At 36.2% G+C, this 70643-nt stretch overlaps 9 protein-coding genes and 1 non-coding gene across 13 annotated transcripts in view; 3 read left to right on the forward strand and 7 right to left on the reverse strand.

The window, feature by feature from the left end:
• Positions 1-241, reverse strand: part of LOC131023920 (BES1/BZR1 homolog protein 2) — a 2432-nt gene extending 2191 nt beyond the window's left edge. The window contains exon 1 of the mRNA XM_057953572.1: positions 1-241. This exon is cut by the window's left edge and continues 207 nt beyond it. Within this exon, the coding sequence (XP_057809555.1) occupies positions 1-21 (21 nt within the window). The 5' untranslated portion in view covers positions 22-241.
• Positions 242-8090: 7849 nt separating this feature from the next.
• Positions 8091-13212, forward strand: LOC131023921 (dolichyl-diphosphooligosaccharide--protein glycosyltransferase 48 kDa subunit-like). The gene is made up of 13 exons (XM_057953573.1): positions 8091-8531; positions 8612-8748; positions 9141-9266; positions 9558-9611; positions 9744-9860; positions 10631-10686; positions 10799-10840; positions 11302-11377; positions 11474-11545; positions 11897-12022; positions 12094-12198; positions 12669-12752; positions 12881-13212. Exons 1-13 carry the CDS (start codon positions 8255-8257, stop codon positions 12926-12928), a joined length of 1320 nt encoding a protein of 439 aa, XP_057809556.1. The 5' UTR covers positions 8091-8254; the 3' UTR covers positions 12929-13212.
• Positions 13213-20770: 7558 nt separating this feature from the next.
• Positions 20771-22156, reverse strand: LOC131023534 (uncharacterized). The gene is made up of 3 exons (XM_057953079.1): positions 21976-22156; positions 21350-21531; positions 20771-21226 (listed from the first exon to the last, which is right to left on the reverse strand). Exons 1-3 carry the CDS (start codon positions 22154-22156, stop codon positions 20771-20773), a joined length of 819 nt encoding a protein of 272 aa, XP_057809062.1.
• Positions 22157-28133: 5977 nt separating this feature from the next.
• Positions 28134-29434, forward strand: LOC131023922 (geranylgeranyl pyrophosphate synthase, chloroplastic). Its single transcript, XM_057953574.1, has one exon. The coding sequence runs from the start codon at positions 28307-28309 to the stop codon at positions 29339-29341; it is 1035 nt and encodes a 344-aa protein (XP_057809557.1). The 5' UTR covers positions 28134-28306; the 3' UTR covers positions 29342-29434.
• A 5217-nt stretch (positions 29435-34651) lies between these two features.
• On the reverse strand, positions 34652-37583 carry LOC131023923 (uncharacterized). The gene is made up of 3 exons (XM_057953575.1): positions 37304-37583; positions 35528-35606; positions 34652-34932 (listed from the first exon to the last, which is right to left on the reverse strand). Exons 1-3 carry the CDS (start codon positions 37543-37545, stop codon positions 34885-34887), a joined length of 369 nt encoding a protein of 122 aa, XP_057809558.1. The 5' UTR covers positions 37546-37583; the 3' UTR covers positions 34652-34884.
• A 6678-nt stretch (positions 37584-44261) lies between these two features.
• LOC131023924 (uncharacterized) lies at positions 44262-47201 on the reverse strand. Its single transcript, XM_057953576.1, has 3 exons — positions 46922-47201; positions 45149-45227; positions 44262-44553 (listed from the first exon to the last, which is right to left on the reverse strand). Exons 1-3 carry the CDS (start codon positions 47161-47163, stop codon positions 44506-44508), a joined length of 369 nt encoding a protein of 122 aa, XP_057809559.1. The 5' UTR covers positions 47164-47201; the 3' UTR covers positions 44262-44505.
• Positions 47202-48894: 1693 nt separating this feature from the next.
• Positions 48895-48966, reverse strand: TRNAD-GUC (transfer RNA aspartic acid (anticodon GUC)). The gene has a single exon. It is a non-coding gene; the product is annotated as a tRNA-Asp (tRNA).
• A 1164-nt stretch (positions 48967-50130) lies between these two features.
• Positions 50131-51769, reverse strand: LOC131023925 (protein rough sheath 2 homolog). The gene has a single exon (XM_057953577.1). It carries the CDS (start codon positions 51339-51341, stop codon positions 50313-50315), a length of 1029 nt encoding a protein of 342 aa, XP_057809560.1. The 5' UTR covers positions 51342-51769; the 3' UTR covers positions 50131-50312.
• A 3105-nt stretch (positions 51770-54874) lies between these two features.
• Positions 54875-57319, reverse strand: LOC131023927 (uncharacterized). Of its 4 annotated transcripts, none has more exons than XM_057953579.1 (4): positions 56831-57319; positions 56233-56346; positions 55557-55657; positions 54875-55449 (listed from the first exon to the last, which is right to left on the reverse strand). In XM_057953579.1, exons 2-4 carry the CDS (start codon positions 56328-56330, stop codon positions 54953-54955), a joined length of 696 nt encoding a protein of 231 aa, XP_057809562.1. In that variant the 5' UTR covers positions 56331-56346; positions 56831-57319; the 3' UTR covers positions 54875-54952. The 4 variants fall into 4 exon arrangements, with proteins under 4 accessions (XP_057809562.1, XP_057809561.1, XP_057809563.1 ...); XM_057953578.1 differs by having other exon boundaries at positions 55557-55652; positions 56942-57313; XM_057953580.1 differs by having other exon boundaries at positions 56942-57313.
• Positions 57320-65785: 8466 nt separating this feature from the next.
• Positions 65786-66840, forward strand: LOC131023928 (allene oxide cyclase, chloroplastic-like). The gene is made up of 3 exons (XM_057953583.1): positions 65786-66073; positions 66154-66275; positions 66372-66840. The coding sequence occupies exons 1-3, from the start codon at positions 65878-65880 to the stop codon at positions 66771-66773; spliced, it is 720 nt and encodes a 239-aa protein (XP_057809566.1). The 5' UTR covers positions 65786-65877; the 3' UTR covers positions 66774-66840.
• Positions 66841-70643: the final 3803 nt, after the last annotated feature.

Consider the following 70643-nt stretch of genomic DNA (forward strand, 5'->3'; position numbering starts at 1 on the left):
CGATGAACCACAAGCAGTCATTGGCCGCCGGAAAACGCCTCCACCGCGTGTGTATTATTGGAGTTGTAGGGGGAGAAGGGGACTCAATTGGGACATGGTGGTCACGAGGACAACGCCCCACGCTTTATTGGAATTTGTCTATTTCTTTAATTATTTTATTTATTTCCGCCCGTGTCCCTCCACCTTGGATGACCCAGTCCGCTCGTACTAAACCACTCAACTGCTCTCCTCATTTCACTTGAATACGGAGATATATGTAAAGTGGAGTCATTTTTAGACACAAGGTGTCTTAGATACTTTCATAAAAAATCGATTTTTGCTTAATATTTAATTCGATCGATTTTTTATTATTTAGTGATTTATCTAAAATAACATTTTCAAAAATATATTCAACCGATTTTGTTATTATTTTCGATTGTTATGGAGTATATTTTTATATAAAAAAAAATAGTGAACTTGGAAAAAAAATATTAAAAAAATATAAAAATCGAAAATAATAACAAAATCTGTTGATATATTTTTGAAAATAATATTTTAGACAAATCACTAAATAGCAAAAAATCGGTCAAATTAAATATGAAGCAAAAACCGATTTTTATGAAGGTGTCTAAGATACCTGGTGTCCAAAAATCTTTTCGTTAAATTGTAATGTAGCTCTTAAAAAAACTGCGAATCAAATTCCTAGTCGTTGCCGTTAATCTGGCTTCAGTGCAATACCTATAATTAATTTACATATAATAAATGTAAGTATATGTGATTATTACAAAAAAGATAATCAAAGGTTGGGGGACGGATGAATAGCAGTGTGGAATGAAGTTGCGTGGTGGAAAAAGTGTTGAGGAAAATCAGAGGTTGGAAGAAGAAATCTCTTTCTTTGGCAGGGCGCATCGTTCTTGTGAAGTCGGTCCTTCAAGCCATCCCAGTGTTTCAATTGTCTTTTTCCTTCATTCCTAAATCGGTAATTCACGACCTCAACTCTGTTTTTGGAAAATTTTTGTGGGGGGGAAGTGGCGTGTCTAGGTCTATTGCTTGGTTCAAATGGAAAGACATGTGTGTCGACAAGCTTCAAGGGGGATTGGGCTTTCGAAACATTGAATGGTTTAACAAGGTCTTGGTGTTTAAATGGGTGTGGAGGTACTTGGTCGAGAGGGAGGCGTTGTGGGTCAGGGTGATTAAATCCTTGTACGGGGATTTGTCAAGAGGAGAGGGGGGGAGTGGAGGGTGGAGAAAAGGGGCGGGATGAAGGGATGGTGGTCGAAAATTGTTGGGAGGGTGGGGAGGGAGGAATAAAAGTGGTTTAGTGGCAATATTCAAAGGATTATGGGGAATGGTAGAGAGGTTAGTTTTTGGGGTGAGACGTGGGTGGGGAACAGCAACCTCAAGATCCTCTTCCCTAGACTTTTTAATCTTAGCCTCTTTAAAGATGGTAATGTGGAGGAGGCTGGGAAATGGACGGAGGAAGGGTGGGTGTGGGATCTTAAGTGGCGAAGGGAGCTGAGGGAGAGGGAGAAAGAGATGGAGGAAAATTTGCGGTCAGTCATTGGGGCGCTTTCTCCTTGCCCAGACCTCAAGGACGGCTGGAGCTGGAAGGACGCAGCGGGGGGAAAATTCTCGACTAAAGAGGCCTATGAGGAGTGCGCAAAGGCGGAAGGTGATCATTTTGGGAGACACATTGAAGCTAGCGCACAACTGTGGACGGCACCGGCCCCTAACAAAGCCAGAGTGACAGCTTGGAGAAGCATTTGTAACAGGCTGCCAACATGCGAAAACCTTCTCAAAATGAATGTCCTCATCCCAGCCGAAGAACAGTGGTGCAATGCGTGTGTGTGGAGGGAGGAAACAACTGAACATTCTTTTTTCCATTGTCCGAAAGTCGACCGCGTGTGGGACAAAATCAATCAATGGATCGGAATGAAAACGGCTAAACCACAAAAAGTCGAACATCATTTCATGTCTTTCATTGGAGGAGGAAGAGGTAAGAGAAACAAGAACTTCCTTAAAGCTCTTTGGATCGGGACTGTTTGGCTGATCTGGAAGTATAGGAATGAGAGTAGGTTTGAGAACAAGAATTGGGAGGTGTCCAATCTTGTTAATGAGGTCAAAGGGAGGCTTTGGAGCTGGAACAAAATCTTCCATGTGGTCGAGTCCAATGTTCCTTTTACCTTGTGGTGCTCTAACGAGTACGCACCACTTGTATGATATTTTTGGTACTCCTGGTACCGCCCCAGTTTTTTAATAGATTTTTAATTGATCAAAAAAAAATTACAAAAAAGATAATACATCAATTGTCAGATCTAGACACACTTTCAATTTTGATATATTGTTACTGAATGAGTTGACTATGTTCCTAATCTAGACATGCAGCATCAGACAAACTGTAATTCGGCAAATTTTATTATTACAAGTTACGACCGACTATAGAAAATAATGAAAAATATAGTTTTACAAACAATAAATTGTATTTTTGTTTAACAAAGCAAGCGACATATCGATACTTGGCAGGGAGGGTGTTGTGGAGTTGATAGGCGATGGATGAAGCTGAAGAGAGAGCATGTTGATTATTGGAGGCTATGATCTTGCCTTGCTAGCTGATCCACCGGAAGAAGAGGACATAATACCAGACGATATTATGGAGTCATGTCTGCTACCTTCCATGTGTCTACAGAATTGCCCATAGATCAACTCAATATGCTTTAGATTGCCTGCAACCACTCCTGTCCCTTCTTGCTTGCTTGCTTTTCTAATTCATCACAATTCTTACTTTATGCAATTTCATTCCGGTTTCCAAATAAAAAATCAAGTCAACTGCGCAGACTCTTGATTGAATTTTCAATCTTATATGTGGTGTTTATAATAAAGATTTACATATTATTTTATAGGATTAATAGTGTTTTATATCTCAAATTTTTAATATTTTCTATAAAATGTTTCGAACTTGCACAAAGTTTTAATTTAAATTTTAGGCAGAGATGCAAAATGTAGAGTACTTAGAAATCATGTTATATTTATATTTGTCTGATTTTGTTTAAAGAATGTAATAATGTTTCACTTATATATATATATATATATATATATATATATATATATATATATATATATTTGGTACATCTGAGTATGTGGAAACTCACCTCATCATTTTTTATTTTTTATTTTGGTGAAATTCAGGTAAATATCGGTTAACTGAACCTCTATAATTGATTTTCTATTAGAGTTATTGAATTTCAAGATTTTCGATTATGGTTAATCGAAACCGTTTACCACTCAGACATATTGGGTGTCTCCACGGCCCCATCAATCATGTGATGGCTTTGTAACATGTAAATTGTCGTGCTCACCTACCGATTAAATGCGAATTAGCGTGTAATTCGTGGAAATTCGACGTAAAATAAATTTATGTCATTATTTTTAATAATTTTACATTAATTTTATAATTAGGGATTATAGCCAAAAAATACACGAACTTTGATAAAAGTTGCAATTTTCACCTGAACTTTCAAATTAGCCAAAATATACCTGAACTTATATTTTTTGTTGTAAATTTCACCTGAACTTGCAATGATTGAACTCCGTCGAGGTGAAATTTACAACAAAAAATATAAGTTCAGGTATATTTTGGCCAATTTGAAAGTTCAGGTAAAAATTACAACTTTTATCAAAGTTCGTGTATTTTTTGGCTATAACCCCTTATAATTATAACTTATGAATCCAGGAATTTTTCGAGGCCTCTATTTGATAAAGTCTAGCCTAACTTAAAATACAGGTGGGTTAGATTGACCCATCGAGCTGAGTCGATTTTGCCAACTCTAAGCAATAATATATGAATGTTTGGTTCGGATAGTAAAAACATCGCTTTATAGAGATTCTCATAAAAATCAATGTGGAATGAAATAATTTAAATACCTAAAAATAATTATATATGAAAATACTTGAATAATTAAAATAAAAACACAAAAATATGATGATATCAGGTAAGACTATTCGATTTCCCTATTATATAGGTGACGTTGCATTATAATATTGAGTCATCGACGTTCACGAATGGGTTCATAGTTTAGGAAATGGTTTTAATTAAATCAACTAATATCAAAATTAAAAATTAATTTTCTTATGGTTGTCTGATAGATACATAAATAAACTGGTGTAGTCGAAAACATATTTAATTTGTTTATATGATTTGAGATGGAACAATACTTCGAGAGCAAAAAGGGATTCATTTTTATTGTAATATGCACCTATTTTTATTATAGGGTTACAATAGTGAAAATAAAAATAAGAGATTTATAGTGATCATAAAGTTGTGAATAAATTAAAAAAACTGATGTAAAAAATATGAAATCTATAACTCCAACAATAGAAAATACATATTTTTATGTAACATACTAAATGATAAAAAAAAATACGTACTTTTAAAAGACAGAGAAGGTACAATAAAATTAATCAAATTTTAGCGTATATTTTTATTCATATTATAGTTTAAGTGACAATGTATAATAAAAGACATAATTCTGACTGTCGAGAATGGATATGCTCTAATTCGATAATGGTGGTCAAAATTTGTAATGCAACTCCAAACAAGATTTTTTTTTCTTTTCTATAATCTTAACCCTTCAAACTATCGTATTAATATCAAATAAATTTTGATAGTTATATAATCCAAAAACTTTAAATTATGTTCCATCCCCCGCCCCCCGCACCCCCCGCCAATCAAAAAAAAAAAAAAGAAAAAAAAGCAAACAAAATTCGTCCAGTCACATATATCCATGGTCCAATTCATTGAACTTATCCTTTACAATAAAAGCTTCAATAGGAAAATGAGTCACCACCTAACCCCCCCACCGCACGGGCTTCCGCACGTGCAGGATTCCAAGTTCAATGCCTTTTATTTTCTTTGATTTAATTAATGCATTCATACTTTAAAAATCTAATAGGAATTTCCACTCATTTCTCTCATCGTTATGCATCTCTTTTGACTTTGTCAACTTGTAGTACAGAAATTTGTATGGTTCTTTTCATCCATCAAACAAGTTAGTAATACACTTAATTAAAGGGTTAATTGCACTAAATATCACAAATTTTGTCTGAATTCTATTTTTCTTATAATTTAAAAAAATATATTTTTTTATCATAGATTAAATTAATCATTTATTTTTCCACGATTTTTTTTTCCTATAGATCGGAGTTGACGTGGCGCTGATGTGGCTCGCCAGCACACGCCATACTCCAGAGATTGAAAAGGTTGCTTTTTTTTATTACACCAAATATCACAAACTTTGCCCGAATTCTATTTTTCCCATAATTTTTTTTTCATTCTTCACGCACGCACCGAGAATTCCTCTCTACCTTACTAAGTGTTATGTTCATGTATTATGGCTTTGGTATTCATGAGCCTAAAGCAAAGGTAATATGCTGGAGATTAGTAACCAATAGACATTTCCAAAAAAATCCATTATTCAAAGTAAAATTATATAGGAGCAATCATCCAAAAGCAATAAAATTTCATCAAGGCCTTGATATCAGAGTTTATAGAGTACCTCAATCAAAAAGAGTATGTTTAGTAGCTCAATCAAAAATTTAATCCAAGCCTTAATTACGTTAGTTTCTCCAATAACATTACTTCCACAACTGCTTCGCTTGGCTTTCTTGAGTTGGTAACTCTTTTGTGGTTGATGCTAGATCACTTGTACTTCCAGACCTTCCAGCACCTCTAGGCCCTCCACCTCTTGGTCTACCCCTTTGTCTAGGCGGCACAAAGATTACCCTATTTGCATCACCCACATGGAATCCCTAAAACAAAATAACCAATTAAGGAATCCCAAAAATAGCTGCTACAAGTTCAATCCTGCAAACTGTGTGAATAAATATGTAGGAGTGGAACGCTAATGATGCGAAATTTGACAGAAAATTAGGAGAAAAGCGCGATAAACGACTTAAATTAAAATCATTGCATAGTCATTGTATGAATATTATAGTGCGATTTTTCCCATCAAAATCATCACACCTCAAACAGTCACCCTTTAATTTCAATTTTAAAAATCGTGGTAAAAAATTATTTTGATGAAAGTTGTGAATTTTATTGTAATTAGCTTGGCTTATAAGCATATATATATATATATATATATATATAGAGAGAGAGAGAGAGAGAGAAGCAAAAGACAATAATGTGCAATTATCTTTGTAAAGAGATAAGCAAAACCTTGACAAGAATCGCGGCGATCTTCAAGTGAAGAGGTGTAACAGAATCAAGGGATGTTAGAGGCGTACGAGAGGGTGAGGGGCGAAAGGCTTGCGTTTAAGGGGACGAGCTATGATTTGTAGAGACAATTCGGTTCTGTATTTCAGCCGTCGGTGGCGGAGTTGGCCGGGCCACAGCGGGTGAGTGGCGAGAATGAAGACCAACGGCTGGTGGCGCGATGAAAGACACAAGACTAGAGGCGCGACAGAAGACAAGCGGCAGTGGGTGCCGACGGCCCATAGCGACCCGACCGCGAGATGGGTGGCGGCTTGATGGATGGCGGCCTGCGAGATTGGGATGGAGAGAAGAAGACAGCCGGTTTTTGTTGAAGAATAAGACAAACGATTATTAGGGATTTTTTTTTTCTAATTCAAGTGATATTAGGGCTTTTTGTGTGATTTGAGTAATTTTAAATTAATATATATTCCACATCAATGTTATGTGCAAATTTAAATCCACATTAGCGCCACATCAATTTTTCGGTCACCGGAGCTAAAAATCGTGGGGGGAAAAAAACGACTAATTCAATATGTAATAAAAAATGTTTTTTTTTTTAATTTTGGGAAAAATAAAATTCGGGCAAAGTTGATGATATTTGGTGCAATTAACTCTTAATTAAATTACACCAATTCTCCAATAGGGACGGCCGTCATACCATTTGATGTGGGTCAATCCATACCCGCCCAGTCCCTCTCGGCCTGCTCCAACTCCGTCCCAGCCCATTTGATGAAGTATATTTTTTGTTATTAAAAATAATATTTGTATATATCAAAAATATCATGTGTAAAGTATTATTTATTTTTATATAAAGTATCATTTATTTTTACAAAAAAAACATCTCATATCATATTTTATGTGTATGATTTCATTTGTTATTAATAAAATATTATTTAATTTGTTGTTAATAAAAAATATCATTTGTTATTAGTGACAACAGCATTTATATATAATTCTTGAATGAAGCAGGACGGGACAAGAGCGGATTCACCCGGTCCAAACGATGAGGAAGACCTGACATATAAGACTAGACTATAACGGACACATTTACCATAAAAATTTTATTTCCTTGTTTGGTAGTATGATTTTTAGTTCAATGTAATTTCCTTGACATTTTAGATGGTTTGAAATGGGGCAATTTAGCACAACACAATATGATTAGATCTGATAATTAGGTCCAGTCTCGAACAGATTGTAACATTGGGGCCTGGGCTGGCGGCCCTCAGGTCGACCTTAGAAATTCTGGGTTCAATCCTCACCAGTCATCGAGTATATGATTGTTTTTCTGTGAGTGATGAGTGGGATATGATATCATATGCTTACATCGTGTTGGGTTTTCATATTGGACATTACTTTCCTGAGATTCATCATTTGGGTGTTGCTCTTAATTTGTTGAAATTAAAGTTACAACACTAATTTTGAGAACACGTTGTTTTTTTTTTTTTTTTTTTTTTTTTTTAAAAAAAATTAGAATTACAGGAAGTATCCATAACTGTGAGAAAATTACACCGCACGTAGGCGGGAATATAACATCATTAAAAGTGAGAAAATATCATTGCACCATCTAAAGTGAGAAAATAGTATTACAAGATTGAACCCATCCAAGATCTCTCACAAAAACATTATTGCACGTAGATTGTAATACAATATCACCTAAAGTGGAAAAATATCATCGAAATTGAACCCACTCAAGATCTCTCACAAAAATATTATCGCCCCAGGTTGGAATATAACACCACCTAAAATAAAAAAAAACATCATCACATCACTTAAAGTGAAAAAATATTATTGCATACGCAAGGCGAAATTGAACCCAAAATCTCTTATAAAAGAAAAATTTTGGACGCCTTGACTTTGCCACCAAAACAAGGCATTGTTGGCAATTTTGAGAAAAAGTTAAGTTAAATTAACCTTGAATTAAAACAAGTCAAGTGTTTGCGTCACACACCCAGCCATATTTGGGCCTTCTACACTCGCAGCACTGTCACTGCCTTTGCTGCTAAACCCTTAGCTCAAAACTCAAAAATGGCAGCGCCCAAATTCGCCTTCCTCCTATTCAACCTGATTTCACTCCTGCCTCTCCTCGTCTCCTCCTTCTCCGCCGATCACCCAACCGATCGCCGGATTCTTGTTTTGCTCGACGATCTCTCCCTCAAATCCTCGCATTCCCTATTCTTCTCATCCCTAAAATCCCGAGGTTTCGATCTCGATTTCAAGCTCGCCGACGATCCCGCCATAGCGGTCAAGCGATATGGACAGTACATGTACGATGGGCTTATTCTGTTATCCCCTTCCACCGAGCGTAAGCTGATTGCTATTTTTTTTTTTTTTAAATAAAGAAATTCGTTTTCTTCTTTTTCTGATTGATGATGATTTATTTAGGTTTTGGAGGATCATTGGATATGGACGGGGTTTTGGATTTTGTTGATTCCGGGCATGACTTGATTTTGGCGGCGGATGCGAACGCATCGGATTTGATTCGGAACATTGCAGCTGAATGCGGGGTGGATTTTGATGAGGTGGGTGATTTATTATTGTTAATTTTGGTATTAAATTTTGATACTACGTGTTAGAATTGTGTTGAGAGATGTTCAATAATTTAAGCATGTCCGACGGTCCAATCCTGCTTAACAACTGAGAGCTGTCCAAGATACAATGCTGGGGAGAAAGGCATTGCTGCCCCCAGTATCTGTAGGTTCTGAACTATGCTTCATGCTGCACTATCCATCTGTCTAGAACTCAAAAACCAAGTTACTATGCTTCAGTGTACTATGTATAATCACATCTTTGCTGTACAAACTTATACTAAAATCTTCGCTTTGCTGCTGAATAATAAATACTTTTGGATATGTTTACTATATCCTGGTTGTGATATCTATTACATGGTAACGATGATATTGTTATGCTGCAGGATCCCTCTGCTGTGGTTGTTGATCACACTAGTTATGCTGTATCAGAAACTGAGGGAGATCATACCTTAATTGCTGCTGATAATTTCATTCAGTCTGATATTATTCTGGGAAACAAGAAAATCGAGGTCAGTTTTCTGAGATGTGGATCTGGTTTCATCGTTTACATATGTGGTTATACAAGTGACTTGACCATGTGAATGCCTTGTGTGCTCATGTGCACATGTGTTTCATCAATGATCTAAATTTATGTTGCATTCTCACTTCTTAGGCACAGTGATATTTTTGTTGCAACCTTTTTTATTTCCACTTTCCTGTCTTTCAAAAATGCATGCGTTCCACTTGAGAAACAAGCATTGAAAATTTGTCAATGAATCATTTTACATTTTCTACGTAAAAATGTTGTATTTTTGAGACAGGCTCCTGTGCTTTTCAAAGGGATTGGACATTCATTGAATCCTGGAAATAACATGGTATGTTGAAGTCTATTGCTTTAGACTTTTCTGTACTGTAAATTTCCATAACCTAACTGTTTAAAAAATATTTTCAACTCATGGCAGGCTTCCAACACTAACCTTTTGCTGTGGTCTCCATCCAATTTTCAGGTTTTAAAGGCTCTTTCTGCATCGTCTTCCTCATATTCCACTAATCCTAGCTCAAAGCTGTCTAGCCTGCCACCATCGCTCTATGGAACTGCCATCTCACTAGTCTCAGTTGTGCAGGTTCTTTGTATCTTTCAGCTTTATTCCCCCTCTATGCAAAACTTGGTGAATTCTCGGCCTTACTCTCAAAATGTGTTTTTTTTTTCATCTGTTGACCAGCTAAAATTATCAGTTTACATATTTATCTATCTTTTAGCCTTCATTGCAATTGCACCCTGCAGTACAAACAATGTTCCTTTGGCTCTTAAATAGAAACACTAGATGTTTATTTGAGGGCATGATCATTTATTAAATTGACTTGCAGTTCATGTAAGATTGTATCATTTTATAATTCAACTCCACCTGCAGTTTTGTGTTGCTTCTTCCTATTCACCTTTCAATGAACTCTCTACCAACATTTTGGTCGCACGAAAATTCTGATGAGAAAGCAGATAATTCTTCCTCTATAAGCTACAATAAGAACAACAGCAACAAACAACTAAGCCCTTGCGTCAAATCTTTAGTATAACGAGTCTTTGTTGATAGGATGTCTTTCTGGGTCTTTGCCTCCCCTTTATACCTACCTTTCTATGAACAATAACTTTATTTTTTTTTTATATTTTCGCATCCTCAAATTTTCAGCATTGATTTTCTGTTTTGAAGCTATGGGCATGTTACAGTGTAAGACCAATTGGTTCACTAGTGTAGCTGTAAAGGTTGTCTTCTTAATCTTGCATTGATTTGTGAGCTAGCCATAGATGATTATGCTTTTATCATTCATACTTTGCAGCTTTTGTTTTAATTTTGCATTTACCTAGTTTCTTGCTATATAATAACATGAATTGATGCAGGCTAGGAATGATGCACGAATCATGATATCTGGTTCATTGGACATGTTCAGCAACAGGTGTGCTGTTTCTTTGAATATTACTATTATCTATATATTCATCTCTCCTTGTCGGTTCGTTTATTGATACAGCTCACCAGAGTGCTTAATGCTGGTTTGCATCCCTGACCAGGTTGTTCAGAGCAGGAGTGCAAAAAAGTGGGAGTTTAAATAAGTGAGTGAAGCTCTCTACTATATTTGTATTCTATGTGGCTAGCAAATGCTCAATCTCTGTTCAGTTTCTTCGGAAGTTTGCATCTTTAATACAATCTCGTATGATTGGACAATTTTAGCTCTCTTAACTTTTAAGCTAAATTTATCTCATGTTTAGAAGGAAAATAGTGCCATAGCATGTTGAAGTCTCTGGGCAGAGTGCATATTATTCTTTGCAGTCTTCAAAGTATAAATGACCTCTCTGATCCAATATCAACTCACAGTTAATTAAATATAGCATACAGAGGTGTTTAGTAGTTTCTATTTTCTAATTGTGAATACTAACTACTAAGGTTCTAAATTTTCTTATTTGAACTCATGCTTTAAAATTATATATGAACTACTGGAGGAAGAGAATTTTATGCAGTCAGTGGCTTTCCTATTTCTGGATGTGACTTACAGATATCTTAAATGTGTGGACAGGTATGAGAAATCTGGCAATGAACAGTTTATTACTGAACTTAGCAAATGGATTTTCCATGAAAGGGGTCATCTGAAGGTGATCTATTTGTGGCAATGTCAATTCTCGTTTTCAGGGTCAAATGACATGTCCTTTTTTCGAAACTTGAGTTAATTGATTGTTCTCAAATCCTAGGCTGTGAATCTTAGACACAACAAAGTTGGCAAAACTGAAGAGCCTTCGATGTATAGGATCAATGATGACCTGGTGAGCCTGCAATTCTTCTTCTTCTTCTTCTTCTTCTTTTTTTTTTTTTGATAGATTAACAGTATTAAATAAAGAAATTTAAAGGCCGCGCCACGGTGGACTCGAACCCAAGACCTTTGGCCTTGTATTAACCACTTTACCGCTTGGCCAACACACGCAATTGGTTGTTGTCGATGCCTGCTATTCTTCTTTGCTAATCTTTCTGCACACTTATATACATTTCATGTTTCAGATCAAAGAAAAAATTAACATCCCAGCTCTTTATCTTCTTTGAGTGACTACATAATGAACAAAAAACAAGAGCTCTCTCTCTCTCTCTCTCTCTGGTTGATAAAAATGATATACCTGCAGGAATTTTCTTTTGAAATTTTTGAATGGTCTGGAAGTGGTTGGGTACCACATGTTTCAAAAGACGTTCAGGTGCAGTTCTACATGATGAGCCCCTATGTCCTGAAAACTTTGTCAACAAATGAGAAGGTATTTTTACTTAAGGATCATGTTACGGTTTGTAAAACACCAGGATTCTCACATGTCTGCATTTGTTGCAGGGGCTCTATCACACTTCATTCAAGGTGCCAGATGTTTATGGAGTTTTCCAGTTTAAGGTTGAGTATCAGAAGTTGGGATACACTACTTTATCGCTTTCAAAGCAGGTGAGTCATCAGTAATTTCTGGTGAATTTTGTGCTTTCAGTTGCTCCTAAGTCCTAATACATGATAAGAAAATAGTAATTGAAGAAATGGACTAGTTTGGATTTCTAATTTGAAAGAAGTATCTGGAAATCCGTTCAGAGTAGAGATCTGACTCATCCGAGAGTAAAGAGCAATTTGTTTAACTTGCTTGAATGGCATTATTGCCTTTGTTGTGATATAAGATTAAACTTAGGAGGCTAACATGTTATGTTTGTGCCAAGCTTGGAAATGATGATTCATGCACATCACTTGTATTTGGATCATTCCCATTTTCATTTTGTGATTGTGAATAATAGTATACTTACAGAAGATACACAACATCTGCTATAGGTTTCTATGACATTAAGAAAGAATGCACATTTGTTTCCCGCCTTAACTTTAACATGCCAATAAGGAATAGAAGTCACGGATGAGACTTGATCATTTTGCAGATTCCTGTTCGGCCATTCAAACATAATGAATATGAAAGGTTCATCACCACAGCTTTTCCATATTATGGAGCTTCATTTTCCATGGTAAACACCTCTCTCTCTCTCTCATGTGTTTCTAGTACTGTGTGTGGGTGTCATGAAGTGATTAACTTACACAACCGCAGGGAAATTATCTCGATGTATCTACTGACTACTTGGTTGAACTATTGCAGATGGCTGGATTCTTCGTCTTCAGTGGTGTTTACCTCTACAACAAGTAGAATTGTTGTGATGGATTTAGCTCCACCTTCAAAATGGACTAGGAAAACACAAACTTGTTGAATACATAGATAAAGGTCACAATTCTAATTTACTGCTACTTGAAACATGTGATTACACTGATTGTAGCTGTAATATTTAAGAACAATTTTGGTTGAGGGAAAGAGAGGAGACTAGGAGAGAGCATCGTTGATGACTTATTCTCAACATTTAACATATCTCTACGATGAATTATTGTTGTAGCATCACATTATTATATTGGACTAAGTTTCTTTTGGACTTCAAATTTCATTATTATACTAACTATTTGCTAAGTTGTTTGAGTAACAGGTTTATTAATTTATTCGGTTGTGTTTTCCGGGTGATTTCGTATTTGCTTATTTTGTTTGTTTGGTAAAGCCATTTGCACTAACGAGGAAAAGCTGTAACGTGAGTATTCAAGTTTTTTTATAATGTTGCTTGTGTACCCTACCCAGTTTTATTTAAGAAATAAGAGCATCAACAACCCTTGCACCCACTCCAGCAATGGTATTGCACCCACTTGGGTGCAATTGATTTAATTTTATTTTTGATATAGTTTTATTTTAGTTTCCATTTTAAATTTATAATAATTGATAAATTAAAATTTCATTGAATTCAAATTCAAATCCTACATTGATTGAATTAAAGTTGCAATACAAGAAATTAAAATCCTAAATTACTTAAATTAAAACAAACATAAAATAAAAAATCCTAAAAATCTAGCGGATGTTGTTTCGTTGCTTGATCTCCGCCACCTTGCACATGTGAAACGCCAATTCGTCCGGATTCATTTGAGAGGTGTCCCGGCTCATCAACATGCTATCGACGAGGTCACGTTGAACTTGTGAGAACGTTTTCATTGCAGTCACCATATTCGCCATGTACCCGAGAGCTTTTTGGTTATCCTCCGACGTCTCTTCGGCCTTTTTCTTGCCTTTCCGTTTGTCTCTCTTGGCCGCCTTTTGCCCTTGGGGCCGGGTGGAGATACTCGCGTCGCTAGAAGTCGTTGTGGCAAGACCGTCAGAGCCCTTGGATCGTTTGTCCGAATGGACATCGGAGTGGACATCCTCGCCGAGACTTGCAAATTTCTTGGACTCGCGCAAGATCTTCCATGCATGCGGATACCGGAACGGAACACGGAACTCGGCTAGCCACATTGCCTCTGCTTGCTCCGTGATTTGACCATCACTCATGCCTGATTTCCATTGATCGTGACATTTTTTGTGCATGGCCTCAAACCTCTTCGAATCCTTCGCCACCCGTTAAAAGTGAGATTTGATTTGCGTGACGTCGCGTGAAATAGATCCTCGGGGCTTTTCAGCGTTGTATTGGGTGCAGAGGGAGCCCCAAAACTTCGCTCCTTTTTGGTCGACACCCACCACAGAGTCGTGGGTGTGCTCGAGATACAAACGGAAAATTAGCACCGTTTCTGACGGATAATAGTTGCTACGTTTGGTGGCCGCCGGCATAGAAGCAATCTCCTCCACGTCGGGCTCGGGGTCGGCAACGGCGGCAAAGCGGGGGTTCAAATTGGTGGCTGCCGCTTGAAAGGCATTCGATTCTTGCGTGAACGGCAAGAATCCTTGCCTGGAAGCATTTGATTCGCCGGGGGATGGATTTTGAGGGTGGTCACGCCAATAGTTGCTCCAATCGCCTTCCATTGCTATTTGTTGAAATAATATAAGTAGAAGATGAAGAAGAAAATGAGGAGAATGATGAATGTTTTTGGTATTTGTTGATATATATATAGGTGCTAAGAATTAAAAAAAAAAAAAAGGCAACGGATAGATGTCAACGGTAAGAAAAAAAACGGTTTCTGCCGATTTATTTAAATTTAATTTTTTTTTTTTGGTTTGAAAAGGGGCGCGTGTCAACACGCCCCCTCATTCGCTCCCTTTCGCTGCTGGTGCGTTCCATCGCACCACCCCCATTGCACCCGGGTGCAGCAACGCCGGCGGGTACGATAGGCCGGGTTCGATCCCGCCATTGCACCCGCCGTTGTTGATGCTCTAAGGCGCACTTATGTGGGCTCCGCTGCCTGGGTCTAAACTCTATCGAAAATCCTATTTGAATTTGATCCATTTAAATTTTAATGTATGAATTGTTACTTTTAGGCTACGCGCGAAATTCATTTATCCTACGATTTTTAAAATTTTCATTTTTTATTAAATGCTTCGACATTTGTTCAATTTTTTCATTAATTTTTTTTTCAATGATTGGAAAAATGACATAGCCATAATGTGGATTTAAGTTTACACATAACATTGACGTGAAATATATATATGAATTTTAAATTACATCTATAATATTAAATAATAATAATAAAAAAGCCCTAATTTCTTTTAATTTTTCATTTTTTTCAGGCAAAAGAAAATTAAAGATTGCTTTTGGCGCTAGAAAAAAACGACTGCTTTCCATTCCACCACTTTTGTCGAACGGTTCCTCTCCAGTCCAGTGTAAAAGTCTTCGTGTCAAGGCCTTCCAAACCAGTGCCGTTGATTACTCGCTTATATAGCTCATAATTAATTTTCGTGTTTCCAGTCTTCCAAACCAGTGCGCCTGATTACTGGTGCTTCGCCCATTGGAGGCGCTGATTGTTGGCCAGTGCTTCGCCGAGAAATACGCCGATTGCTGGTGGTGTGACAGAATTGCATACTTGGGTAGTTTAATCAAGAAGAGGGAAAATACGAGAAGAGGGACGCTGTGTTTTTTTTTTTTTTTTTTGACGATGTTTTAATTTAGGAACTAGGGTTGTAATATTTACACTGAACGCAGCGTTTCATTTAACGGAATGGCGTTTGCCGACGAGCCACGTCAGCGCCACGTCGATTTAGATTTGAGGGGGAAAAAATTCGTGGGAAAATTAAACAAATGTCAAAGTATTTGATAAAAAATGAAAATTTTAAAAATCATGAGAAAAATGAATTTTGGGCAAAGTTCGTGATATTATATGCAATTAACCCTTATTTTTATTCGTCAACATTGTCATTTTCATTAAGAAGGATTATCACTTTTGCAAATGTTATTTTTTTTTTATCATAAAAGATTATCAATTTTATTTGGAAAATAGTTACTTTTATTCAAAGGTAATGTTATTTTTATTAAGATACGTATCACTTTTATACTTAATCATTTTTATTAAAATTCGTATCATTTTTTTCTTAGGACTATTTTTATAGGACATAGGGAATATAATGGATCATGGGTTAGGATTTGGATCAGATTCAACAAGTGGCCGAGTTAGGAATTTTCATTTCATGGGGTTGAACTTGTATGGGGGTTCGAGGGCAGTAGCCCCGAACCAATTCTTTTTTTATCAGTACATGCAATTATTAAAAAAAACATATAAATAATCGATACAAACAATATTTTTCATACATTAAATAGATCTAGTACATTACAAAAACTTAAGAATAAATAATTACGAATTAATTGTTTCTGTTTGAACAATTGATTTTGATGTATACTCATCGATCGAAAACGTTACAAAATCTTTTTGTTATCAATTGTTTAGAAAATATCTTCTCAATGTACATAATTAAACAAGTTATGTTATGTTTCCTCTTAATTCTATTAATTAAATAAAAAATAAAAAATAAAGTTTTGGCAGTGAGCTTCAGCCTACCCTAGCCTTCATGTGGCTTCGCCACTGAATTCAACCCGACCCGACCCGCGTGTATAGTAGTGTCGAAGGCATGGCAGCTTTTGTGTTTCCTAAATTAATGGTGCTTGATGTGTGTGTGTGAGAGAGAGAGAGTTAACATCAAGAGTGTAATTGTCGTTTAATCACAAAATGACTATATAACTTGTCACTAATTTGTGGATCCCTTTCTCCACTAACTAATTCCTGGGCTCCTTTCTTCATTCACTAACTTAATTAAGTTTTTTCACTTTTTTTTTTAAATTTATGGGCCCCTTTCTCACTTACTAAATAAACAACATAAATTTTCTTAAAATCCGCGTTTTCGTAGATACTTTTAATCACAACAATAATTACATTAAATTCTTATTTTTCAACTGGCTACCCGCGCCCAACTCATCTTGACCCACGCCCAATCTGTCCCAACCCGCGTCCCAGTTCTGTTTCAACTCGTCTAATCCATACATTTGGTCTCACCCAAGTATTTGCCTATATTAATATATACACACAAGGAAATTTATTTACAGTTGACAAAGGAGAATAATAGTAGATGCAGGGAGTACCGGGGTAGGCTTTCTATAAATGTATTAATGGGTAAATATTATTTTAAACCTGAAATTATTTTCGCACTATTAATTATATTCTGAACTATCAAAAATATTTTTTAAAACCTTGAACTATCAGTTTTGTATCAATTATACCATTCGTTTATTTTTTTTGCTTCAAAAATTTGACGTGACTCACTGGATACCACGATATATTTAACATTATTCTTTTTTTATCTACGTTATATAAAACGACGTGATTATATGCCTTACTAATTAAAAATTTAAAAAGTGAAAAATAGATTAAATATACAATTGACATAAAATTGATAGTTCAAGATTTAAAAATTCATTTTGGATAGTTACCTTATATTAAATCACACACGCATGGAAATTTATTATGTATGTGAAGTATATTTCGACCAATTCACGCTACACGTATATTTACTCGTTCGCATCCCTACAATTTTCTTTTAGTCAAACTCGGCTCCTTATTTTGTAGAGTTAATAATTATTCTTTAAATTTGTCATGTAATTGAACAGGTGGGATGTTACGTAAATAACCTACAAGTAATAAATTTAAAAATGAACTCAATTAAAGTCAATAAAAGAATCAAATTTATTCAGTTTTTATCTTTTTTTAAAACTAGACCATGTTAAAATAAAATTTATAGCACTTTATTTCCATTGAAGTGTTATGCTATATCTGTTCTAAATGACGATATAAAAATTTCTGTCATATTTGGGCAAACTTTATTTCGCGTGAAATGTTATGCTATATCTGTTATAAACGACGATATAAAGTTTCCTGTCATATTTGGGCAAACTTGGACTAGTAAGATATCATCAATTCAATCTATCACTTCCTCTGTTCATGAAACATTTTTCGTAGACCATGCTTATCAATAGGTGGTTGACAATGGTGATTGAACGCCACCTAAAAAAAAAAAACAAATTAAAAATGGAAACAATGGATTTTGGCATGGTCGACCACAACGAAAATAAGACTAAGGTGGTCTCTTTATCTGCTCTATATTCTACCAGTGAGAGAGATACTTGTTTCTATTCTATTGACTTTGAGAATTTTGTTTAGATAAATAAATAAAATTTTCATGTCTTTTATACTATAAAATATTTTTAAAAATAGAAATACAAAAAATTATATTTTTTTTCATTCTTTATAATTAGATACCACTCCGCTCTTGCTCTATTTCAACACATCTTCAAATTCTTCTCTATTTTCCTCTCTACATAGTATAACATTATATACATAGGGATGAGTTATACTAAGAATGCTATATTTCGTGATAAATAAGAATGATTGAATAAGACAGTATATAGTGTTGCATAAGCTGCTTGTAATGACTGAATAACATTTTTACCTGGGTTCGAATCCTGGAGGGAGCGAAAATTCTATCTAATTAATTGAATTTCATTATTCAGTCATTATAAGCAGCTTATGCAACACTATATGTTGGCTTATTCAATCATTCTCATTTCTCACGAAAGATAGTATTCTTAGTATAACTTTTTCCTATATATATATTTCCATTTTTAAATGGATCGAGAAAATGATTCTTTCTTCAGTTCTACAAATTTCAAGCTTTTTTGAGACTATATCACCAAACTATCTGCATTATCGTAGCTTTATTTTTAAAAGAATTTAATTTTGTGTCACTTCATATTTTATTTTTAATTTATAATGATATTAAAATTAAACATTGACATGTATTATGAGTAATTGATAATTCACTCAATAACAAATGAAAATTACAAAAATTAAACATGAAAGTTTTGTTGCTCTCGCAAATACAGAATTGTTAAGTAGAATATTCAAACAATGTACACAACAATCTATAGAAAAGCATTAAGCAACGGAAATGAAAAGTACGCACAATAGATAATATTTATACTGCAATGTTAATTAATTACAGACTTACAGTTGTATGTTCACTATAAAAATTCCTTTTACAATGAAGATACATGAACCATTCAATTAGAATCCATCTAATTGAACGGAAGTTGAAAAGAAAAGAAATCCCTTCTAATCCTATCAACTATATGCTAGCAACAACTAGACTTGAATGAAGCTATACTAGAACAAGAATCAACCTAACACTAGTCCTAACAATCGAGTCTCCCACTCACGGATTGCAAAGCACACGAGTCTCCCACTCAAGGTATGTTTGTACTAGATGTCATGGTTGATGTTCGAACAATAGCTTCGACGTTCCTGCACTTCAATATCTTGTAGTCTTTTAACTTGTAGAATTGATGCCGAATGCATGGAACTCTGCCCCTATTTATAGATATGAATCTAAGTTTGTAGGGCACGAAAACTTGGCTGACAATCTAGGGTTTAGAACGTGGCTAGGGATGAGCTCTTGCTCCCCAAGTTTAGGAATTTGTTACAGTACATGTATACCAACATTCCCTAAAACCATGAAAGATAAAGTCTTGACATCCGTCCAGCTTGTTGCACCACCGATAATCACTTTTCTTCACTCCTTGCATTTCTACATAATTAATATAATAATATCATGTCCTTAATTGAACTTTCGGTAATTAACATGAAATTGTAGCAATTGATTTTGACTTCATCAAAATCAAATTTAATTTTGACAAAGTCAAAATTAAATTCCCTTGAAATAAAAGAACCGAAAATATATATACTCCCTCCGTCCCATTATTGAAGACACAATTTCCTTTTTGGGTTGTCTCAATAATGAAGACACATTTCCTTTTTGGGAAAGAATTAGTCATTTAAGTACACTAATTAAATCATGCCTAATGAGAGTATAAATACTCAATTTTCTCTCTCTCTCATTACTTCACGCTCTGTCTCTCTCTCTCTCTGCCATTACTTCTGAAACCCTAGCCCTCAATTCAGTCTCTGTCCGCTCTCACCTTCGATCTCATCAGTGTTTTCATCGAATCCTTCGAACTCCGATACGCCGTCTCCCTTCACCTAAGATCTCCGATACGTCACCCTCCCTTTCTCCCTCCACCCTCGATCCACCTCCATTAGCGCCGCCCTCCTCCGAGGTGAGTCCACTCTGTTTCCGCCTCCCGTTGTATTCGAGAACCTCTAAATCTCAAAGTACATGAGCCAAAAATTAGGTTGGGCTTCTTATTCGAACGGTGAATTCGTCCCCGATTCGGAGGACTTCGATCCGTTTGAATCTTTGCCTTCATTGCTGCCGCCGCCCCCTGGTTATATTGATGAGTTTCACGGTGGATTCCAGTCGGAATCCGACGAGTCCTTGGGGTTTTCTTTGCCTCCATTACCGCCGCCGCCTGGTTATTCTTCTCAAATTGAAGGCGGATTTCTAACTCCCTCGAAGGAGTCCTCCGGTGGTGCTTTGGATGAGGTGTTGACGGTGAATGATACGCCCGTGTTGCCGATCCGACGGCCCATGATTCGGCGTTACATTCGCTGCCGACGCTCTCTCGCGATGAAGAAAGAGGAGTCCGATTTACTCCATTTCTTATGCACTGAGAAAGGAGAGGACGTCCTCAGAGAGAGGGAGGAGGCGGCTGTCGACGATGACACCCCATAATGGTTGAGCGGCTATACTCCGACGGTCCGACGGTTCCTCGAAATCTACTTACCGCCTGTGAAAAGGGTGAGATTGTTCTTATTGTACTAGCTCTTTAGGGACCTCTAATGCCATTGGCAAATTTCCCTGTCTTGCAAGCATCCCCTTCTTCATGTGTGGGATTTTATAACAATTCTGCCCTTTAACCTTCATTATCTCAGTGTAGCAGCCTTGTAGGCTCAAAAACACATTGTTTAAAGTCACTGCACTAAGCTCCTCAAATGATTTCTGCACAGCCTGCACTAGTTCAGTTTCATTTGAGCTAACAGCCTGCACTTGCAAGCTTTGAATAGCCCTAAACCAACCTAAATCATTGATGTTGGTGTCTGGACTATTTGGAGGTTGATGAATAATTCGAATATCAAATCCATTCGCACTTGCAGCTGCTCTAAAATCAGGATCATCATCTTTTATATGGGGCTTAGCATTATCTTGATGTATGTATATAGTTTTGCTTGCAAATTGGGGCCACTTGGCCATGATTGCAGGTATAAGCTGTATACATAGAGAGAAAAAACTGAAATTATTGATCTTACACATGAACTAAAATGAGCTCAACATAATAAAACCAATCATCTTTGAGTTACAATTCATACATAGCTCCTGTGAACTCCATACCTTGTAGATGTACATGTCCTTCATCACTTGTTTAGTGATGGACTGAATTGGCTTCTCTTCTAAGGTTCCAGCCTCTCGGTTCTTTGATTTTCGCTTCGCTGGTACCATATCAGTGAACGGGAAAATCCATATCTTCCCATCGAATAATACACTTCCATCTTCATCAAACAACGGCCTACACACTGCACATAGGAACATAATCTTTTTGATGAACTTTTTACTTTTACATGTGCGGTGTGGGTCGATTTCTGCTGGAGTCAAGTAAAATTTGTGATTTACTTTGCTCATGTAGAACCACTTCTCATCAGCATGAATAACATTGTGCATGTTATTGAACTTGAGGACATTTCATATTCTGTCATACACAACTTGTTCTAGAGAGAACCGGAGCCGTAATAGCTTGTTGGGGGCTGTTAAATCTGGTCGAATGGCACTAGAATGAGGTCTGATCAGCCCCTTTGATATCCATCTACCAACTGTGCTCTTTGAGCAGTTTATGCCAGTTGCAAGCCTTCGAATTGTACCCCTTTTGTGCAATTCAAGACTTGAAATGAGTTCCAAATCTATGTGCACTCTTTTCCTTCGACTCTTACTGATTTTTTTGCTTTGAACGGTGACCAACTGACCTTGTGCATGTTCTTCCTTTGCAGCCTTCCACAAACGGGCGATAGAACTCCGACAACATCCCCATTTCTCCATGGCTGCCTTGGCCGTTCCATAGTGAAGCTTCCCATTTGATGAGTTTTGAAGAAGAAACAAAGCAATGGCTTGTCGTTCGGCCCCGCTGAGATCTTTCCTTCTTGTCATTCTCTTTTTTTTGACGAATTTGGGGCGAAATGCTGTCCAAATTTTGGTGTAGTAAGAATGTGCAAACACCCCCTTTTATAGGGTTGAAACATCCCCTTTTGGTGGCAAATTTAATTGAAAAGTGGCGCCATTTTTTTCATGAATTTCCTTTGTGTTTTTCGGCTATTTTGGCAGCGGCAGTTTTGGTGACATGAACAAAAATGCTAATGGAGAAAAAAGGAATAAATAGGAATAAAAAAATGTGGCAGAAATTAAATTAATTAGATTTTCGAATTTAAATTTTTTAAGTTTAAAATTTGAAGTCAAAAGTTAAAATAAAGGTCAAATAATTCATTAAACAATACCTAATCAAAATACTAATGGAGGTGGGCCATATCACTTTAACACCTAAACCACTACTCCTTAATCTCCGTGCCCAAATGAATTGTGTCTTAAATATTGGGACGGAGGGAGTATATATATATATAGTGTTATATTAATTCTCTTAACTGATAATTAATGAAAAAGATAAAACAAGAGAATATTAATTCATAAAATGAATTAATTTAATCTTAGAGTTAAACTAACTCTAACAAAACATATAACTGAAATTAAATGCAACTAAAAAAAATGCATATTACTTATTTAGGGTAGAACTAAAAATGCAACTAAAAAATGCATATTACTTATTTAGGGTAGATAACCCAGGGGTCTACCCCCAATCCAACAATATTTAATATGCATAGGGGTAAGGGTTTAGGATACACCCAGAGGTCTACACCAATTCAAAAATGTTTAGTTTATATTTAATATTATTAAAATTATTATGATTTAAAATAATAATAAAATAATTATATATAATGTTGTGATTGGATAGTTGAAGTGGTTATTTATAAACTACTAAAAATAGAGGTGATTGGGCCATGATGAATATTAGTGATAAGAAAAAGAGATATATTATTTAGTGTTAATAGGCAAAAATGCCCTTTTCTTATAAACACTTGTAAAAATGCCCTTTTTCATAAGTGAAAAAGGGCATTTTTACAAGTGTTTATAAGAAAAGCTATTATAGGTGGATGGTTGAGTGATTGAGGTGATTGTTAATAAACATAGTTTAATGGGAGGCAACACATGTTTTAAGAAAAACTAGAGGGTGTTTGGCTGAGCTTATAAGCTATTTAAGCTGTTTTGAAGCTTATAAGGTCCTTCAAAATGTTTGGCAAAATAAGTTGTTTAAGGCTTATAAGCTGTAAAAATAAGCTCCAAGGGCATGACTGGTATGCAGGAATGGAATGAGAATGGAATGGTGATTCCTGCGTCCATTCTCAAATTTATGGCTGATATTATTTTTGTAATGATGAAATTGCGATTATTATATAAAGGAAAGAAAAAGAAGATAAGCAAACCATTGAGAACACAGAGGAGCAAACTAAGGGATACTCCCTCCGTCCCGCTAAAGTTGGCAACATTCGTTTCGGCACGGAGTATTATTTTTGTAATGAGAATCACCATTCCCTATAGAATGTCTATTCTCATGCATATGAGATTAGTCATTCCTCCCCTCCCCCATAGTATTATGTATTTCCACGAATATGAGATTACTATATAATGAAAGTTTATTTGTTTAATTAAATAATTAATAATAATAATAATAATAATAATAATAATAATAATAATAATAATAATAATAAAATAATTTAACATTATTAATATAATAAATAATAATAATTGCAAAACTAATAAAATAATATAATAAAATTAATAATAATAATAATAATAATAGTAAAAATAATAAAATAATTTTAATAATAATAATAAATAAATAAATAATAATTGTAAAAATAATAAAACATCTTTAGTAATAATATAATATAATATAATTAATAATAATAATAATTAATAATATTAGTAAAATAATTTTAATAATAATAATAATGAATAAATAATATTAATAGTAAAATAATTAATGATGATAATAGTAAAACAATGATAATAAATAAAAAAATATAAATATTATTATTATTATTATTATTATTATTATTATTATTATTATTATTATTATCGTGTCAATTTTATTTCATTCGTATCCATTCATTCATTGTAAATACCAACCATACGAATCCTATGTTTTATTCCATTCCATTCTCATTATCATTCATTTCCAAAATCCATTCAATTCATGCATACCAAGAGCTTATAAGCTCTCCAAAAAATAAGTTATTTATCTCAACTTATTTTCTCATTATCTTATAAGCAACTTTCATATTACCAAAATAATTCAACTATAATTTTTTATTTTTATCATATATAATTCTAATTTCATATTTTTTTTTTCTCTCTAACAAAGATTTTCTCTCACTAACTATTTTTTTTTTAGCTTATAAGCTCAATTACCCAAACACTTTGACAACTTATAAGCTCGTAAAAAACTACATCTTATAAGCTCTTTAAAATAAGTTTAGCCAAACACCCTCCTAGTTGTATATTTGGTGGGTGGATAATGAGACCCACAAATAAGAAAAAAAATGGTGATAGGTAGTGGAATTATTTTTAAAAATGGTGGATCTATTAGTGGTAAAGAGTGTAAATATATTAGAATTGTAAGGATGATAATTAGTGAAATTATTTTCAAAAATAAATTAGAAAGATGTTTCGTGGACGGACGAAAATAAAAAAATAAGAACATGTCTGTGGGACGGAGTGGGTAATATAAATAGATGAATGATATGTTACATAGCTATTATGAGTATTATTTACGAGCATCACTCACTTTTGATTAATCCACATTAATAATTTTTTATTTTATATATTTATTTTAATTTTAATACATTGAAATTACATAGGTTGCATATATAGTTGAACGACTATTCATGTATTACAAGGGACTTATTCATAGATTTAATTTGACTTATTTGTTATTTTTTATACAATAAATTTAAATAAATTAATGTAAGACATAGAATTTGAAATATGACGTTCCAAATTCGTTCTCATTTCTTGCACATTTGGCCATTCATAAGCAATGTTATATATTCAATCTTATTTATCCAATGGTTGAAATTGTATGCATTCCTTGTAGGCTTTAAACAAGTTTTTAATAGAAATAAATGTACAAGCAAAGTTTTTTACGTTGAATGTTAAATTCAAAATATACATACAATTAATTAGAAATATGTAAATTATTGAACACAAATATGCATCATGTTAAACATAAATACGCATAAGATAAATTTGAAAATTTTACTACTCAAACCACGTACTTCCTTCGTCCATGAAAAATTTGTCATAATTTTCTTCACAAAAATTTGAGTACAATCGGGTGTAGCCCACAACCGGGCTGACCACACCCAAAATAATGTTATTTATAAGATTCGAGTCAGGGTCTAAGTGAGGGTGCAACCCGATTGCACGATACACTTGGTTGTATCAAAGACCACCTCAATTTTCTTTTTGCCTTGTCCATAAAAAAATTACCACTTTTATTTATTGCAGTAGGGTCCACACAACTCCAATCACATTCAAAGTGAAACTCTATTTTTCTATAGAGAGAGGGAGTATGTTGTTATTCTGGTGAAAGAGAAAACAGTTAAGTATCAAATACGCCCCTAACATAGAGGACCTTATCACGTATAGATTCCTATAGTCGAGGTCGGTTCAACTAAACCCCCGAAGTTCTTAATTTCGTGCAATTAGCCCCTCCCCCTAATGGCCGTTTAACACCTTTAACTATTTTAATTTTTTTTAATTTCCTTGGTGGTGGGACCCACGTCATCTTCTTCGCCAAGCTCGTCGGAAACTCGCCGGAAACACACTTGGCGGCGGATCTGCGACCTCTCCACCTTGACGCTGATCCGCAGCACCCTTCGCGATCTCCAATCTCAACTCCGAGCTGCTGCTGTCGTTGATGTCCCATCCACGATGAAGATGTTTTGAGAGTTGAGGCAAACAAGAATGGATTGATAGAAAATCAGTGAAAGAAAAAAAAAAAGGTGGTAGTAGCCAACAAATCCCACTCCAAATCTGAAGAATCTCCATCGTTGCTGACAATATTCGCTTTTGTCCGGTTTTCAACCGAAACGGACACGCACTCCACACATTATATACCTCTTCCACACACACAATCTATCTCTGTATTTTTGTAGGTGTATGTATAGGCGGTTGTCTTGTAGTTTACTGTGATATCTTCACGGAGGAGATTGTGGGGGAATGTTCTTTGGCTTTTGTTCCAATCTGAAGCAATTCTATTCACTCTCTGATCCGCAACTCTCCACCTTCTCAGTTAATTTGTTTTTGGCTTTTCTTCACGTTTTTTGGAGTCTGCGCACTAATCGCCCCACGCAGTTGAGATTGCAGAAGGGAATGGAAGGCATCTGCTAAGGAGATTGCAGATGGGGTCGGAACTGCTGCTCTTCACTTTCCGACGTATTTCCCGCGCGTTTCCACCACCAAGAAAATTAAAATAATTAACCGTGTTAAACGGCCGTTAGGGCGGAGGGGCTAATTGCACGAAATTAAGGACTTAAGGGGTTTAGTTGAACCGACATCGACTATAGGGATCTATACGTGATTAGGGTCTCTATGTTAGGGACGCATTTGATACTTAACCCAAGAGAGAGAGAAAAAAAAAAAGCGACAATAATAGTGTAGGGGTGATTTTCATAGGAAAAGGTGTGATGTGGCTTGAAGGGTATACATTTAATAGCCGAAAAATACACAAACTATCACGAGATTTGCATATTGCACATCACCTTTAAAATTAGCTTCAGAATACATCACCTTTTAATTTAGTTGTAAATTGCACACGGCGAAAATTTCGGCAACTCTTAAGTTTGATCGGCGATGACGTGGACAGTATTAACATTACATGGCAATATAGCATTACTCGTGGCTTTTTTTACACGCTGGCAAGCCACATGGGCAAAACGACGTCATTTTGATATTTTGAAGAATTTACTTAAAAAAAATCCTGAAATCCCAGAAAATTCCACTGCCTTCTGCGTCGCCGTCACTATTTCCAAAATCCAGCGAGCCATCACCGGCCTCCCATTCCGATTCAAAGGCTGAGCTTGAGCCTTCCCTTTCAGTCGAACTGAACCCTAGCCTGTCCAGGGTTCTCCAGTTGTCGCCTCTATCAGCAACCCACAACCACCGCCTGGATCTACCGCCATTTGACTTCGAAACACCAAGACGTCACCTCCTCGCGCCGTTGGGCTACACCGCTCTGCCCCTTCTTCCTCCGGTCACCACCGCATCCTCTTCCTCAAAATCGTCGTCACCGTCATTCTTCTATTTCAGCAGGCGCCGCTGTGGTGGGCAGTGCACTTCCAAGGACAGCTCCGTCCTCACCACCCAGTTCGCGCCGCCTCCACCAACCAAACCAATCGGATTTGCAAGGAAAAATCCGGCGCCACATCAACACCGATCAAGGTGGTGGTCAATGCGTGTGCAAATTACAACTAAATTAAAAGATGATGTATTCTGAAGCTATTTTTGAAGGTGATGTGCAATATGCAAATTCGGTGATAGTTCGTGTATTTTTCGGCTATTAACCCTTTAAATAAATTGTTATGAGATTTGTATAAAGTGAAGAAAATGACTCATTAAAGTTTATTTGTTAGACAATTCATAAAGAATTTGTGAAATGAATTTTTTGCAAACATTAAGTATGAATGATGTTGAAAATATAAGGGTATATGTCTCAAAATATAACACTACATTTATTATTTACGGTTCAAAATGACCAAATAAAAAATACACTCTTCATATACGAAGCAATATAATATTTATATATATTTAAATATTTAATTAAATATCTATAAATATCGAATCAAATCAAATATTATAATATTATATTTCTATTTGAATATTAATTAAATCCAATTGAATACTTGTATTGAAATTAGAATCGAATATTAACATCAAAATTAGGAATTAATATAATTAAGCTAAATTATTTGATTGGTTTAAGGACCTAGCATTGGCCAAACTCTCCCACTCACCCAAAAATCTTCACTCTTTTATTGCCACCTGAAACTGGCCAAATTTCATACACGCGCACGCGCACGCGAAGAGCGTGGAAGCAGATTTGCAGTAATAACGTTATATAATCGTGTGTTTCTTTGTGTGTGCAATGTGCATCAGCATCTATATGTATTTCTCTAATTAGCAAAAATGAGCCTTCTTGTTAATCCACTCGCTACAACCTGTGTAAAAGATGTTCACGGCGGCCGGAGATCCAGATCCGGTCTCCTCTCAACCTCTGTCAAAACTCGCATTTCAGCAGTTTATACCAAAGAAGATAAAAATCCGACTTGGGCGGCGTTCGATTTCAAGCGCTACATGGTCAAGAAGGCGGATTCCGTGAACAAAGCGTTGGAGGCAGTGGTCCAGATGAAGGAGCCCCTGAAGATCCACGAATCCATGCGGTATTCTCTCCTCGCCGGCGGGAAGCGAGTGCGGCCGATGCTGTGCATCGCCGCCTGCGAGCTGGTCGGCGGCGAGGAGTCGACGGCCATGCCGGCAGCCTGCGCGGTGGAGATGATCCACACCATGTCGCTGATGCACGACGACCTCCCCTGCATGGACAACGACGACCTCCGCCGCGGGAAGCCGACCAACCACAAGGTCTTCGGCGAAGACGTGGCGGTCCTGGCCGGCGACGCGCTCCTGTCGTTGGCGTTCGAGCACGTGGCGGTGGCGACGAGGGGATCAGCGCCGGAGAGGATCTTAAGGGCTCTGGGCGAGCTGGCGAAGTCGATCGGGGCGGAGGGGCTGGTGGCGGGGCAGGTGGTGGATATATGCTCGGAGGGGATGGCGGAGGTAGGGCTGGATCACCTGGAGTTCATCCACCTCCACAAGACGGCGGCGCTGCTGCAGGGCTCGGTGGTTATGGGGGCGATTTTGGGCGGAGCGAAGGAGGAGGAAGTGGAGAGGCTCAGAAAGTTCGCCAAATGCATCGGCCTCATGTTTCAGGTGGTCGACGACATTCTCGACGTCACCAAGTCGTCGCACGAATTGGGGAAGACGGCCGGGAAGGATTTGGTCGCCGATAAGACCACGTATCCTAAGCTTCTAGGCGTCCAGAAATCCAAGGAATTCGCCGACGATCTCAATCGGGAAGCGCAGGAGCAGCTCCTTCACTTTGATTCTCACAAGGCTGCTCCCTTGATTGCTATTGCCAATTATATTGCTTATAGGAACAATTGAATTCAAAATCACTCTCAATTCTAATCGGACCAGAATCTTGTAATTCTATATTTGGATAACTTTTTCAAATTAATCAGTTTATATATTGAATCACTCACAGTCCCCACTTCATCTAATTCCAAATCGTTCCGTTTCATTTTCGAAAATACAGCAATAGTTGTTTCGCGGAGATAAATTCTCTGGCCTCCATTATCCACTTTTAGTCAAGAATCATTCAATTTAACAACTCTACTTTTCATTTATTACTATTCGTTATTTCTCTTGTTATTATTTTGATTAATTATTAATATAATTTCACTCCAGATTTCTCATGCTTCTATATGAATGGTAGTAATGCTTGAGTGTTGGCTGAAGCCACTGTTATAAAATCGACAAACTGAAAGCTAGAAAATTATCTTTACAAGATCTTGAACTCGAAATTTTAACGATTTTTTCATACTTGGACACTACTACTATGCAGCAAGATGGTCTGGTGCTATAGTTTTGGTTGCCCTTCACGTGAATTGATAATGTCATACTTAGGTTTGGTGGAAAGATTTGGCAACATATTTGATTAAATAAGGTGAGACATCATTATCAGCTAGGAAATTACTAGTGTCAGTAATGTTTTAAAACGCCTTCCTGGGCAATAGTATTAAACAAACAGAACCTAATGTAGTGTAGGTAGGCTGTAAGCGGCCTCACTACTTCTTATAGCTCATTTCCCCATCTCTTTCACTCATCAAGTAATCCACACGTCTTCGAAATTGATTTTTTAAATCAATAAGGATGCGTTCTCTTTGGTTGTAAATTTATCATGAGAAAATGAAGGATAATATTATCCTTCCTTTGTAGTGTAAATGAGGAATGAGTAAGGGTCAAGTAGGAAATGTGGAAAAAGAAAAGAATGATTTAAATGGTGAAATTTTGTTTATCCTTCATTTTCCCATGATAAATTTACAATGAGTTAAGGTACAAATTCACCCCTAAACTAGACACCTCTAGAGCGTATAACCCCTCATTCTCGACCTTGGCCCAAATACACCCCCAGAGTTCATAAAAAGGTGCATTTAAACCTAGAAAGTTAACGGTCGTTTCTTGCCGTTAACTTGTTGGGTTAAAATGCACTTTTTTTTATGGACTTTGGGGGTGTATTCGAGACAAGGTCAAGAATGGGGGTTATACGCGCAAGTTAACTTAAATTCTTTTTTTTTTTTTAATTTCTAAGTGGGACCTCCTGCTCGCCAAATGAAAAGAAGTGTCAGCGGCAATGATATGTGGCGCTAGGAGTTGACAGGCGAGCATCATCCTTGCCTAGTCCTTCAATGGCAGTAGCGATAAACTTTTATAGAAGAAGGTTGTGTGTGATTGAGAGGGGAAGCTAAGGAGCTCGCCAGCAGCCCACTCACCAATTGATCTGAGTGAGTAGGCTGTTGGCGAGCTCCTTAGCTTTCCCTCTCAATCACACACAACCTTCTTCTCTCTCTCTCTCTCGTGAAATTTTGAATACCCAAATTGAGCCCTAATTCCCCTATAAAAGTTTTTCGTTGTCGCCGCTAAAGGGCTAGGCAAGGGTGGTGCTCGTCTGTCGACTCCTGGCACCACCATCCCTCTCTCTAAAATCCAATGACATCATTGCCGGTAGTTTCCGAAAATAGGTGAGGCCGTTGTTCTATGCCTCGCCCCTTTCTCCTAAAAACGCAGTTGCCTCTATGTTATTGCAGATGACACTTCTTTTCATCCGGCGATTAGGAGGGCTCACTTAGAAATTAAAAGAAAAGAAAAAAAGAATTTCAGTTAACTTGCGTGAATATCCCCTCATTCTCAACCTCGTCTCAAATACACCCTCAGAGTCCATAAAAAATGTGCATTTAAACCCAGCAAGTTAACGGCAAGAAACGGCCGTTAACTTGCTGGGTTTAAATGCACCATTTTTATGGACTTCGGGGGTGTATTTGGGCCAAGGTTGAGAATGAGGAGGTATACGCTCTAAAGGTGTCTAGTTTAGGGGTGGATTTGTACCTTATCCCATTTACAATTAAAGAGAACGCAACCTAAAAGAAAATAAAAGTGAATGTTCTAATGGCACTAAAACGGTGGTTGAGATTATATATATTTGTTGATTTTTTTTAGATTTTTGTGTGCAAAATTATGCAAAAAAAAAATTAACTGGGGAAAGGGGGTGGTGTGGGGTGGGGTGGCAAGAAATACCAGATTTGTCGAAAAATGCAATACATTTTTTACACAATTTAATGCATTTGTGTGTGTACCGATATGCATTTTTGTGTGAAACTTTACGCATGAAAAACATGTATGTTTCCAAAAAATTAAAAAAAAAACATCAATAAAAAGGAAAAAAAATAATTTTTTTTTGTATCCGATCTTTTTTTTTTCGGTTTTAGCCCTTCGCGGATTTTGCCTTGGAAGGCCTTTGAAGGCCTCTGCCATGTGTCGCAATCTCGGTACGTCACATGGATAAAATGTGTGATCTAGATTGGATACTACGTATTACCTAAGGTTTGGGTACTACATGATCTCATTCATATATATATATATATATATATATATATATATATATATATATATATATATATAACGTTAATCATAATTCTATCCAAAACAATATATACATAACTACTAATTATTAGAATAATATAAATCCTATTTTTTTTAAAGTAACATAGGTCTACAATATTTTATCACCTATTTTATATATATATATATATATATAAAATAGGTGATAAAATATTGTAGACCTATGTTACTTTAAAAAAAATAGGATTTATATTATTCTAATAATTAGTAGTTATGTATATATTGTTTTGGATAGAATTATGATTAACGTTCTTATGATTATTGCAATTTAAGTTTTCGTCTAATTAATTTGTTGGTATCTGCTGGAAATTTTGCTAATGATATTACTAAATAGCAACTATAATATTTAACAATAAATATTCTTGTAAATTTTATACTATAATTCCCAATAGAAACTATATATTTAACATAAATATTCTTTAGATATGATCTTGTAATATACTCTACTATAAAAACAGAAATTAGGACTTTCTGTGAAGGCACAATATTATTTGAGTAAAATTTTGAAATAGCCAAAATGAATCATGAAACACAAATTATAGCCACTCATTGAAAAAACATAAATTTTGGCCATTTTTATAGCTTTGAGACGTTTTTGCCCTTAATTGGGCGGACTGGGTAAGGTCAGGAGCGCGGGTCGTGTGCTGGGTAGGATCAGGCACGCGGGTCGGGTTAGGCACTTATGACACTATTAGTGCCATAAGTGCCAAGATTTTACTTTGGTTTTATTTTGGATTTCCTTGGCACTTATGACACTATTAGTGCCATAAGTGCCAAAATGACTATTTTACTTGGTTTTATTTTGGATTTCCGTTGGCACTTATGGTACTAATAGTGCCATACGTGCAGCACAAATACAAAAACAACATCATTTAAACTCTAAATGGAACATCTAAACCCTAAATGGATAATCTAAACCCATAAATGGAACATCTAAACCCTAAATGGAATATTTAAACCCTAGGGGGAAGTGTGCACTTATGGCACTTATGGCACTACATACGTGCAGCACAGATCAGATCAGATCTGCCATGGCTGAAATCGAAGGAGGCGGTGATTAGATCTGTCGATGGAGGAGGTGGCGCAACGATCTAGATCAGATCCACCGCCACCGCCTCATCAGACCATGATCTGCCGCCGCCGCCTCATCCTCTACTCCGACGAGGCGCGCTGGAGAAAGAGAGAGAGAGAGATGAGAAAGAGATAGGAGAGAGCGGCAGCCGCTGGAGAGAGAGAGAGGGAGGATCTCCTCCACCACCGCCGCGAGAGCTCCGACGAATTCTCCAAGCTAGGCGCCACTGCCGCGCAGCCGCTGGAAAGAGAGAGAGGGAGATGAGAAAGAGAGAGGTGGGGGCTGGACAGCTTTGCTGTTCGGCTGAGAAATGGAAGCACAGCGAATGCGGCGATCCAATTGGCTGTCATTGGCGGATAGAGATCTTGGTGGCGTTGGTACAGGAGATAAGAAAAAGAGAGGAGAAAGGGAGAAGGGTAGAATAGTCATGACATACAAAAAATGGCCAAAATTTATGTTTTTTCAAATGGTGGACAAAATTTGATGTTGTATGTTGAAAATGGTCATTCGGCCCTATTGTTTCATATTATTTTATTATTTATCGGATTAGTTAACTCAAACTGAAAGTCAAATACAAGAAAACAAGTGAAGCATTAGTTCAAAATTACATGTATTGTCATCGGACTACGATCATGTGGCCTTTCTTATATAAAAATTAAAGTTTTTATTATGTTATAGTTAAATAAAATGTAGATAAGAATTTATTATCAATTATCATTGTCTATCAATTTCGACATTTATATATGATACCTATATGACACCTACAATTGTTCCAATCGAATTTGAATCATGTTCTATTTGAATAATGATGTGGCGTTGAGCAATTGTTTTGTTATGTTTGAATGTAAATTCCGCGACGCATGTCCTGAACATGCATCTCAAGTCAGTCTTTCCACTGTGAACACTTGTATTATTTAGAAATCACAATAGGTTTTTCTCCATTGTGATTTGTGATCGTCACGTGACACTTTTGTATGTGTTGAGTTTCATTTCGGTTTAGAACGTACATTCAATCCACTTTAACAGATTAATTCCCTTTCTTTATTCGTACTTCTTAATTCCCTCCCTTGATCATGATTCTTCGGATTAGCTATCTTTAGTTAACCCAATCGTGACAACAAAATTATTTGATTTGTTTACAACTATCCCTTCAAGTACCAAGGTAAATTGAATATATACATAGCTTCAATTTTTATAATGCAACAACCTTAGTAAACAATGACGTCATATTTGATAATAGAGTGGGCTTTGAAAATGGCCACTTTGAAATAGTAAAAGTAATATATCAACAAGGATGAAAAAAAAATCAAAATCAAAATTGGCCACACTTATCATTTTACCCTCACATAAAAAACTTAAAAAATATCCACTAATTTTTTAGTTGTGAATTCGAGTTTTTGAGCTACAATTCACGACCAAATGATATTGTTAATCGTGAATACGAGTTTTAAAGCTTAAAATCACAATTAGAAATAGTGTTGGTTGCGAATTCGAGTTTTAAAACATGAATTCACGACTAGCATTATTTCTAGTTTTTTTTAAAAAACAAACAAACACTCAAAGGGTGGGTGAGGGGTTAGGCTGTCACAGCCCACTATCCCAATGACGGGTTAACAGGGGTTATGACTTGGGGTGAACAATAAGAAATGGAAATGGACAATTACTTAACATTAAAGTATATGGAAATGTCACTCATAGATAAAATGCTAGGATCATATATGATTATTTGGATACTTATAAAACATACACATAAATGAGAACTGATTAAGGTGGGTTACCCAATAACACGTGTCACAATTTCATAACATAAAGTTATCCTAATCAAAGTGTTTTGCAGCGGAAAACGTGTGAGATATACATATGAAGATGTATACTCAAGGTTATATTTCTTGAAATGTTAAAGGAACACCCGCTCAACATCATTCCATTCCATCAGCTGCTCAACCTGCACATTTAGAAATACATGCAGGGCTGAGTATAAAAATACTCAGTGGGCATAGCCGAAAATACAACATGCATACATATATAAATTGAACTGCCATAACAGTAACACACAGGGGTTTTCTTAAATGACCTGCGCTTACTAAAATATTTCTTTCATTTTCATAAAGTCAATCGGCCGATCATTTTCCTTCATATGATCCATATCTGTTCCTTTCTATCATGCGCCGGGAAGGAGGCCTCCTTACCACGGACGCCAAGACCGGTCGCAAGCGACTCGCGGTCTCCATGAGTGTACACGTTAACCCTAGCTAGCGACCTTTGTCTAGCATAGGATCCCAATTGGATTTCCTTTAAAGTTGGCGAACCAACACAGATAGGATACATATAAAAACATAAACATTTTTGGCAGTCAATCATTTCATAAACATTTCATTTCATTTCATAAACATTTCATTTTCATTTCATAAGAGTCATTTATCATTTGGCATAATAATAAACTGAAATTAACAGTTAAAATCATCTCATGCATATATTCGTATAAGAGGCCTACGACACGCAGGGGATCTCTATATACGTATAGTAAAAGTAATGCCCACCTGGATAGGCAAAGCCTGAAGATCATAATCACATAACCTGTCTTGGGAAAGCAGTGCTAATCCCCTTGGTCCACAAAGCCTACAAGAAATTATATTCTTAATAGGTCTCCTTGAATCTAATCTTAAGTCATGGTGTAGTGCTTAATATTCTATGATTCACTTAGCCGGGTTTTCAAAATTTAGTAAATAAATAATTGAAAACTAAATTCTTGAGTTAAGGACACCAACAATATCCTTACTCGATTTTCTTAAATAATTGGAATTATAATTAAAACCAATTAAATACCTTTATTGCAAAATAAATGCAATTTCATATCATGCTTAGCATATATTAAGTAATTTACTTAAAATATGCACATAATAATAATATAATATTATTATGCAAATTAAAAATAATTAATCAAGGTTAATAAGTCTAATTAATTAAAATAGTGCAGTCCATTATAAATAAAGAAGCTGCACAGCCCAATTGAATAAATTAATAAAGGCCCAGTTGAAAATTTAAAACAAAATCATTGGCCCAAGTAATTGAAATAAATCGGCCCACACTCAAGCCCAAAAATCGGCCCAGCTTTCTTGATTAAATAAGAGGCCCAAATGCTCTTCTAAATAAATGAGCCCACTAAAATAAAAATGGCCCAAACTCAATGCAAGCCCTAGCCCAACACTAGTCTTCCTTCCTTCTTATCTCAAAACAAACGCACGCATACACACAACCACAAACGCAGCTCACTTCCCATCTCACTCTCTCTTCTCTCTCCATTCACGCCAAAATCTCTCTCAAAGCTCGGCCGCCGCAGTCTCTCTTCCGGCGAATTCACGGCTGAAAGGCTGCCGTCTCTCTCTCTCCCTCGAATCTCCTCCGGTCTCCCCCTGCCGCTGCCAAGCCGCGGCCGCGTCCCCTGCCACCATCTTCCTCGATCTCCTCATAAGAACCCACACACACAGACGCCATCCCTCAAACTCTCTATTCTTCGGCGACGCAACAACTACAAGTCACCGTTGTCTCTCCCTCATCAGTCACCCTCTCTCTCGACTGATCCAAGATCTGCTCGTTCCTCTTTCCTCTCGAAGTTTCACCGCCGCCGGAGCTCCATTCCCTTCACCCAACTGGCCGACAGCAGCAGCAGCAGCAGCAGCCACTGCTTCCCTCGGTCTCCCTCATCAATTTCCCGGCGACAGCAACCCACGGCTGCCGCCGTCCTTCGCTCAATCCCCCGCCCAGACCAGACCACACCACCTCTCTCTCTCCAGCCGTGGCCGGGCAGCAGCGGCACCGCCGCCGTGCCCTGCCTCCCTCCGCTGAACTTTGGCCGACGGCAGCAGCTTCATGCCGCCACCATCGCCGCCCTCTCTACCCTGCTCTCCCTCCGTCCGTGGCCGGACGACAGCGGTAGGGCCGCCGCGCCACGGCCTCCCTCTGCGAAATCTCAGCCTAGTCCAGCCACCACCCCGACTCGACTCACACCCAAAAACAGCAACCCGACTCAACGTAGCAAGTTCAGAAATAAAGAATAAAAATTCAAGCTTTGGGGTTCTACTTCTCTTCTCAAACGTGCTTCATATATGTATATATGTACACAGATTGTATGCAGATTTAACATAACTTATTTGTACATTTATTCAAAATGTTTTTCTTGTTTTCTGTAAACACATGTATATGAATGAAATGGGTCATCATGGATTTGAAGTATGTGAAGGTTTGATGTGCTACAATTGTAGTGTCATAACTGAATGAGCAAGTATACAATATGTAGAGAGATTCAAAGATAAAACCTCTGGTTTGAGTTGCTGAAATCTGAGTTTTGTGGCAGTTTGATCCATTCGCAATATGGTTGTGCTCTGCACTTTGATTTCTTTGAGTTTGTTGGAACTAGAGGAGTGAGTAAAATAAGATAAGGGAACTTGGCTGTTGTTAGTGCTTCCTGTTGTTCTTGGCTAAACTTGAACTCTTTGAAGGAGTATATGTTGAGGTTGGTGACTTGTGAATTATTGGCGTAGGAGAAGAGTGGAAACATGACTACAATATTTGCTTTCCATCATGGTTTAAAGCTGGAAGGAGAGTAAGTACAGGGTGGGAGTAGGTGGTGGATGGGAATTTAGCTAATTTTTAGTGTTGTAAAGTGGAGATAGGTGGTGGATGGGTGGAAGACAAAAGTAACGTGTGAGTGGAAATAGGTGGGAGTAGTGGGAGGAATAAAATAATAAAATAAAAAGTCTTCCCGGTTGTACTATGAAAACTGTAATAATTCTTCAGTGTTTGCTTAAATAAAAGCTCGTGAAAATGCTTTGAATGCTAAATTAAATAAATATGCAATGCATATAAATTTAATAACTAAATTTACAAATGTTTTTGTAAATCATTTTTGTTGGAATTAAAATAAATTCTTTTTCTCAATCCGGCGTGAATCATCTTAAATCTTAAGTTCAAAATAAATTCTAAATTTAACTCAGGGAAACGGGGTATTACATTCCTCCCTCCTTATAAAAATTCCGTCCTCGGAATTGCATATCTGGTATTCTATCTTGTGATACTAGTCATTCGTTTCATTCATCTCTTTTGTGGCCTTTTCCATCCTGTGATGGTTCCACTACATGACGAGAACAATATTATTGCCTCGTAAAACTTGAATCTTGCGATCAAGTATCTGGACTGATTTCTCATCACAACTTAGGTCCTGGCTAGGACTACTTTATCTTGCTTAATCACATGCTTTCTTAATTGCGAGGTGCTATACGTATTGTATACATCCACAATGCTTGGTGGCAGAGCCAACTTATAGGCTACAAAGGCCTAACTTATCTAGGATCTCAAAAGGTCCTATATAACGGGGTCGTAACTTGCCCCTATTTCCCGAAACGTATAACTCCCTTTGAGGGAGAAACTTTGAGGAAAAATCGATCCCCAACATTGAATTCTAATTCCAATCGGCGTTTATCGGCGTAAGACTTTTGTCTATCTTGAGTTTCTTTGATTCTTTGCTTGATGTGGTCGACTTTCTCAATCATCTGTTGGACCAGTTCAGGACCTAACAACATTCTTTCACCCACTTCATCTTAGTAAAGTGGTGAACTACCTTAATTGTTTCCTTCGTCCTAAGTCACCTTCTCAGATTTGACTAGGGAATTCTAATATCAAACTTTTCTCATCATCTTGGTAACTTTCACTTAAAGATTAATGGCACTCCTTCTGCCATGTAAACTCATTTTCTCATTTTCAAATGATTATTTAATGGGGGTTTCTAAGTTTCTATTGTGGTGGCGTTCCAACTTTATTCTTGCTGTAGCTTCTGGCACTTTAGCCAAAGCATTCACTCTCTTAACTTGAGCCTACTAGCCTTGGGGTTGGGTTATACCTTAAGTTTAGTTCTAGTGCTTTCCTTCCATTTCCTTTTTCTTTACCTCCACCTTGAGGTGGTGTACATATCTTGTTTGTGCGTGAACTTTTTCCTTCTCCAATTGTTGTAGTGACTCGGTGGTGAGAATCTCGTTCATTGCTTGTTCCTTCATAATATCTCCTTAGTTTACTAGGGAAATTGAAAATCTCATGCCGCGATTCATTTACGAACTTCTTTACGCATTTCTCATTATTCATTTATAAATGACTTAAATAAGCATTTTAAACTCCATTAAAAAGGAATTGATTTAAAACATTTTAATCCTTTTAAAATCCATACTTATAAAGCCCTAACTCATGCTCTATCTCATATTCTATCTCTTTACTCATCTCTATATAAACTCTCCACTCATCTCAAATCCTTAAGTTCAAGGATAAGTTTCAAGAAAATCATGGTACTAAGTCTCGATTTATCTCTCATATAAGGCTCGTCTAATCTCATTCAACACATAGACAACACAATCACATAAGGCACATAAGAAAACACAATCAAACATTATCAAAACATGCTCTGTTTTTACACTGACTCAACTTCAAAATCCAACCTGTTCTTACTCCGACACCTCTTGGACTCGAGACTCATACCAAAAGAAAGGTCTTCGAGTCTATTTTCATAAAAAAAAAAAGTAGAGTCAAAAGCTCGAAGTATTGTAGGAGATATGACTGTTTTACTACAGTCTACCATATTCGGCAGTTTTGAGCAATCGAAAACTTGGATTTTTGAAAAATAGTAAATGTTGTCAAACTGAGCTCACATTTTGTGGATATCTAGCTAACACAATACGGTTAATACCATAAAATTTTGAAAAGCTAGATCACACAGGAAGCTACTGAAATGAATGACTCTTTCCCCTGCTCTCTGAAACTCTCGGTAGTAATATGCAGTTTCAGTTTTGTATTTTATAAAAATAGTAAATGAAGTCCAAATGACTTGAAATTTTACCGATGTTCTCAAGACTCATGTAGAGACTTGGTATAAAATTTTCAAAGCTTTTTGACATTGAAAAACCGTCGATCACAGTAGGTCAGTAGGCCTACGAAATTCACCAAAATCTCATCTCAAACTCTTAAAATACTCAACTCAACATTCCTTCAAGGAAACTCATTAAAGCTCATTTTAAACACATATAACGCTCACAAACATTCAAGCACAATATAATGCTCATCATACTCAAATCTTGACTCTCTTCTTACATCATAACCTCAAATCTCTAGTAAAACGTTTCAATGAACGCATCATTAAAATTCTCTTCTCATTTTCATGATCAAAATTACTCAAATACTCAAACACGATCTCATTCATCATATAAATCATTATACACATATACATTCCCTTTTATCATGTACTAAACTCTAATGAAACTTCATGTATCATCATAAAACTCTTAATAAAACATGACAAACTTTCACATAATGGTCATAAAGCAATTAAACCTCATTTTATCAATCATCGACTTCTCAAAATATGAAAACTCAAAAACTCATATAAACTAAACTAAGTCAAAAATTTCTTAGCCAACAAAAGACTTACTCAAATATAATTATACACTAATATCATGCTCAAATACATATATCTTAAGCCAAAATCACTTTAATAACACATAGGCAAAAAGTCCTAATTTTTATTAAACTAAACTCTTTTGAAAATATCACTAATCATGTATAACCTATTGATCAAATCATAGATCTAACATCCTAGGTTACCAATTAGCACAAATCAACATCATAAAACAAGATCACATATAGATACATATGTATGTCATCTTCTTCCTCAAACTAACACTTTTCATTTTTCATTTCTCCACCTCAAGCTTCAATCTCATCCATCATTAATCATCTAGATCATCTCATAAACTCAAATCCATCATCAATACATCAATTGATTCATAGGATCTCAACATCCCAATTTTAGGTAAACCAACCTAATAGAAAAATCTATATCTCATGGCTAATCATCAAGATATTCATATATATTAACTCAATAATCATCAATCATCATATAAATCATCGACTCACAATTTCCCAATTTTTTTTTTTTGTAAACTAAACTCAATCGACTTTCACATCTCAAAGCATATACTTTCACAACACACATCAATCATCAACAAACACCACATAGATCTCATTTTTTTTCCCCCAAATCAAGGAAAGAAAAAGAAAATTTTTGAAGGGTAAAGACCCATTTTTTTTGAAAATTTTAAGAACAAGGGAGAGGTGATTTTCTTTCTTCATACAACATCATTCAAGCAAGATTTATGGAATACATGACCACTTACCCAAATTTCTCACCAAAACTCACATTTTCTCATTCTAGCTTGGAAGTCTTTCTTCAATGATTCTCTTGAATATAAGTAGCTAGGATGTGTTTATGGAAGATTTTAGAGTGGATTGAGGTGTTTTGTAAAATTTTTGGAAGCTTCGAAGGTCTCTTCAATGGAGGAAAATGGAGGAAAGTGAGAGAAAGAGGGAGAGAGGTGTTGGTCGAAAATGATGAGTGAGTAGTGAGAGAGGATTTTGCAAGATTGTAAATGATCTTGTGATCTTTAAAGAGGATTTTGTAATCTTAAGGAAATATTGACAATTAATGCCTTGATCTCTCTCTCTCTAATCTCTACACTATCTCTCTAATCTCTACACTCTCTTCAATAATCTCTACACTTGGCAAATTGTGGTATTTAGTCACATGGTAGGGAAATTAAAGTAATAGTGTGAGAAGGGTGATCAAAAATAAATCACAAAAACTATGAAAATGTACTAATTAATAAAATACCAATACATAATTATTCGTGTGACCACATAAAATAATTATAGCACTAATATTAGTGCACTCACTCAATTATAATATTCCTCTCATAGGAAAAATAATTTTAAAACAAAATATATGCTTGGAAATATTTTCATTAACCGGCATTCTTTGATTTCTCGGTAAAAATAAACTGCACTTGCTTTAGAAACTTAATTAAAATTCCAAGTGCTAATATCCTCAAATAAAAATCATAATAACTTGCTCACAATGACATACGTAACAAAACTCACATAATCAATCAGTCACGTAATTTCACATAATATCACGTCAAAGCAGTCGGCAAACACAGACAAACTAGACGTCTCTCCGACCGATTTTTTTTTTATCAATGTTTTTCACTCTTTCTTTCTCGACTCTATTTCCAACTCATTATTCCTATTTTCTTAATAGGACAGTCAATCTCTCTGACATCTCAGTACTCTCAATAGTGTTAAGACACTATCTCACAACATAGGGAAAAGTACGGGGTGTTACATGTACTATCAAATTTAGATAAAATTCACGACTTCATGCATAATTTAAAATTCATGTGGCTCATATAAATACATTTAACTCACCAATTAAAACTTATGCACCACATTTATAAAAATTTTCCTTTAACTAAGCACATTAAAACACATATATAATGATTAAATCACATCAGATAAATCAAACCAGTTTTTATTATAAATGGATGCCGAATCCTAATTATTAATAATTAAGCCCTTAATCAGGAATTAAAAGTCGGGTATGACATACTATCCACTTTAAAAGAAATTTCGTCACGAAATTTGTACCACAGAAAATAATTCTGGGTACTTCTCATTCATGCTAAACTCGAGTTCTCACGTCGCCTCTTCTTGGTCATGGTGCTTTCAAAGAACTATTACTAAAGGTATCGACTTATTCCTTAGTACTTTAACTTTCCGATCTAGAATAGATTCGGGTCTCTCCTCATATCAATTGGATTCCTAATTCCAATTTATATACATGAGATTTACTTGAGAATAAGTTCCCTCGTCCTTTTGCGGCGGTTCATTACTCCTACCTCATTCCTAGGGCTCATCTACGGAGTATCCTATTTTCCAAAGACCAAAATGGTCATCAACCCATTTCTTGTTACCTATCACATGCATAATACTTTCTTATGAATCTATCTTAAAACTATCATAGACTAATTAACTTAAGTCCTCATACTCGAACACTATATTACGGTCTTAGCTTGGACTCTGAATTTCTATCATAATGAGTGGTCGATATCATTTATAGGACAAAGACTAATAATCTCAACTACTTACAATGAGACACAATTATACGAAGCCATAATTTGGGTAGTATACTACATCGGTAGACTAACACTTCTTGGTCTTATCAAACAAGGGAATCTATTATGACAACTCACGAGTTGCAAGGCTCAAACTCAACACAACACCAAAGCAAGGTGTTGTAGAAATTGTTCAAGAGAATCAAAAGAATGACCAGAGGGTATGAAATGATTAATTACTAGGTCGAACAAAATGACCTCGAGTAAGAACCCATCTGGCTTTTCAACCGAAAGTTGAAACACATGGGTTTTCAACCCAAAAGACGTCTACTGAGATTTGGATCATGTGGACTGGCCAGGTCCAACATCATCACCTCCCAGTCACACGAGAAACATCGTCCCGAACTTGAAGGGCCATGAACATTCTATACATAACAAAGCATAAGTTCATCATGACAACTAAACTTATCTTAAGGTTCTCTATCCTATTGATCTCAAACTCCAAACCTCTCTTAAGACATATACACACAGACATACGTACACAGGCAAAACACACTATTCATAAAATCTATCCTGTAGCAAAAGTCGATTTGATATTCCGTCGCAATTGAACATTCGAACGTAGAGACTATGGTTCAACCTTTGATGCAACGTTTACCTTGAATTTGTCTTGTATCGTCATTCTGTGCTTTTCCTTTACCTCGTACATATCTTTCCATTCCTCTTTGTAGTTCAAAAGAATCATTGTTTTCTTGAGGGAGCTGAAATGCTCTAAGTTCTCTTTCATTCTTCTACATCATCACCTTAAGAATCTAGATTGTAGAGATATCCTACTAATCTAGTAGTCTATGTTCTTTTAAAATTGTGATCATGCAACTTATAGCAATCTATGTTTCTCCGGGAAAACATATGTCAATTTTTCTATCATTCGTCTGATCATAACATCATAGATTGCGAAAATATGCCATGAAAGGCAAAACATTCAACATTTCATCATAACCTGCTCTTCACATAAACATATTCATGAAGCATTTTAGAACATTAACATCTTTAAAACGTTGAAACTGCAGTTACCTTCTTTCCTTGATTGAGCACGATGCAATGGAGTGTTGAGCGGTGCCATATGAACCCATGTAAGTATAAAGAATCAAACTAGACTCGACTCTTTAGAATAAGGTTTCTAGGGCCAGAGCGAACGAACCGCTCTGATACCACTCTGTCACAGCCCACTATCCCAATGACGGGTTAACAGGGGTTATGACTTGGGGTGAACAATAAGAAATGGAAATGGACAATTACTTAACATTAAAGTATATGGAAATGTCACTCATAGATAAAATGCTAGGATCATATATGATTATTTGGATACTTATAAAACATACACATAAATGAGAACTGATTAAGGTGGGTTACCCAATAACACATGTCACAATTTCATAACATAAAGTTATCCTAATCAAAGTGTTTTGCAGCGGAAAACGTGTGAGATATACATATGAAGATGTATACTCAAGGTTACATTTCTTGAAATGTTAAAGGAACACCCGCTCAACATCATTCCATTCCATCAGCTGCTCAACCTGCACATTTAGAAATACATGCAGGGCTGAGTATAAAAATACTCAGTGGGCATAGCCGAAAATACAACATGCATACATATATAAATTGAACTGCCATAACAGTAACACACAGGGGTTTTCTTAAATGACCTGCGCTTACTAAAATATTTCTTTCATTTTCATAAAGTCGATCGGCCGATCATTTTCCTTCATATGATCCATATCTGTTCCTTTCTATCATGCGCCGGGAAGGAGGCCTCCTTACCACGGACGCCAAGACCGGTCGCAAGCGACTCGCGGTCTCCATGAGTGTACACGTTAACCCTAGCTAGCGACCTTTGTCTAGCATAGGATCCCAATTGGATTTCCTTTAAAGTTGGCGAACCAACACAGATAGGATACATATAAAAACATAAACATTTTTGGCAGTCAATCATTTCATAAACATTTCATTTCATTTCATAAACATTTCATTTTCATTTCATAAGAGTCATTTATCATTTGGCATAATAATAAACTGAAATTAACAGTTAAAATCATCTCATGCATATATTCGTATAAGAGGCCTACGACACGCAGGGGATCTCTATATACGTATAGTAAAAGTAATGCCCACCTGGATAGGCAAAGCCTGAAGATCATAATCACATAACCTGTCTTGGGAAAGCAGTGCTAATCCCCTTGGTCCACAAAGCCTACAAGAAATTATATTCTTAATAGGTCTCCTTGAATCTAATCTTAAGTCATGGTGTAGTGCTTAATATTCTATGATTCACTTAGCCGGGTTTTCAAAATTTAGTAAATAAATAATTGAAAACTAAATTCTTGAGTTAAGGACACCAACAATATCCTTACTCGATTTTCTTAAATAATTGGAATTATAATTAAAACCAATTAAATACCTTTATTGCAAAATAAATGCAATTTCATATCATGCTTAGCATATATTAAGTAATTTACTTAAAATATGCACATAATAATAATATAATATTATTATGCAAATTAAAAATAATTAATCAAGGTTAATAAGTCTAATTAATTAAAATAGTGCAGTCCATTATAAATAAAGAAGCTGCACAGCCCAATTGAATAAATTAATAAAGGCCCAGTTGAAAATTTAAAACAAAATCATTGGCCCAAGTAATTGAAATAAATCGGCCCACACTCAAGCCCAAAAATCGGCCCAGCTTTCTTGATTAAATAAGAGGCCCAAATGCTCTTCTAAATAAATGAGCCCACTAAAATAAAAATGGCCCAAACTCAATGCAAGCCCTAGCCCAACACTAGTCTTCCTTCCTTCTTATCTCAAAACAAACGCACGCATACACACAACCGCAAACGCAGCTCACTTCCCATCTCACTCTCTCTTCTCTCTCCATTCACGCCAAAATCTCTCTCAAAGCTCGGCCGCCGCAGTCTCTCTTCCGGCGAATTCACGGCTGAAAGGCTGCCGTCTCTCTCTCTCCCTCGAATCTCCTCCGGTCTCCCCCTGCCGCTGCCAAGCCGCGGCCGCGTCCTCTGCCACCATCTTCCTCGATCTCCTCATAAGAACCCACACACACAGACGCCATCCCTCAAACTCTCTATTCTCCGGCGACGCAACAACTACAAGTCACCGTTGTCTCTCCCTCATCAGTCACCCTCTCTCTCGACTGATCCAAGATCTGCTCGTTCCTCTTTCCTCTCGAAGTTTCACCGCCGCCGGAGCTCCATTCCCTTCACCCAACTGGCCGACAGCAGCAGCAGCAGCAGCCACTGCTTCCCTCGGTCTCCCTCATCAATTTCCCGGCGACAGCAACCCACGGCTGCCGCCGTCCTTCGCTCAATCCCCCGCCCAGACCAGACCACACCACCTCTATCTCTCCAGCCGTGGCCGGGCAGCAGCGGGACCGCCGCCGTGCCCTGCCTCCCTCCGCTGAACTTTGGCCGACGGCAGCAGCTTCATGCCGCCACCATCGCCGCCCTCTCTACCCTGCTCTCCCTCCGTCCGTGGCCGGACGACAGCGGTAGGGCCGCCGCGCCACGGCCTCCCTCTGCGAAATCTCAGCCTAGTCCAGCCACCACCCCGACTCGACTCACACCCAAAAACAGCAACCCGACTCAACGTAGCAAGTTCAGAAATAAAGAATAAAAATTCAAGCTTTGGGGTTCTACTTCTCTTCTCAAACGTGCTTCATATATGTATATATGTACACAGATTGTATGCAGATTTAACATAACTTATTTGTACATTTATTCAAAATGTTTTTCTTGTTTTCTGTAAACACATGTATATGAATGAAATGGGTCATCATGGATTTGAAGTATGTGAAGGTTTGATGTGCTACAATTGTAGTGTCATAACTGAATGAGCAAGTATACAATATGTAGAGAGATTCAAAGATAAAACCTCTGGTTTGAGTTGCTGAAATCTGAGTTTTGTGGCAGTTTGATCCATTCGCAATATGGTTGTGCTCTGCACTTTGATTTCTTTGAGTTTGTTGGAACTAGAGGAGTGAGTAAAATAAGATAAGGGAACTTGGCTGTTGTTAGTGCTTCCTGTTGTTCTTGGCTAAACTTGAACTCTTTGAAGGAGTATATGTTGAGGTTGGTGACTTGTGAATTATTGGCGTAGGAGAAGAGTGGAAACATGACTACAATATTTGCTTTCCATCATGGTTTAAAGCTGGAAGGAGAGTAAGTACAGGGTGGGAGTAGGTGGTGGATGGGAATTTAGCTAATTTTTAGTGTTGTAAAGTGGAGATAGGTGGTGGATGGGTGGAAGACAAAAGTAACGTGTGAGTGGAAATAGGTGGGAGTAGTGGGAGGAATAAAATAATAAAATAAAAAGTCTTCCCGGTTGTACTATGAAAACTATAATAATTCTTCAGTGTTTGCTTAAATAAAAGCTCGTGAAAATGCTTTGAATGCTAAATTAAATAAATATGCAATGCATATAAATTTAATAACTAAATTTACAAATGTTTTTGTAAATCATTTTTGTTGGAATTAAAATAAATTCTTTTTCTCAATCCGGCGTGAATCATCTTAAATCTTAAGTTCAAAATAAATTCTAAATTTAACTCAGGGAAACGGGGTATTACATAGGCAGACCTCCAACCTGTAAATAAATATCAACCAATATCTCATAGATGTGACTACAAACACCACAAGGAAAAACAGACATCAAACAAAACAAAACAATACAATTCATAGATGTGACTACATCCAGAGGACAAAGGAAACAACATCAAGAGGGAACAGACTAAAAACAAACTAACCTTCAGCATGATAACGGAATCTAAAGTTAGGAAAGGATAGCCAAGTTGATCCATCCTAACAAGAGCAAGAAAAATACGAGGAGCGGACAAACAATCGAAGATAGTCAAAGCCTGGGACCGATGCCTTCTCCTAGCCATAAAATTAGCAGGCTGGTTTCCCTCACTGTGGAGTTGAGTGAAACGAATCCGTCGGTCCTAAATAAGCTGTTGGATCTTTAGTTGGCAATTGAAGTTTTAAAACTCGAATTCACATCCAACACTAGCTTTTTTTTTTAAATTGTTACAACCAAAGAAAGGAAAAAACTCACTCACACTCTAGCTCATAGGGTGACTCGAACCCCCGACCTATTCAATTGTAAAATCGAATTTTGAAGCTTGAATTAACAACTATAAATAATGTTGATTGCGAATTCAATCTTTATAATTCAAATTTCCAACTAACACTAGCAGGTGAACTCCCTTTCTCCTTCTCCAATACAAGGGCTCATTGGAGATGGAGTTGACTCGGTCAAAATACAGTAAAAATACTTGAAGAGGACGAACTATTTTTGAATCATTATAAATCATCAATACAACTTAGTGGTAGGGTACTTTAGACTTTTTGCACAAAAATTGATCAAATTTTAAATTTTTTATCTGAATGGACAAATTTTAAATTTATCATATCAAAGTGGCCAATTTCATGTATTGACTCTTGATAATAAGTGAAATTATTTAATTTTTGTAATTAAAGGATATAAAGGAAAAATGAGAAGAAAAAGTAAAGTGTAAAGGAAGAAAAAAAAACCTGTAAGAATAACTAACCTTCTAAATTTTGGCAATAAAAATGTTGTTTCAAGGAATTTATTAATTTAAATAATTTAATACTACTTTATCAAATATTTTAAAGAAGTTATAGTGTAATTAGAGAAATGCTGTTTAGTTTTAGTCTTAATTCTTAAGTGATCAAAATAATGGTGCACGCATTTTAAATTGAAGAGCGTGTAAAATAAAATATTTTGGCTGCTGGATTCATGGATTGGACTCATCCCTGCAGTGGGCTTTTAGCAAGTGGTACCCAGAAAATGGTTCAAATACTAAGCAAAAATTAAAAAATATATATCGCCGTTGCCGGGGATCGAACCCGGGTCACCCGCGTGACAGGCGGGAATACTTACCACTATACTACAACGACTTTATGCTTGCTTAAATTTACTTTACACTTTTACCCACATAAAATGAACAAAGTTGAAATGAAATGAATTTGTATAAATCCAATATAAATTTATAAAAATAGAAGTAAAACTTAAATTTAGCTCATATTATGGGAATGAGTATTCTTTCTAGAGACATAACTTCAAAATTCAAATTATTTTTTGTATATTTTACTCCCTCCATCCATAAAGAATGCATGATAGAGTGGAAGACATGAGTTTTAATAAAAAAATTGGAAGATGTGAAGCATTGGGTCCACTTAATTGTAAAAGTAAAGGATGAGTATTTTCTAAATATTGAGTGTGAATGAAGTTCAAAGTATATAGGATGTTTTTAAAAAAGGAAAATTCACCATCTTTGTGGACGAACGAAAATAGTAATAAACACATAATCTTTGTGAACGGATGGAGTAATATGTATGAAATTTTTAAAAATAACTTTAAAATTCAAATCTTTTCTACAAATAATTTTGAAGTTGAGGCGTATTTTTTAATGTGGTTTTACAAATTACTTCATAGTTGATGATGAAGCGCAGTCTCTTGGTAAGACGATTCTCCTCCAACCAATAGGTCGGGGGTTCGAGTCACCCTAGGAGTTAGAGTATTAGTGGATTTTTTTTCTTTCTTTGGTTGTAACAATTTTTTTTTTAATTACTTCATAGTTCAGACTATTTAATTTTATATTTTAAAATTTGTGTTATTTTTAATAATAATTTTAAAGTTCAAGCCATAAATTACGATTAATCATATATTATATCACTTTTACACTAATAACACTATGTCTTGCTCATTGAGACGAAAAGACGATTGCGTCATTATACCTAAAACAATTTTACAAATTATTAAAGTCTTCTTGCAAGTTCCGAAAGATGTTTTTCTTGTAAAATAGTATTGATTAAAATCTCATAAACCCCTGTCCATACCAAATCAAATTCGTTACCGACTACAGTGCGATCGATTCATTCATTGTTTACTATCTCAGCAAAATACTAATAATAACAATAATAATAAATTCAGTCATTCATTGTTTAATAAGCCCAGCTTAAGCAAAACCCTGTCTCCTTTTTCCACAACGAATATAAATTTCGTAGCACCTTGGTATGATATTACTCCTTTTTGAGAGTGTAAATACAAACTGCTCATCGTAACCAAATGCATCTTCTTCATTATTGTTAGTGAGAGAGAGAAATAGACGAGATATATATATATATATATGAGGATGCAAATTCATTTGAGCATTTTGGATAGCATCGATCCACTAGTGTATTTATATTCGATGACAAAGTTTCTAGAGAGAAGCTATATATGGGCAAAAGGTTTCAGTCTATTATTGGGAAAGGAAAGCAGCCATGGCGCCGCCGCTGTGGTGGGGCCCAATTTGGTTGAGCAGCTTCTCGAGCCGCACGTGAACGCTGCACCAAGCCTCCATTAACTTTGCCTCTTTAGCCTCTGCCTCTCTCTGCAGCGCGCTCAGCTGCTCCCTGTACTCTCCTTCCATCCTGCTAACATACGCCATCTCCTCCTCCCTCAACCTCCTTATCTTCGCCTCTATCTCCTCCGTCTTCTCCCTCCTCCGCCGCGCCTTCTCCGACTCCAGCTGCTGCTCCAGCCGGTTCAGCCGCCACGTCGCCTCCTTCCTGTGCCGCACCCATACCTCCCGCCCTTCCTCCACCTCCCTCGCGTACTGGATCAGGATCCCCATCTGCTGCTGCACCGGCACCGCATCCGCTTCCGACGGCGACAGCGTCAGGCTCACCGACGGCGATGCCGTCGACGAAGACGAGGTCAGCGACGACGTCGCCGTGGGGGTGGCGATCGAGATCGCATTCATCCACGGCGGGAGCGCCGCGCCGGAATTCGCCGTCTCGGCTGAGCCGAGCGACAGTACCGGCGGCGGATCGGGCGGCTGATGAAAAGCGACGAGCTTAGGCTGGACGTACTTCTCGGCGAAGGTGTCCAAAATATGGTCGTACTTGCCCTGCGCGGGTTTCTCCGGCGAGGCGGCGGCGTAATCGGAGGTGTTTTGGTGCTTGAGCTGCTTCTCCTTGAAGACCTCCCACCACTTGCCGAGGCGCTTGGCGGTGCGGCCGGGGACCTCGGCGGCGATCTTCTTCCACTTGTTGCCGTACTTAGCCTGCAGGGAGATGACGAGGGTCTGCTCGTCGGGGGTGAGAGAGCCCTTCTTAATGCCAGGCTTGAGGTAGTTCTTCCAGCGCTCGAGGCAGGATTTGGGGTCGCGGTCAAGGGTAGCGCCCATGCGGTGGGAGATGAGGTTCCATTCCCGGGGGCCGTACTGCTTGACGTAGGCGCGGAGGAGGGCGTCTTCTTCCGGCTGCCACCGCTGACGCTCCTTCATCTCACACTACTCATCGCACTACCAATTACACAATCCGCCAACTGTTGATTTACTGTTGTGTTTGAGGCTAGGAAAAGATTATATAGTGGTAGGGGGTAGGGTCTTGGAATTATGGTGGAGATGACAGCACGCTGTGGCTGTGGAGCGCACACTACTGTACAAGATGCCTTAGCTGTGCCTGTGCGAACTCACTACACATCTTTGCCCATTTGCTTCTGCGTCGCTTCCACTCCCCCCAATCATTAATAATTACTCTTGCCTTGCCCCCATCTCATCTCACTTTATATATAAAACCTTATTTCTCATGTCGCGTCCAGTAATTTCTATTCAATTCTACTTTTACATGTACTATCACTATTGAATTACTTACCAATCACAATATATCCGTTAAATTTACTGTTTGATGTGACTAGCCGAGTGATTAATGTAGTAACAAATAACAATGAGGCATTTTTACACGTGTTTATAAGAAAATGGCATTTTTGCCTATTAACACAATAACAATTGCCAAATTTAACATTGTTTCTGTTGAAACAATATCAATTAACAGTAAATTAGACTGAAATTCTAATTGGTAATTAAATAGAATTAATAATTTAGTTATTACTCCCTTCCCTTCCTCATATAATCCTTTGTTGTGATCATCAAATACATAATAAATTTTTTTATTAAAACTCGTGGCGTCCTTAGCTAGACTTAGGAAGATGTTTAAAGGATGAAGAGAGTATTATGTTAAACTTTAAAATTTATATGCAAAACTAAAGTTTCATTAAAAATAATAATAGAGAATTTAACCCGTTATACAATTTCACACGTTACATTTAATATTATTAAAATTATAAACACCACAAGCAGAAATAATGAGTTAATATAATCGTAGATATCAAAATTGGTCTGTTATTTCAAAATGTGTTAATAGGCAAAAATGTCATATTCCTTATGTTGTATATGAAAAATGCTCTACTTTATAAATTTAAGCATTTTATGCCCAAATTATGTGAAATACCTATTTTATCCTTTGATATTGATAATTTCACCGGGCGGACACATGATCTAGCCACCCACCGATCATATGTACTATTGACTGATAGTTGTCAAATCGTTGACTTTTATGACTGATAGTTGTCAAATCGGTCAAATGTGTAAGACTTTCACAAAAATCCAAACAAACTCATCAAATCAAAGAGTATTTAAAGAATAGGGTATATAATGCTTATGTTTATAAAAGATGACATTCTTCATATATAACTTAAGAAATATGGCATTTTAAATTTTCACTCTTTCAAAATTATGTCATACTTCCACCATTTAAAAAGATAATACTCCCTATGTCCCGTGAAGCTTAAGCAATTTTTTTTCGACGCATATTTTAAGAATTTAGTATTTTGTGTGTTAAATGCGATAGGTGAAAAAGTATAAAGGTGAATAAAGGAAAACTCTTTTACCATATAAGAAAATTGATCAAACTTCGCGGGATAACCTGAAAAAAATACTGCTAGATTTAAAATGAAGACCAATTGTTAAATACTCCCTCCGTCCTATGAAGCAAGACCTAGTTCTTTTCGGCACGAGAATTAAGAAATTGATATTTTGTGTGTTAAGTGTGGTAGGTGAAAAAATGAATAAAAAGTAAATTTTTTGCTATTTTCAAAAATTGATCTTGCATGATGGGACAGATCAAAAAGAAAACTTAGTCTTGCTTCATGGGACGGAAAGAGTACTATTCTGTCAATAACAAAATGTGATGTATTTAGTCTAGAAAAGTTAAATACTTAGAAAAAAAAATAGTTGAGGAGGGGTGAAAGTGAGGGTGAAAGCTGAGCGCGTGGGTGGGAAAGGGAGAGTGGTGGGTAGCAGGACGCAGCACCGCATTTCTCGGATCTGTTGTGGCTACTCCACCAACACTCTGTGTCTGGTCCGTTGGTGGGGCGGGGACCTCTCTCCCTCTACAGTGCCTTTCTCTGTGATGCGTGCCCATCACACTGGGAATCCCATGCGCGCTTTCTCAAGCTCTCATTTTTCCACACTAAAGTGAAATGCGACTTCTATATTTTGTAGTAATCAGTGCCCTACCACTACCACCCCTTTTTCCTTTTCACGACTCTAACATGGAATGTCAACATCCCTTTCCTCACCTCATCAAAAACTCTACTTTATCCTTCCTCTGTAACGCTGCAAATTTTCCACAGTTTTATTTCATATACATCAATGTATTTGATTAAAACATTTTGAATTATTGATTCAATAAATTTGCTCCACCCTTGAACAACTGAAAGTGTTTGTAGCCTGGGATTTTTATTCCATATAGAGAGCCTCTTAACAAGAAATTTTTATTCCATAACGGCATTTCCATACATAGCAAGGGGCTGGCTCTCTGCTGGGCCATTCTAAACTAGCACAGTTCATTTACTCCACCTTTAAACAAGTGAAAGAGTGTTTGTGGCCAGAGATTTTTATGTGTTGACAGAGTGAAATACTCGTATTCATAATTTGTGTATGAAAAAATGTTCATTTTTATAAAAAAACATGATTAATCTACTTAAGTTGATGTGAAGCACCGCTCTTATCTTAAATGGTGATAGATTTCATTGTTTTTTTTTTTTGTAAAAATTCTTACATTTATCTTACATAAAGCCAGCTGTATAAAAAAATTGTACAATTATTAATTAAAAATATATACAAAATCTGAAAATTGTACATTAAGTTTTATTTTATGCATATATTTGTTTGCATATGAAATAATAGGATTACCATGAAATAATATGTGGATGTGTACTATGAACATTATATTGACTACGATTTATTGAAACTATATTTGTGAATAACTATTGATTTTAATTATCTTAAATGAATATTTCGCATCATTATTCACTATTTAGAGTGTGTTTGTCATAATTTTTTATAATATAATTAAATAGTATGATATTTGAAATTTAATAAATAATTATTTTTTATTAAATTCAATATTGTTTTAGAACCTAAACTTTAGGACCAATAATGTAACATAATGATTACGTTTAGAAATATATCAAAAACTAAATTAAATTAATATTACAATAAATTATTCTTGGGATTTTAATAATAATAAAAATAGTAGTGAAAAAGCAAAGTAAATAAAATTAAACAAATTACAGGCAAAAAAATAACCACATAAACAAACAATTAGTTGCCACACAAGCCACATAAGAAAATTAACCAAATAAACCACATGAATAAAATAGAATCCTGATGGAGTTGAATATCAATAATCTTTTATTAGTGGAATTAGCTATTTTAATTTATAAAAATAAAATATTTTATTATTAAAGAAAGATTATGGATTCAATTTTTAAAATTATCATGGAAATGCTTGTATTCATACCTTGTAATCATAAAATAAGGAACATGTTGCATCAATAATCCTGCATTCTACATCAGAATTTTTAAATAATTCATCTAGTGAAACGAGAAGTCTAGTGTTGAATACACAAAATTGATCGTTAAACCATCTCAACACATTGTACTCTGAAATAATTTAGTACGAGTATCTATTATTTCATCTTAACCAATTTTCTTTATTTTCCAATACAAAATAATAATACATGTGTAAAAATAAAATGAAAAAGTCGGTGTCACCTCCCACGACGAGCCCGAGCCCTATGTCTAGATCCCCCCTTCTGAGAGAATTTGGAAGTCCTAGTTACTCGAATATGATCATCAACATTCTTGAAAGTGTTCACCCTATGCAAATGATGAGAATTCCCAGACAACTCGAGGGCAGCTCGATGAGAATTAGGCCTCAAAGATCTCCTCAAATGTTCCTCTTTATACCTCTTCTTCTTACACTCAACATTCCTCCTAGGTGGTCGGGATGTGGGCACTTCTCCTACTTCATACACATCCTCACCACCACCACCACTACTGCTGCTTGGTGCTTCCACATCTCGCCTCCGCCTCCGCCTCTGCCTCCCATTCCGCTTCACAGATTGAAGCTTGAGATAGCAGTAGGAGCAGCAGCAGTGCAGTGCTGAGAAGTAGCTAGAGAAAAAGGCCCATATAATGTGACAAAGTGTGCGGCAAATGCATTGACAGATTCCCAAGCTGAACAATAGATAAAAGAACAACAGCACTGCATATATATATTTTAGTTTTGTTAGTTAAAAAAGAATGTCCAAATTCCAACCAAAAACCAAAAAAAAATGTCCAAATTATAAAGAAAATTTGGACAGTTATTACCAAAGTAGACTAAGATTGCGACCATCACAAACTTCAACAACTGTGCCACGCAGAAGTTTTCGATGTAACAGAGGAAATCCCATGTTGGAGCACATACTGAGCTGCTACAAAAAAATTGGTTAAATTTTGAATTTTTTCATCATGCCAATCACACAAAAATTGATTGATTCATCATTTATTTTAGACAATAATGATTCTATTTTAACAGCCAATATCAAACCAATGAGGCCTGCACAAGTAGCAAAGCTGAGGCACCACAAGACTCTCCTTTCTGAGAGGTCTTGGGTTCATTCCCGTTTGCGTGCAGTATTAGCATTTATTTGATATATATACATATACCTCTATGTAATTCCAAAAAAAACAGCCAAGATCAAGAAATTATACATTTCTGTTGTATAAGACTGTTCCCATCAGGCCACATCACACGAGAACCACTACTGGCCATTATCTAAATTAGTCACATTGGAAATAGCCATATAGGTTAGAATTCGAATACCAGTGACATGTTTTTACAAAATGTAGCTCATAGTAATATATTGTACGCAAACATGAGAAATTAGAAAGGAAATCAAAATTAAAGAAACAATTTGTATGTAGTGAATTTAAACATACCAAAATAATAATTATGACAGTGAGAAATCTAAATGAAAAATTTAGAGTAAGAAGAGAATATTACTTGCAAGATTTTCCAGAGAGGAAATCAAGAGGATGGCCGAAAATATTTCCAACAACTTGACCAACTCCAGAGAAAATCGAACCAACTGCATTCCCCATTGATGATTGCTATTCTCTGCGTTCCAATAATAAGATATAAATTAAAAATGCAAGTAGAAAATAGTGAAATGAAATTCCCTCGATCATAAGTGCAAGAATTTTTCCCCATTCCAATTGTTTCATAACTAAAAGATGGAGTATCAATTAACTGCAATGAGGCCAGAAAATACCTGGAAATAAAATTATATGCTGATGCAAATTCGAAAGCAATGAGTTAGAAAATTGTAATTTTGTAACCAACTATTTGAAACAATATTTATATTTTATATATATGAAAACACAATTTTCTAACGTTAATATTTTCCCAGCAAAAAATTGACAGTTTTTTCCTCCAAAATTTCAGGCATTATCTAATTAAACGTGATTTCAATAACAATTTCAAATTTTTCAGGTGTGATTTCACCAACAGTTTTACTCATAAACATGGATTTCAGCAATCAAACCAACAAAATTCACTCAATGTCTTCACCGTAAAAGAAATATAAGGAAAATTGTCTTACATAAATGCCTTTTCTTGAATCTACTTTTTTTTTTTTTTTTCTCTTCTTAATCGAAGATAAAATGAATTCACACCCCAATTTTAGTAAAAACAACTTGAATTGATGTGTGGCCCGAAGAAAACGGAAAGGAGAGCATGCAAGGTGTCGAAATCAGTGGGGAGAAACAGAGCCGGCGGCGCCGCCATGCTGTTGCAACAGCAGAACCGCGGAGCACGACGATAAATGGCGGATCTCGCCGGAATTCGTGAATGAGGGTTTCTGGTTGGTGCGTGGGTGTTCTGTAGTATGGAAAGAGATATAGGGGGAGAGAGTCTAGGGAGTTGATGGTGTGCGGTCGAGAGAGACAGAGCAGTGCAACTGAGAGGTTTGTGCGAGAGTCCGAGAGAGAGAGCAGTGAGCGGTTTCAATATGTGATGCGCATGAGTGAAGAAAAGAAGAGAGAGACAGAGGAGGGTTTGGGCTAATAATTCATGGACCTATTTTAGAAATGAAGAGTGGACTCATAATTAATGTACTTATAAGACTACAAAAATTGGGCCGTATAATTAACTAAAATAATAAAAAAAAAAAATGGGTGATTTTATACATAGCCTCCATTTTACTCACTTATAGCCCCTTATTAAAAAAAATTTAAAAAAATAAATTGACTACTTTACCCATATAGCCCCCAAAATTAAACCCAGTAATTTCTCGTTCCAAACTTGGCTTTGCTTTGAAGCCCCAAGGGAGAACTATTCCAAGATTGAAGATTATCATCATTGCACAAAAAACTCAAAAAGTGGGACGCGTTGCTAAGTATGTAGGGAGTATAATCGACTTTTCAAAGAAAAACTAAAACAGCAGAGATGGAGAGTTTCTAAATATGAAGTTTGTTCACATACAGTGTTAAAAAATTTGCAAGACTCCTGTGTAAATATCATCGAATATGCAGCGTACTTGATATAAGAAATTGAGAATTGCCAAATTGAATCTGGATTGCTAGAAACAAATATGGAAAATTTAAACCAAGTACTTTTGTTGAAACATTTTTTATTTATCGTAACTGCTGCAACAAGGAAGCACTAACGTAGGCCAAAATTATCAACTTCTTGGAAGCCATTCTCTTGTACAAATTCTTAATGATATTGTACATCAATATAATGGGTTACATATTTCGACGCATAAGTTGTTCAGAAGCTATTTAACTGTGGTATCTAAGAGAAAAGCTAAATTTATTTACTAGGTAAATAATTAAGGGGCTGTAAGGGATAAAATAGTCAATTTATTATATTTTTTATTATTATTTTATGTCGGAGGCTATAATGAGTAAAATGGGGGTTGTGAATAAAATTACCCATAAAAAATTTAGCTTGCTTAAATTACATGTTATATTAGAAAATTTAGCAAATACTATATGATTGAAATAACATTAATAATATAAAAGTTACATGATATAAAATATAATTATATGAAACTAATGATCAAAAACTTTTGTGAGTTGACATATAACATGAGAAAAAAATATATATAGACATGATTAAAAAAATAGAAAAGAAAATGTATAAAAAGTGTTTTATGAGGTTTGAGTTTGGTGTAAAGGTTAGAGATAGCCTAATTAAAAGTATTTTTAGTCATATTGTTCAATAATGCTACAAACAGCATTATAGGTTTGAATTTATTTTTCTAATTGACGAAAGTTCACAAATGCATTCAACTTTTTTTTTCTTCCAATAGTTGCAAAATAAAAGCCGAAAAATACAAGAATTAGATTATAAGATATATAACTATGAGAAGAAGAAGAAGTGCGCAAAGCCGCATAGACATAAAACGTTAGGAATTTTTAAATGTTTAGTTTTTTATTGTTATTGGATAATTAGTTAGTGCTATAAGATGACACAAATTTGTATATTTAATTTTGTGTTAATAATGAAAATTGCTCATTTTAATTTTTAATTTGTAATAGAAAGATGTCCATTCTTTTTATAATATATAAAAAACTACTCATTTTTACTTCTTCCCTTTAATATGTGTGATGTGTTTCTTCTATAACTATAAAAGAAAACAAAAAAAATCATCAAATGTGTTGAAGATTAAAAGATAAACTATTGAAGATAATAAGAATTAAAAACATGGCTCAAATAAATTACTATATAATATCACTAATTTATTTAGATAATTTAAATAGAACTTACAAATAAAAACCTTTGTGGTACATATTTATGATAGAAACGATAAATATGAAATCACATAAATATAGAATAAACGAATACAACACATGTAAATATAACTTTTTTTGAAAAAGTTAAATACTCCTTCCATCCCAATAATGAATACACACTTCTTTTGTGCACATGAATTATGAAGAGTTAGATTAGATTGTAAAGTGTTATTGCCCACTTGTTTAGTGTATTTAATTAAACGTATATAGTGAACCACTCTTTATTGTGTTTTTAATTTAAAATAAGTTCACAGAAAATTCGAAAATGCATATTAAATAAATTAATTCAATTTCAAAATTTTAAATTAATTACAAATTAATTTCATAAAATTCAACTCATTTTTTTATTCAAAATAACTAATTATTGAAAATTTCAAAATGTTAAATTAATCAGAGATTAACTCATTTCTTTTTAAAAGTTTTAAACGTAATATATAGCAGACTGTCGAAGAGGGGGAGAGCGACGGCGGCGGCTCTGCCACAGTTGTTTAGCCGGAGATAGAGGAGGTCCCCGTGGAGGCGACGTCGCGTTGGTGGTGGCGGCATCGTTGCTTGAAATAGGGTTTGGAGGCAGCACCGCCGCACACATGCGGGCGGCGGTGACTGAGATTAAGGGAAGAGAGAGAATAAAGGGGTGACTAGGGCTTAGAGCGGCGACGGCCAAGGCTGTCGTTGTTGGAATCGAGGGAGGATGCGGGCAAACTTGGGGGTTGGGGTTTTGCAGGGGCGGCAGCCTTACTACCGTCACTCTGAATCAGGGGTAGGTGAGAGAGAGAACGGCGACGGTGGCTCCTTGTTGCTGATTCGCAGGAGAGAGAGAGAGAGAGAGAGAGAGAGAAAGAGACACCCGTCGATGAGTGTTGTTCACTGATGCGTGTGAAAGAGAGGGATGAAGAATGGAGGACGAGATGAGCGAGGGAGATGGAGATGGGCGAAGAAGTTGGGGTTTTGCAGCGGCGTCGGCTTTGCTGCCTGATGAGCCCATTTTTCGTGTTGTTTTTGTGCTTCGTTTAGGTTTAGATCGAGTCTTGTTTTCGTGTGTTTTGTGTTTTTTTTTGTGTTTAGGAGGACACATTTTGGGCAATAGGATAGGTGGACAGGATCTTGGGCAAAACAGACTGCATTCCGCAAAAGAGACAAAGACTTGAGATCATTCATGGGCATATCAATGGTACTCCTTTTGCCCAGACCACTGTCGTCACTTGAATCAGGGGTAGGCGAGAAAGAGTGAGAACGACAACAATGGTTGTCTATTGCTGATTCGCCGGAGAGAGAGAAAGACAAGTGTGGGGTCCATCGGCGGCCATAGCTTCGCCGGCAGCGGTTGTTGCGACTGTGAAGATGGCCAGATAAGCTACAGTGAAGAGAGAGAGAGAGAGAGAGAGAGAGAGAGAGAGAATTGATAGGTAGGAGAAATAGGTTAAAGTTTAGGTTTGTTTATTGTCTTAATTAATTAGCTAATTTAATGTTAATTTTAACCTAAAATAGAAATGTGTCTTAAATAATGGGATGGATGGAGTATAACTTTACATTCTGACTATAATTTATAATATATTTAAGCTATTTGATAGTTATAATATCATCACATCTTATAATTATATAATTTTGAATGTCACGTCTGTGCATCGCATGCGTGGATATACTATATATTAAAGCAAAGTTTTCTCATGCAGAAGTTTTCAGTCATTAGACCATTATTATATCCACTACTTAACATTATAATGGTGCATTTATTTTGATTGATAAATTTATTATGAGAAAAGTAGAGCTAACAAAAATTTATGCTTTTAAATGCTTCATTTCTTTTCTCACATTTTATACAAAAGAAAATAGCGGATTTTTTGTTCCTTATTTTTACTTCAATGATAGATAATATTATCCCTCTATTTTTAGAAGGATACTAGTTTCTAAAGAAGTCGCAAAAATTGTCGCAAACGTGGATGATTTTGCCTAGCTGAGTTAGGCTACTCAACTTTGTACCCCATCCTCACAGTCCAAACCAAAACCACGTGCACCTATAAATGTACTCCTATTATACATAATCAATAATACGACGGTGGACTTTCTACCTCATTTTCAACGTTAGACAAAATAATTTTAATTAATACGACAACTTTCCGTCCATGTTAACTAGATTTTCCAACAACGACTTCATTTATCAACGTTGTAAAATATATACCATAAAAATAAAAATATACTTCCTCTCCATCCATAAAATTGTGTGTTTATTACTTTATTCGTCTCATTATAAATATTTCATTACTTTTAGACACATGAATTAAGAAATATGTAGAAAGTAGATAAAATGAATTGTTGAAAAATTATTTAAATATATTAATATAAAGAGAGCATATATTATCAAAAAATAAATGAGACATTTGTAATGGAATATCTCATTATGGAAAGTGGGACATTTTTTGTAATGAGATGGAGGGAATACTATTTTTATCCTCATTTATATTTTAAACTTCATTCACACTCAATATTTATTTTCCATTCACACTCAATATTTATAAAATAAATGGTCTTGGCATCTTGAAGTCTGGGTGGATAATTTATTATTGGATTATTAATTTTGGGTTAATTGCAAATCAGATCACCATATTAGACCCACCCAAGTAGTAACTGTACCAAGTATTGCACTCAATTTTTTCAATTTGTTGCAACTAAGGTCGCCCTTGTTAAATGTCCTGTCATCACAGATTTCTAACCATTACTTATTAAAATTGAAATTGAACAAATTTATAGTTATTGATTCGAAAATTAAAGATTGACTTTGACGGGCTCCAGGAAAAACAAAAAATCTTGGGTACACCTGGGTGTACCGTACAATCAGGTTGACCCGTACCTAAAACAGTGTTATTTATATGAGTTGGGTCAGGATATGAGTTCAAATCAGAGTGCGGGTCAAAGTTTAAGTGAAGGTGTAACCCGATTGTACAGTACACTCGGGTGTACCCAAGACCACCTTTAGGAAAAAACCGCTGACATATGAGTCGGCATCCAATACTTATTACTATGACAAATTCTATGAGAATGACGACAATGAGAATACTTATTTAATTGGTTATTATATATTCAATGGAGTATTTTAAAATAAGTTTTTCCCATAACCATATGAATGCATGTGTGGTTATTATATTAAGATTAAGAATTGGATGTTTGAAAATAAAGTACAATATTGATAAATGAGATCCTCTGTCCCAAAATATAGTGTTACCACTCTTAGGCCCAGTTTGATAGGGGTTATTGGGGGAGTTAATTAGCATTTCTACATAAATTTCATAGTTTGATAGGAATGGAAAGTAATACCTTTGGCCCGCATAAAACTCCAAGCCCGCATGAAATCTACTGTTCTCCTTAGAAACTACAACTCACGCCCACCCCGAGTTATGTTTTCACACTTTCTACAGTAATGTTGATTATTTTTCACGATTACAAATTTACCCTTTGAATTCAACTTGAAATCTCCCTAGCTTCCTGGTAAAACTTGTCCTACGATTTGGGCGAAAGTGATACCTAGCGAATTTGGGGAAGGCTGGAGGCAGGGGGCGACAACGACGTTGTGGGAGATTTTTGTTCTCCAGAGATCACCGCCTTCCTCTACGACGAGCAGCGCCGCCGCAGCCCGCCACCTCGGATATCACTGCGGCTTCCATCGCCCACCTTCATCTCCCTCGCCTCTCTGCTCTCTATTATTGCTCAACTACCATTGATGAAAGACGTTGACGCTGCCACCTCCGCTGAATTCGCCAGCCTGGCGTAGCCCTTCATCTCATCTCTCTCTCGCTTCCAAGGTCGGTGGGGATTGTGAATTTGGTTTGTGTGATTTGGTTTTGTGAATTGAATTTGGTTTCGTGAAAATAATTTGGTGAATTTGGTTTTGTGAATTAGTTTCGTGAATTTGGTTTGTGGGGACTGTGAATTTGGTTTGTGTGAATTGGTTTTGTGAATTTGGTTTGTGAATTGAATTTGGTTTTGTGAATTGGTTTCTGAATCAAAATCGGAGGGTCCGGAATTTCCAAGGAGGAAGAGGCATTGTTGCTGTGATTTTCTAATAGATTTTTTTTAATTTACATTTAACAATTAGAGGAAGAGGCATTGTTGCTGTGATTTTCTAATAGATTTTTTTTAATTTACATTTAACAATTAATTTAATATAAGTAGGGCTGGGAATTTCGGGATCGGGTACGGGTTCGGGTAGTTCGGGGACAAAATAATCGGGTATCGGGTATACCCGATCGGGTATCGGGTATACCCGAATTACCCGATTATTTTTAATTAATAAATTTAAAATTATTTAATTAAATTAATTATTAAATAAAAATATGAAACTAAAAGTGAGCTGTGCTGTACTGTTAGTCACTTTAAATTGAATTAGACTCCCAGGCTCCCAGCCCTAGGTCTCCGCCGCGCCGCCCCTCTCAAACCAGAAATCCGGCGACCCTCGCCCGTCGTCGCCGTTCTGCTCGCCTCGCCCGCCCGCCATCGCCGTTCTCCTCCTCTCGTCCGCCCGCCCGCAGTCGCTCACTTGCTCCCAGCCCCCGCAGTTCCACCGCGACCCTCGCCCTCGCCCAATCGCCCTGTCGTTCCCGTCGTTCCGCCGCCGCCGAGCTTGTCGCCCTGCAGCAGCCGTGCCGCCTCCGAGCTCCAACAACGTCACACCAGTTCTTCTTCTTCTTCTTCTTCTTCTTCTTCTTCTTCTTCTTCGTCTTCTTCTTCTTCTTCTTCTTTAATACAAATTTCCTATGTCAATGTTGAATAATTGAATTTGTTGCTTTGAATAATTGAATTTGGTCCTTGAATTTCACTATAACAGTGTTGAATTTCGGCTGAATTTGTTGATTTGAATTTGCTGCGTTTGAATTTGTTGCCATGGCCGCTGCTTCATTTCCTCTTTGTTATTCGGGTAATTTAGGGTACCCGAATACCCGACTCGGGTACCCGAGTCGGGTATTAGGGTACCCGATTTTAGAATCGGGTTCGGGGTCGGGTAGGGATTTTGGATAAATTTCGGGTTCGGGTACCCGATTTTTTCGGGTAGGGTACCCGAACCCGACCCGATTCCCACCCCTAAATATAAGGTTAAAATAGTAATTTTTAGCTTTGATTATTTAATCTAAATTTTAATCTTGATCTATCAAACAACTAATTCATGTTATCTAGATTTTAATCTTGATCTATCAAACACTAAATATACATTACTAATCTCACTCAATCCATATTATTTTAACTAGGTTTTATTTAGGGATGGCAGTGGATCTTGGACCCGGTCCAGATCCGTGGATCCAGATCCGTTTTTACGGATCTGGATCTCAATTTTTTGGACCCGACGGATCTGGATCTGGATCTCAGTTTTGAAAACGGATCTGGATCTGGATCTTAAAATTGTAGATCCAGATCCGGCCCAGATCCGACCCGTGGATCCGTTTTATTTTATATATATTTTTTATATTTTATATTTAGTTTACTAATAATATTAACTAAATTAAAAATAATAAATAAATTATATTCAAAAGAATAAAAACTAAAAGTAATTAGATAAAAGTATTTTGTGTTATATTTTTCATGAAGGAAATTAGATATTGTTGATTTTGTGAATTTTTTTTAATTTAATTTAAAAATAGTAGATCCATGGATCTGGACCCGTGGACCCGCGGATCTGACGGATCTGGATCTGGATCCAAAATTTTCAGATCCACGGATCTGGATCTGGATCTGGATCTAGTATATGAAAACGGATCTGAATCTGGTATTGGCCAGACCCGGTCCAGATCCGGCCCGTTGCCATCCCTAGTTTTATTTATCACTCTTTATCTCAACTAGCTATCAAACTGACCCTTATTATATTATAATTTGTAATTATTTTTTATTTAATTTTAATTTATTATACTTTTATACTCCCTCCGTCCCCTGAAGCGTGACCCATTTCTTTTCGGCACGAGAATTAAGAAATTTGTATTTTGTGTGTTAAGTGTGGTAGGTGAAAAGGTGAATAAAGGGTAAATTTTTTACTATTTTTAAAAACAAGTCAAGCTTCGTGGGACAACCCAAAAAGGAAAGTGGGTCACGCTTTGCGGGACGGAGGGAGTATAATATAAAGATAATTAACAAGGGTTCACTCATCCATTTGGGGTTTATAATTATTTTTTTTATATTTATTTGAATTAATAATAGATTATTTGGGTTCATTAATTCAAAGTTAGGGTATATAATTTTTAAAATTTTAATTTTTCAATAATAAATACTAATTAGAGTTTATAATATAATAATAATTTTTATTTTTATAAAAAATAATTTATAAAATGAAGAAATGAAGAATAGTACATACTATATTTTAGGACAGAGGATCTCATTTGCAATATTGAAGCCCACAAAGCGTGGATTAACATTACTCAAATTATTAAAATAAATTTTATTAAAAAGAAAAAACTAAAGAAACCCTTGAAAGCACAAAAAATAGACTAAATGCCGAGCATCATTAAAATCTCATTAAAGAAAATCCAAAAGTAAAAAGCTTTAGCAAAAAAAAGAGTGCTCGTCTAAATAACAATGTTAACAAGTGAGTTGAGGCTATATTACTCAAATATTTATACGGCAAAAACTAAAATAAGAAATTGCGTTGAGAAGTTTGGAAGTGGTGTGCGGCCGCACATGGTCGCACCGTCCATGAAAAACATTAATTTCAGATTGAGCCCACCACTACTTTTTTGTTGCTACTCATTTTCCATGCTCCTATAATTACATCTATCTATATATTACTCCCAACAATCAAATACCATTCATTCAACATTTCCTCCGACAGCAGAGAGAGAGAGAGAGAAGAAAAAGGTGAATCAATTAATTAGCCATGGCAGCTTCATCCGCCTCTACTATTTTGAAGGTTGCCGTCTCCTCCCCTTCTCCCGCCAGACTGCCGCCGTCCGCCGCCTCCCAGAAACTCCCATCCAAGCAGAAACACTCCCTCCCTAAACCCCTCGCTCTCTCCACCACTAAATCATTCTCATGCAGAGCACAGGCTGCAGCTGATTCAACACCCCGTCCCCGTAAGCTTTGCTTGTCTTCCATTTCAGATTCCTGATTTATTTTTTCTAAGAAATGAGAAATATTTGTTGTTCTAATTTAGAGAAAGTTCAAGAGCTGCACGTCTACGAGATCAACGAGCGTGATCGCGGCAGCCCCGCATACCTCCGATTGAGCCAAAAAACCGTCAATTCCCTCGGCGATCTCGTGCCTTTCAGCAACAAGGTACAATTAAATCTAATCTTTTTAATTATCACACTGCCCTGCCCTAATTATTTAAATGTGCGAAAATCATGATCGGCCGTGGATGTGGATTTGCAGGTGTACACCGGCGACCTGAAGAAACGGGCTGGAATAACGGCGGGGATATGCATCCTGATAAAGAACGAAGCAGAGAAGAAGGGCGACCGGTACGAGGCCATCTACAGCTTCTACTTGGGCGACTACGGCCACATCGCCGTGCAGGGGCCCTACCTCACCTACCAAGACACCGAGCTCGCCGTCACCGGCGGCTCCGGCGTCTTCGAGGGCGTCTACGGCCACGTCAAGCTCCACCAGATCATCTTCCCCTTCAAACTCTTCTATACCTTCCACCTCAAGGGCATCCCCGACCTGCCGCCGGAGCTGCTCGCCCAGCCGGTGCCGCCCGCGCTCCACGTGGAGCCCACCCCCGCCGCCAAGACTTGTGAACCGGGAGCCACGCTCCCTAACTTTACCAATTAGTTTCTCCGTTGACGGGTCGTTGCTTCCATGTGTAATAAATTAATTTTTAAGATTGATTAAAATACTAGTACTTGTTTATTTTTTCTTTTTTCTTTTTCATCATCCAACCTTAGTGGCGAAACCATTTTCGTTTTCGAGAGAGACCGCTCCAGTGACCCACTCCTCATCACCTGTCTCCATTCAATTTTAAGTCATCACTCATCTACTTTATTAATTTATAGTATGATTTTCTTTGCGGAAATACTGGCTTAATTATGGTAAATTAGATTACTTTTTAATTAACATTTCTATCTCGTTTCCATTATATAGTATTTAATTAACACGCTGTGTGTGTAGGTATAATATTTGTGAACGTGGTCTGTAGATTTAATAACATACCATAAACATGTTATTCAAAAAGCGTCAATACTCCTAAATGATCAGTTTGCTTAAGAAAAAGTTAATAACACCATAAACATAAAAGTAAAAATATAGTATTAATTCAAACATTTTCTATGTTGATTGACTATTTTATCCTTAATAAAATTATAATAAAAATGTATAAAAATGGAAAAAAAAAATCAAAATTGAAGCCATGGAACATTCTGTTCTGGTGCCCACCTATGACCTATCATTAAATAAAAGAAAAACACCATAAAGTAGAAGCACCATTATTAAATAAAATATGTTAGGTTTTTCACGTCCATATATTAAACCTTTGTAGTTAAAGAATTGGACCCAGTATTTATACTGGGTTGGGCCTAAACTGGCAAGGCAAGGCCTATAAGCAAGTTAATTTAAATTTTTCTCCAACTCGTGAGTTTCTTTTCATTTTTCTTTTGTTTTGGGGCCGTTTCCTTGTATATATTCAATTTATGAGTTTTGATTGTTGAATATTTTGTTCTACAGCAGCCTGATTCTTATTTGAGCGCAATAGTTTCATCCTTTTCTAGTCATATACTACTAGTTTATAGTCCATTGATAATGGACGGAATATATAGTTGATAATATTAATAAATTATTAAATATATAAAGAAATTATTCATTGAAAGTCACATCTTTTTCAATTTAAAAATAATATTTAAATTTTTTAACTTGGTTCTTCATTATATACAACATAATTATTTTTAAAATAATAAAAAAATCATATCTGAACAATTTAGTGCAAATGCCCAACAATCTAAAAAGATTTTATGTTTACTCTTTATGAACTTGATAATATAATGAGTTTAAATTTAATTGTGAGTAGCTCATTTTTCAGGGAGCTCAACTTTCCTTGTAATAAATAGCTTATGAGCAGGGCCGGCCCTGACATTTCGGGGGCCCTAGGCGAAAAGGAAAAAAGGGGCCCCTAAAAGAAGAAGCTTGGAGAAGTTGGAGTAGCAAATTTGAGATAGCTGTAAACCTGTAATATTGACCATAAAGTGCAATACACTAGAAAACAATGATAAAATAATTATAAAAATAACTTGGATCTTCTAGCATTTTGAGACACAAAATCATCAATAATTTCTTCAAGATCAAGTTTTTCTAATACCTCATGTTCAATGCATAAAACCGCTAATCCATTCAACCTTTCTTGAGACATAGTAGAACGCAAATATGATTTTATCAATTTTAATTTTGAAAAACTTCTTTCTGCTGAAGCTACAGTAACTGGTATAGTCAACAATATTCTATATGCAATAGAAACATTAGGAAAGCAATCTGAAACTTTAACAAACTCAAGAACCTCACCAAGAGACTTTGTTTCAGATGATAAACACATTTGTAGCACTTGCAATTCAGAATATAAATCTTCAGCATCAATGTCAAATTTATCATTATGTTTCAGAGCATCTTGAAGCTTAACACAACATTTATGCAATTTATCACCATCCCATAAAGATAACATCTTATGAGGAAACAAAAAGCCAAAAATATCTTCAAAAATTGTCAATTGTTCAAATCTAGTCTTTAAAGATAAAATAGCAATATCCACTATAACAATATTCACTAGTTTCCAATGTTCTTTCTCTTTTTTGATGAGTGCTTGTAAATCTTTATCAATTGTTTGATTATGTTGCAATCTAATATGCAAATCAATCCAAGTCCTCATATTATTAATATGCTCAATACTATTCTCATGTTTTTTGAGCCTATCATTTATATGCTTCCAATCATTCAAACCTTCATTTGCTAGCAAACTAATGTTTTGAAGTGATCTAAATAATTTGCAACAAAAACAATAAATTTTATTTGCATCTTTTGAGTACACCAACCATTTTCTATCTTGATTATCACCATTTGGTAGTTTTCTAGTATAATAAGAATATGCAAAATGTCTACCAATCTCATCTATAGGGAACGTGAGATTGTATTCTCTTAAGGGGCCTTTCTCTATCAAAATATCTCTAGTTTTGTTATCAAGATTATTCCAAGTTCTTGGATCAAAGATATTCAAAGAATCATTTTTATTTCTCACATCATCAATTTCTTCATTCAAAGCATCATCCTCATCCTCATCTAAATCAATTTCTTCATTCTCAATATCATTAACTACTTCAACTTCATTCAAAGCATCAATTTTTTCATTCTCAATCACTTCTACTTCTTTCACTGAAGAACTAGAACTAGATATAAGAAATTTATCAAGAGCTCATCTTTGAGTTTTAATCACCTCATCAATTCTTTTTCTTTTATTTCTTTTTTGACTTCCTGAGGAATATTTTCTAGGCAACATTTTATAACCTTACAAACTAATAAAATGCCTCCTCTGAATTCTTGTAAATAATAAAAAATACCTTCCCTTTTCGAAAATGAAGCAAAGCTGCAAAGGCTGAGCAACTGAGCAGAGAAGAATACCCTTTGGCCTTTGATTTCAGCCCAGGCAGAGCCGCAGAGGCAGCCGAGGCCCGACCGCCGGAGCAAAGGCTGAGCAGCGGCGCAGCGCAGCGGCAAGCAAATTGAGCAAATTGAAATTGAAAATAGAATGAGAGAGAGATGGATGGGCACTGGAGAATTAGCACAGAAAATAGGAAATTAGGAATGAGCAGCAGAGCAGCGCGATTGGAGAATTGGGAGAGACGAGAGACGTTAGACTTTAGAGCTATTCAGCAAGGAAAAGAAAAAAAAATAGAGAAAGAGACGTTGGGCTGTTTTGCAGATTAGAAATAGGTTAGATTGTAGATAATTTTTTTTTTAATAGTTGGGCTACTAATACTAGTGGGCTGTATATTTTTTGGGGCCCCTTAAATTTGGGGGCCCTAGGCCATTGCCCCATTGGCCTAATCAAAGGGCCGGCCCTGCTTATGAGGGACGCGCCGAAGGAAGATCATTTGTTATCTCATCTTGAAGAGTGACCCATTGATCGCCCAACTTATGAAGATCAAGAAGTAGTGGAATAAACACTCAAATGGAAAGATTGGAGATTCGAAGAAGCTAAAGATCAATGAATTCGAAGAAATCAATACTCAAGAAGAAGAAGAACTCGAAACCTGAAGAAGAAGACAAAGCTTAAAGGTTTGTGTTGAAAAGACAAGTAGATGTATCGAAGTCACTCCTAAGAAGTCTAGAGTTGAAAGTCAATCTTAGGTTGCTCTTAAGTCTTAACATGTCCACTAAGTGGAATAATCACAAGTCAACACCGAAGAACGTTTCTTCAAACAAGAACGTTGCAATGCATAAATCGAAGAACTTCATTCAAGGCAACAAGTACGGTCGATCACATCAAGTGCATCAAAACTCAACGAGAAGTAAAATTCGAACGACTCTTTCCAATGTCTCTTCAAATGTTATCTATATATCAACTCTTTTCTACACATAAAAGAAGGAAGATTGCTCAACTGTTAGGGAGCTCAACTTTCCTTATAATAGATAGCTTAGGGAGGACGTGTAGAATAGAATGAAGAT

This window comes from Salvia miltiorrhiza, chromosome 4, assembly GCF_028751815.1.
Source record: "Salvia miltiorrhiza cultivar Shanhuang (shh) chromosome 4, IMPLAD_Smil_shh, whole genome shotgun sequence".
Taxonomy (NCBI): Eukaryota; Viridiplantae; Streptophyta; class Magnoliopsida; order Lamiales; family Lamiaceae; genus Salvia; species Salvia miltiorrhiza.

Coding starts and splice junctions, on each gene's coding strand:
- LOC131023921 (XM_057953573.1), top strand. CDS start 8,255: ATGGCAGCGCCCAAATTCGCCTTCCTCCTATTCAACCTGATTTCACTC. Junction 8,749..9,140: donor GCGGGGTGGATTTTGATGAG/GTGGGTGATTTA, acceptor GTTATGCTGCAG/GATCCCTCTGCTGTGGTTGT. Junction 10,687..10,798: donor TTGGACATGTTCAGCAACAG/GTGTGCTGTTTC, acceptor ATCCCTGACCAG/GTTGTTCAGAGCAGGAGTGC.
- LOC131023534 (XM_057953079.1), bottom strand. CDS start 22,156: ATGACAAGAAGGAAAGATCTCAGCGGGGCCGAACGACAAGCCATTGCT. Junction 21,532..21,975: donor AAAGGAAGAACATGCACAAG/GTCAGTTGGTCA, acceptor TCCTATGTGCAG/TGTGTAGGCCGTTGTTTGAT. Junction 21,227..21,349: donor AGGACATGTACATCTACAAG/GTATGGAGTTCA, acceptor CTATGTATACAG/CTTATACCTGCAATCATGGC.
- LOC131023922 (XM_057953574.1), top strand. CDS start 28,307: ATGAGCCTTCTTGTTAATCCACTCGCTACAACCTGTGTAAAAGATGTT.
- LOC131023923 (XM_057953575.1), bottom strand. CDS start 37,545: ATGTTTCCACTCTTCTCCTACGCCAATAATTCACAAGTCACCAACCTC. Junction 35,607..37,303: donor TTCAGCAACTCAAACCAGAG/GTTTTATCTTTG, acceptor AATTTCTTGTAG/GCTTTGTGGACCAAGGGGAT. Junction 34,933..35,527: donor TTCAGGCTTTGCCTATCCAG/GTGGGCATTACT, acceptor CTAAATGTGCAG/GTTGAGCAGCTGATGGAATG.
- LOC131023924 (XM_057953576.1), bottom strand. CDS start 47,163: ATGTTTCCACTCTTCTCCTACGCCAATAATTCACAAGTCACCAACCTC. Junction 45,228..46,921: donor TTCAGCAACTCAAACCAGAG/GTTTTATCTTTG, acceptor AATTTCTTGTAG/GCTTTGTGGACCAAGGGGAT. Junction 44,554..45,148: donor TTCAGGCTTTGCCTATCCAG/GTGGGCATTACT, acceptor CTAAATGTGCAG/GTTGAGCAGCTGATGGAATG.
- LOC131023925 (XM_057953577.1), bottom strand. CDS start 51,341: ATGAAGGAGCGTCAGCGGTGGCAGCCGGAAGAAGACGCCCTCCTCCGC.
- LOC131023927 (XM_057953578.1), bottom strand. CDS start 56,966: ATGCTCTCCTTTCCGTTTTCTTCGG. Junction 55,653..56,232: donor CTCTCTGGAAAATCTTGCAA/GTAATATTCTCT, acceptor GTAGCAGCTCAG/TATGTGCTCCAACATGGGAT. Junction 55,450..55,556: donor CGCAATCTTAGTCTACTTTG/GTAATAACTGTC, acceptor ATATATATGCAG/TGCTGTTGTTCTTTTATCTA.
- LOC131023928 (XM_057953583.1), top strand. CDS start 65,878: ATGGCAGCTTCATCCGCCTCTACTATTTTGAAGGTTGCCGTCTCCTCC. Junction 66,074..66,153: donor TGATTCAACACCCCGTCCCC/GTAAGCTTTGCT, acceptor GTTCTAATTTAG/AGAAAGTTCAAGAGCTGCAC. Junction 66,276..66,371: donor TCGTGCCTTTCAGCAACAAG/GTACAATTAAAT, acceptor GTGGATTTGCAG/GTGTACACCGGCGACCTGAA.